The 72,089-nt window shown below is 37.7% G+C and overlaps 1 protein-coding gene across 5 annotated transcripts; it reads left to right on the top strand.

The window, feature by feature from the left end:
• The first annotated feature begins 14,378 nt into the window (after positions 1–14,378).
• Positions 14,379–58,859, top strand: Mmp20 (matrix metallopeptidase 20). 5 transcript variants are annotated; one of them, XR_013437861.1, is made up of 11 exons: positions 14,379–14,590; positions 21,677–21,924; positions 25,739–25,887; positions 27,462–27,587; positions 28,375–28,536; positions 30,839–30,980; positions 40,478–40,614; positions 41,593–41,749; positions 55,133–55,236; positions 56,245–56,395; positions 58,346–58,859. XR_013437861.1 is itself a non-coding variant. In XM_078046931.1 (11 exons), the coding sequence occupies exons 3-11, from the start codon at positions 21,728–21,730 to the stop codon at positions 56,343–56,345; spliced, it is 1,275 nt and encodes a 424-aa protein (XP_077903057.1). In that variant the 5' UTR covers positions 14,460–14,590; positions 17,405–17,504; positions 21,677–21,727; the 3' UTR covers positions 56,346–57,034. The 5 variants fall into 5 exon arrangements, 4 of the variants coding, with proteins under 4 accessions (XP_005329155.2, XP_077903057.1, XP_077903058.1 ...); XM_078046931.1 differs by lacking the exon at positions 58,346–58,859 and adding an exon at positions 17,405–17,504 and having other exon boundaries at positions 14,460–14,590; positions 56,245–57,034; XM_078046932.1 differs by lacking the exons at positions 14,379–14,590; positions 58,346–58,859 and adding exons at positions 14,694–16,372; positions 17,405–17,504 and having other exon boundaries at positions 56,245–57,034.
• Positions 58,860–72,089: the final 13,230 nt, after the last annotated feature.

The following is a 72,089-nucleotide window of genomic DNA, read 5'->3' as shown; positions in this document are numbered from 1 at the left end:
TTGTACATACCAGGCATTGTGCTAAGCATTTACACAGACCATCTCATTGAATTTATACAGCAGGATAGAGTAGGTTTTAATAGCTCTACTTCATAAATGAAAGGAAAGCTAAGTAACTTGCCCAAGATCACACAACTATAATGCCCATTTTTCTTGCATATATAAGTAATCAAAGAGATCAGTAATTTAATTAACTGAAATGTCTTATCACGGCACTCAAACAGACTGGTTCAAACAGTAGGTGTTCTGGAAAGAGATTTCCAGAGCTATTGTCTTGTTACAAAGATATCACCTACCTCTCACATGTACCAATAATTTCTACCCAAAATGTAATGTTACCTTGCTTTAGATTCTGGTTGGTTACAAATGAATTATGACTAATGAGTTGTTTCAGTTGGCCTCAGATTATTAGGAAATGGTCTATAAAACAAAGCTGAGGTTTTATTTAACAAATATTTGGGTCTCAAAATAATTTATTGATGCAAGTACTTTGGGATTCAAGACGAGAGAGATTTATGGCTCTGCCATCATAAAGATTAAAATAAAATTATTTAAGAAGATTGATGAAGGCAATATACATTTATTTACAAGGAACACTGAGCAGGAAACACTATAGTTGTTTCATTGTGTGCTCATGAATGACTATGTAGTTTAGGACAACTAGGCTTAAAAAAATAAAACTAGTCTTTATTTAAATATGCATCTTTTAAATCACTGCTACCCATATTTTGTTTTATTCATTATCATCAAAAATGCAAATTTTTGTTTGACAACTTCTTAATTCTATTAAAATTCAGTTTTTGAAGATTTTGAAATGATTGCTTTTGGAGAATTTAATATTAAAATTTTTTGTAGTTCACCTGTTTATTTATTATTTCTTTCCACATTTTTATTGGTGCATTATAGTTGTACATAATGATGGGATTTGTTGTTAGATATTTTTACATGCACACAATATAATAATACAATTTGACCAATATCATTTCCCAGCACTTCCATCCTCCCTTCCCTCATCCCAGTCTCTGGTCCCTTTTCTCAACTGATCTTCCCTTCATTGAAAATCTTTTTTTCTTCTTTGAGCAGAAACAATCAATGTAATCATAAACTCTATGAGCAACGAAACTAAAAGGCTAGGATCAAATTATTTTAAGCATTAATGTTAAATTTATTTTCATCTCAGTTCACAGTGTTTTCTAGAGTTCTACTCTGTCCTTTCATAGAAATTGTGGATAATGACTGATCATTAGCTAATAATATCAATGGCTAATAGTAATGATTATTTGACCCAACTTTCTTCTGTCCCCCTTACACTACTTTCTTCCAGATGAAAAATATTTTAGTTCACTGAAATCTCCGAGTACTCTGCCTTTATGGCTATCTCAAAGAAAGAAAGGCTTTGCCCACTTGACTCAAGTTGAAGGATTTGTCTATGTGGCAAGCCTCCTGCATATTCCCTTTGATGTCTATTGGAGCCTAGGCAGTTCTTGAGAAATGCATATTCCCCCCAACTCAGTGCTGTTAGAGTCCAAATCAAGTAGGTCATCATATTTTGTAGATTTTGTAGATGTAGCGGACACTATGGTACCACGTCTAGATAATCTCACCCCAGACTAAAGGATTTGATTCTCCCTTACCCCAACTCCTGGAAACACTGCAGCCCTCAGTTGTCTTCCTCTTTAAAACTACCTCCACTTGGAGAGACTTGCCCCTCCCCAGGCCACATTCCCTTCCAAGGGCCAACTGGTCCATGTGGGATGACAAGGGCTCTGAGCCACACTCCAACCCAGGACAATGCCGAACATCAATGTCAAGTCCAGAACCTCCCATGGGTGCTGAGATCTTCCTGAGGCAATATTACATCCCAGATTCTCCCTCTACATAAGTTACTTCCTTCTGTTTCCTCCCATAAGTGGCAGATCCAAGAGCACGCTCCTGTCCCTCTCAGAGTCCAACTCTAGGAGATTCCAAATTCTCACTTCATTAAATGTACCACAAAAATCAAATATTCCAATTCCAAAATTTAAGTGTAACCCTTTTCTAGACTCCCATGAAGCCACCGTGTAGTGTTATCCTTACATACTGAATCTTCATTCTGTTTCCATTTTTTACCTTGTAATTTTGTTAATTTGTTCAGCAAATATGTTAATTCATTCAACAAATATATTTTGTTAACTTACTAAACATTTTCTAATCCATTCATCAAACATTACTGGATGCCAAATTTCTTTTCTTGAGGAGCTCCAAGTATAAGAGCAGAAGAAACAATTTATCCCATGGGGTGAGAAGTACTCAGTTATAGATGAATAGATAAATCTAAAGGGACAGGCAGGCTGAGGGGCATGTGGAGAAAGGGGTCCCTGATAGAGGGATAAAATAGGAAAGACAGGGTGGGGTTAGAGCTCATGGCACATTTCAGGTCAACAAGAAATTCATTATAGCTGTGGCAAACGTGCATTTGGAGAAAGTGGGAGAAGAATTTCAAGACAAGCAGAAAGGAAATGTTATACAATGAATGACAGTCATTTTCTCAAGGCTAAGTGGAGCCATTAAAAGATTTTATGTACAGAGCGATATGATTGTTTTGTTTTACGAACGTTCTTTAGTAACAGAATAGAGTTTGGATTAGAAGGTATAAGACTGATGTAGGAAACCATAGGCAGCCTGTTTTAGTAATCCAAGCAGGAAGTAATGAGGCCTGAAGAGGCAGCGAAGGAGAGTGATGAACCCAGCCTAATTCCATTTTAAGATTGGGAGCCATCTTGTCACAAAGTCATGAAAAGTTAATTTCTGTTTTACTATAAATTACTGAAATTTCTAAACTTGCTTGGAATGCGTGCCTGTGCCTTAAACTCACCCATGCCTGGCTTTCCCTGACCAGATAACAACCCTCTCTGAAACCTTAGTGGTACCTCAGAAATTCTGATGTTAGGATCTAAATTCACTCCCTAACTTGAAATGTTGAACCATTTAGGTCATTAACCTACTATCTGCCTTTGTATTATGCTTGTCAAAATCCTGTTATCTGTAAGTTCTCAAGACACCCCTCCTTTTGCAACTTTTTGTGCTATAAAACCATGCTCCTAGAGAGCTGGGGGACTGTCCTCTAACCCACGGATTTCTGGAGAGACAGTCCCGGCTGGAATTACAAGCTTGCTTTAATTTGATTTAAAATTGGAGTCAGTGGTCTTTTCTTTGCATTGTGGTTTAACAGAGAGAAAAAGAAAACAGACTCCAAACTCACCTCAAAGACAGGCTTGGCAAGACTTACTAAATATTTTAAATAATACTGATTATCTTTAGGTGGTAGGATTATGGGTGGCTTTAAATTTATTAAAATCCATTTTTATAGATTTAAAAAAGGGACTTTGTAAAATTTTTGTAATAACAAAAAAAAATCAGTAAATAATCCAATATCAATTAATAGCCCAGATCTGATTTGTAGATACCATCTTCCAATAAAAGGAACCAGAGCTCTTTGGAGAAATGACTGACTCCAGGGTTGGGCCAAAGAAAATTCAAGTGTAAACTGTATGTGGTGCCAGAAGCCACAGATAGTCCCCAAATGATGGAGATGATTCTAATAGAGCAGGAGCCCCCAATAGCCAGATATAGACTATTTATTAGGAAAAATAAATATTTAGACTAATAGACTGCAATCTAGAGAATAAGAATCCATGAGTCTGTAACTGATATAAAGGAGTGAATACCTATCAGGTAGGGGGAAGGAAAAGTTCTTACTTACAGTTGAACTCTTACAAATGCTAAAGGAATGGTGGAAAGGAAAAGTATTATCACAAAAATTGTTTCCAACAAGAATCAACAGCAGATGCTGAAATCAGTGGGCAGAAGTATCATGAATAATAAATAAGATTATGTATGTAGTCATTGCTCTCATTATCTAAGATGTTTTCATGGTGTACTTTGAGTCACACGCACACAAAAATATTACTATTATGCCAAAGTTAGAATCTGGACTTTGACAGTTGCCTGAGGTTAATATGTTAACATTTGGAGACTCTGGAAAAGGGTATTGGTAAATTCTTTGTACTATTTTTGCAACTATTTTGTAAGTCTAGAATCTTCAAATTTTAAAAAGTTTAAAAGATAGTAAAAATTGGGCTAAGGGTGTAGTATACTGGTGGGACATGTGCTTAGCATACACAAGACCCTGGGGTTGGCCTCCAGCACCAACAAAATGAAAACAAAAACCAGTAAAAATTAAGTGAAGAATTTTCACTGTTAAAAAGCCAAGGAATTCTACCACTGAACCACCAATGAAGTGTTTTTATGAAGACACAAATTGGTGTGAATATACTTTGTATACAACCAGAGATATGAAAAATTGTGTTCTATATGTGCAATAAGAATTGTAATACATTCTGCTGTCATATATAACAATAACATGAACTACTACAGATGATAGAAAAAAATATGAAAGTTTGGGCTTTTATGTAAATCTATATAAATTAATAACTATATTTTTATGTTTTATCATGTTCTATAAAAGAGTTGATGTAAGACTTATATGACTTATTATGAATAATCAATGACATGTTATAGGCACATTGGACCCTGTAGATCAAAGTTCTCTAACTTATAGCCAACATAATAGGCTTCTCACCAAATTCTGGGATTCTAAACATACTCCATAGTTCTCAAAATAATTCCCTCTTTAATATATTTAATAAAATTGGTATGTGTGATGATGTTGAAATGAATGAACTATATCTCCAAGTATTCTAAACATCAAGATTTTATGAAAATAAATAAAAATAAAATACTAAATTAAAATTAATGTCAAGATGGGCTAAATGATGCTCTTGAATGGAATACTATAAATTCTCTTAAGTGTGGACAAAATGCAAAATGTCTTGTATTATCTGGGCCAAGGTAATGATACTATCTAATATTTTTTTAACTTTGATCGAGTTGGTGTGCTCATTGTCAATAAAATAAACTAAAATAATGACAAATTGTTGATAATTAATTTTTTAAAAGCCAGGGAAGAACAAATAGAGGTAGGGAAGAAATAATCAATCATAAATTTGTGGTTTCTGGGTGGTTGGCAGCAATGATATTCAAAATGTTTACCAACTATGACATTGATACTGACAAATCAAAGGGTGGTGAACAAATAGGACCATTCTATCCATGCATACTGGCTACACAGCACCCCTGAAGGCTGGAACCATTGCTGAGCTGGAGGGTGTAAGAAGGGTAATATACTGGACAGGGGGTAAAAAAGTAAACTAAAAAACAGGATGAGTTTGGTTCTGAACTTATCTAGGTAAAGACTATTATCTAATCTAGCAGTTTTCCAATTGTGGTCCTGGATCTTCGGGGGATCCTCGAGAAAATTTCAGGAGATCTATGAGGTCAAAATTCTGCTTATAATAGTGCTGACCTTTATTTTCCTTCTTTATCTTCTTCTTTCATGACATGCAGTGAAGTTCTCCAGTGGCTGCACAACATGATATTGCATGGGTTGAATACACAGATATGAGAAAAAAACTTTCCTTCTATGAAGTCAGATATTGAAGAAATTTTTTAAAATAAAAAAACCAATGTCATCTAACTTTTTGAAAATATAGCTATTTTCACAAAAATGTTAACATGTAATGCATTATCTTAAAATGAATTGTTAAATATTGTTTTCAGAATTGATTTTTTTTTTAAATTTCGTGGTACTGGGAATTGAAGTCAGGGCTGCTCTATCACTGAGCTACACCTGCAACCCTTTTAATATTTTACTTTGAGAAAGGGTGCTTGCTAAGTTGCTGAGGTTGGCCTCAGACTCCTCTTACCTCAGCCTCCCAAGAAGTTGAGATTACAGGTATGTGCCACTGCTCCTGGAATAAATTTGCTCTTTAACTTTTCCAATTTAGGATGACTTGTTCCTCATACATTTGAAATGATATCAAATTTTTAGACCATTGTAATCTTTTCTGGGTGTTTGAGAGATCGTATAACTCTCCTTCATGATCAGGGAAAGACCAAAGCTAAACTAATACTTAATCAGAAATTTTTCACCCTTTCAAATCTATATTCTTTGAATATTTTCAACCCTTTTTGAAAGAAGATCAGGGGGGAAACAATTTTTCTATTAATAAAGATTATAACTTTTATATATAAAAAATTATTACAGGTAACTAATGAATCAAAAATGTTTAACTTATTTGGACTTATCTTTCATTCTAGTCTTTACCTTTCATGATTAGATAAAGCTAGAGTTAGTTTGCATGGATGTGGTTTATAGACTGCTTATAATATTTTCTTGAAAATATTTCCTAAAAAAATATTCCCTAAATACTTCTTACTATTTTTAAGAGTATTTATTTTCCCTTTGGTTGACACCACAATTTAAATTTACAAATAACTTTCACAAACTTTCACTCGCCTGACTGTGAAGTAGGTATCTGATTTCCAGCACAGTAAATTGAGCCTGAATTATTCAGATTATCATTTTTAGTGTTTTTTAATTATTTAATTTTGAAGCCATTTCAAACATACAGAAAAGTTACAAGAACAGTACAGAGAACTCTCACAAAGACCTCATTCAAGGTCAGCCAGTTGTGCCAATATGTCCTTTATAGCAAGGCCGCCGAGAGGCAGCCAGAAGTCTTATCTCTCTGGAGCAGTTTGGAACAGCTCCTTGGTCTTTCCTTGACCTTTCTGACTTTATTTATTTATTTTTTTAATCAGAGGACAGTTACTTTGTAGCCTGTGTCTCAATCTGGATTTACCTGATGCAATCTCATGATGAGGCTCAGGTGATTTTTTTTTTCCAGTGACATAAAACGTGTGCTCTTTTCTTTCCAATGTATTGGGTAGTACCCATGTCTGATTATCCCACCACGGGCGATGGTGCCTTGTCTCGTTAGTTATTAACATCTGTTGTTTGAGATGTGATTTTGTAACTATGTGAACGTCCCCTTCTTCATCTTCTTTTATCTGCTGGCTTCAGCATTCCTTGATGTTTCCTGCCTGAGCCGACTATTGGGAAGACGGTTCCCTAACACTGGTTTCTGAAGCCATCATTCCTTCTGCATTTATTAGTTGGCACTCTACTAGATGAAAGAGAGTTTCTCCCCTCCAACTGTGTTTGTTTGCTTCTTTGTTTATAACAGTAAAGATCCATAAATTCCTGTTCTATTCAGTGCACTGCAACTCTGTACCACCATTACGTCTGCTGATGCTCAGAGGGCCCTAGATTAGGCGAAGGGGGTGCTGACAAGCTGGTGCATGTCCTTCAGACAGGCTTCCGTCCTTCTCTGAGCATTTCCTTACTACCTGGCACCACAAGATCTTCCAGGTTGCTCTTAGTCTGCTCAGGGTTCTGTAACAACATACCATAAACTAGGTGGCTTCTAAACAAGAAATTCATTTCTCACAGTTCTGGAGCCTGTCAGGTCCAAGATCAAGAACCCATTTCACGATCCAGGAACAGCATTTTTTTGATGTATCTGTGCCTGGAGGAAGAGAAATGGCAGCCCTTTGGGTTTCTTCTCTGAAGGGCACTGAAAATATTTCCTAAAAAAAAATAGAGGGCAATGAATTTCTTCTGTTTCTCATCTTGCATGGATATTTATGTATGCAGGCAGGTTTCTCCTCTGAAAATCTTGACCGAATCCCTTCCCCCTCCCGAAGGTCCTACTTCCTAATTGCAGCCCCTTGGGGTTAGGGTTCCAATGTATGAATTTGAGATGGACACACACATCAGCCCATAGCACTGAAGGTATGTTAGATCCTTTGAAACAGTTAAATTGATTTTACATGTAGACAAAACTCTAGAGGAAACTTAAAAAAAAAAAAAAACTCTAGAGGAAACTTAAAAAAAGAGACTAAAGTGCAAACTCTCAACCTCCAGAAATTGCTGAGTCGTATGTTGAAATAGATCTATAATTTAGTGAATTGACTCACTAAAAGGATTGGGCAAGTGGAATGTGCTCTAATAGGGCTTTCAACATCCCACCCTTGACACAAACGGCTATGTACACATTTACCTCCCAACCTCAAAAGCTCACATTGGTGAGCATTGCATTACAGGCCCAAGATTTTACACGAATAAACAAAATGCTAAGTATTTATACTGACATGCTCCTCTCTTACTATTCATGATCTAAGATAAACATCATCGTTAGCCCTCTGTCTAGGCTTCCTACCAGCCCACCCCTTGGCGGCCCTTTGCCTCCATCCCACTCTCCTCCAATCTATGCTGTGTGCTCCTTTCAATTCTGTAAATACAGACTCCATCATGTCATTCCTCAGGAAGAGACTCTCTGGTGGTTTCCCATCACAAACCATTAATGTCTGGATTCCTTACTCTAACACACAAAGCTCCATGACGTTGTCCAGTCCACCCCTCTCCAAGTCCTTTAAATAAACCCAGCAAGCTCTCCAAAGCCTTTGCTGCTACAGTGACTGCTCCAGACTTGCTCCCTGCCATTCTGTCCGTCTGCTGCCTTCCTTGAGTTGCTGACTATATTCTAGCTCTGTTCCTGAAGCTTCATTGGATCTGCAGCTTGGGCTGGAAATTGCTCTCTTGGCTTTCACCTTTGGCCAGGAGGGCTCACGCAGCAAATGACTCCTGGCCTCGGCCTTCCTGCTTCAGTCACCGGAACTGTGGGTGAGAGGTGCCCTCCAACAGACAGGTCTCTGCTTTCCTTTTCCACCCCATCTCCTGTTGCTGCCCCCAAACAACCTCAAGCATAGAGATACCTTAAGAACAGATGGCCTTCATCATCTCCTAACCCCATAATCCCCTCAGCTTGGAATTCCCCCCCTCACTTCCTGTCACCATCCTTCCATCCCATCTCCTTGTCTTTCTGGTAAACCTCAACTCTCTTGAGAGTCAGCCCTCAACCAAAGCCCCACTGCCCTGGAAAGCCCACCCTGACCCTTCCTTTCTCCACCCCTCTCTGGTCCTTAGATACCCATGCAAAAGTGGGCTTTCCTTCTTGTGTCCTCATTAAGACCTTCAATACCACTGTGATTCCACCTTCGATACCACTGTGCTCTGTGTGATATTTGACATCTGAGTTTCTCCCTAGGCCGTCTAAGACCCTGGGAGGAATAGGTTTTATTTACCTTTTCTGCCTGTAGCATTGGGCCTGGTACCGGCATGTGGAATTTCTTCACTTGAAAATGGGGTGTCATAAATTTGTATGAGTATAAAACATATTTAAGGCATTTGATAACTCAATGTCTGACATATAATAAAGGTTTAATAAACACTCCAAATCCTTAGGTTAATGCTGTATACCTTCATTTGATCTATTGTATAGGTTGCTTTAAAATTTATCCCTCTAAGATCAACCTTATTTTTCTTATTCCTAGCCTCAATCAGTTCAATTAGTTACTCATTCATACATTCATTTATTCGACAACAGTTTATTGAATTCCTATTTGTGCCAGCCACTATATATTTGTGCCATTCTGTACCCTAAGGGTACTGCCATGAGTGGCATGTAAAGAGTCCTTATCCATGTGGAGCTAACATTCTCCACATTATGAAAGATAGCAAATATAAAAAGAATATATATTGTGTTAACATATACATTTAATAACCTAATGCTTTATTTTTCCCAAAACTTATTTAATCCATGGCCAATTTGATTATCAATGTTGACTTAGAAGAAAGAAAATGTTGGGCTGGAGATGTACTTGAGTGGTAAAGTACTTCCTTAGCATGGGCTAAACCCTGGATTTGATTCCCAGTACTTAAAAAAAATAGGAAAATGCTATATATTGATTTTTTTATTAATCCACCATTTTATTTCTGAAATTTTTGCAAATTATGGCAACAAAAATTTTGAAATCTCCCATATACGAACTGAGTTTAGCACTAAAAATCCATTAGCCATTTTAATTCTCCCATATATAGATATGATTATCCTCCATTCTTCAGAGCAGGAAATAGACATTTAGGAAGGTCACAGATCATTTTCTGGACTTGGTCTTAATTGGTTTTGATCCGTCCTTCTCTCTATGACACTCCTCATTCTATGTTAATGGTGGTTTCCATGGAAGGTATCCTGCCTCCCAGTAGGAAGGCCAAACTGAAGGGAGGTCCTTCCACTTCTTTTGTCTGGACATCAGGGCAAGTGCACACAACCCAGGCCTACCCAACAGACTCTCACAAAATCTAGCACCATGGATGCTGAGTGGATGAGACAAAGACAACCAGAAACAAGAGCCCAGCGGCAGCATCCTGACTGTCCAGCTGTAATATTGTCCAGTGGTAAGAGTCAAGAGTCTCACCAGCAGACCACACCTTGGCTTTGGTCTCTTCTCATTCCTGCTGGTTCTCCCAGCCTAGATCTCCAGCCTTCCTGGAAATTCTCTAAACTGTCTGGCAACCTGAGAGGGAGAAGGAGAGGGAGAGGGAGAGGGAGAAGGAGAGGGAGAGGGAGTGGGGGGAGAAATTAATCAAAGGTGGTTTCTGTAGCTTGAAATTTAAGAACACTGAATGGTAACACATCTATAAAGTGACCAAATCAGTGTTTTTGTCTAGGTTGCCTAAATACGAAACCTGTGCTCTTTACTTGAGAAAGACAAAAAAGGTAACTAGTCATTTACCCAACAATTATTTATCCACCCATCCCATGAAAGGCAGGGACAATCTCAGAAATCTAAATGTTTTTGATCTATTAAAACATCAGTGGAGGGGCTGGGGTTGTGGCCAGCGGTAGAGTGCTTGCCTAATACACTTGAGGTCCTGGGTTTGATCCTCAGCACCACATAAAAATAAACAAATAAATAAAGGTATTGTATCCACCTACCAAAAAAATTTTTTTAAAAAAATCAATGGAACTGAATTCAGCTGGGGTCTAGCAAGGAACAATTCTCTGTAGTAAGCCTGATTCTGTAGTTTAAAGCCCTTTTTCTAAGAGTCTTCTGGATGCCCAAATGTTGTTCTTGACTAAAGGCTTCCAACCTCCTGCCTCATATATAATATTTTTATTGTCTAATTATTCTATACATACTTCACTTTCCACATTTCTCTAGTAGAGTCTCACATTTTACCCCTTTTAGTCATTGACTTGCTTGATATATCTTTTTAGATTTGAATAATCAGGATTTAAATTTAGATTTGATACAAGGATGATAAAAATCAGACTTTTGTTCCCTTGTGAAGACAGAAAAATTAGGAAGAGAGAAAGCCTGGTAATAAATTATCAATATTAAGGCTGTCATTCTCTCTCTGTCAAGGTATTGCCCACCAGCAACTCTGAGAGAAATTCAATGTGCTAAATGTGAATAACTTTTAAGAACACAAATGTCTATTTCTGTTCAGGTTATTCATGCTTAGCAACTGAAATGTTATACATGAGAATATTGGAAGCTTCCAGATCACACCCTTTTTTCCTTCAATCTACTTCCAAAAATGGAATTTATTGTACTCATTAGAGTCCTAGAGGTAAAAATATTTTCTCTTTGTTGGCCTCAGAATTTCATACCATGATCCCTCCCACACTAACACTGGCCTGTATGCTTTTCCAACAGGGCCAACAGGATAAACTGGAACAATATTTTGGGGGAGAAAACAAGGAGATGAGATGAATAATTGAAGGGAAGTGTTAAGGACTCAGTCCTTGCTCAATTTTGGCAGCTGCTATAAAGGTTTAGTAATAGGGCAGCAGAGGATAAGAAAGCACACAAATTTGGGAAGATCATTAATATAATATTCCCTTCCTATCCTGAGAATCAAAAAATGATAGTAAATATATGTTTGTACATTCATTCATTAAGCAAACTTGAAAAATTCATTAACTGACCTTTTTCTATCATATAATCTTCAAGGAGCTTATCATTTAGTTAGCTGAAGGAATCTAATCTTTGATTTTATTTTTTTTCCTTCTGAGACACGTTTTGTACATCTCACAGTACATGACAGATATGAGGTTTGCATGAGTCTCAGACTCTTTTATTTTACTTGTTCTTTTTAAATACACATGACAGTAGACTTGCTGAGTACCTAGGGTTATTCACTAGTTCCTCTCATACCAAGCTATAACTTCATCACTCTCTTCCATGCAGGAAAGTATAGCAGAAGGTGAATCAAGGGGAGAAAGCTCACAACAGGAGTAACCCTGAATCTCATCTAATGGAAAGCAAATCATTTACATACTCTATGGTTTAACAGGTCTTAATAATAAGTTACCTGCAACAACAACAACAACAAAATGACTTTCAAATACTAGGTGTGTCACCATTGAAAAGCACAGCCCCAGGTGGCAGGGGCAGTATCGAATACTTTCTATGACCTGGGTGTTCTTGGAAATTTTTGGCTTTTTTTTTTTTTTAACCTCAGATTCCTTAATTCTATTCACTCAACTAATTCAGTAGTTGACTAACTTCAGCATGCATCAGAATTACCTGGGCAACACTCAGACCAATGGGCCTTGTTCCCAGAGTTTGTGATTCAATAAACCTGGGAAAGCCTGAGAATTTTCATTTCCCACAAGTTCCCAGGTGGCAGTGATGCTGCCAGCCCAGGAACTGTGCTTTGAGAATCATTGATCTAGGCCAGTGATGATCCATCCAAAGAAATTCATTCAAAGTCAACCAGTTGCCTGAAGCCAACATAAAAAATAGACAAGAACTAAGGTCTACTGAGTACTTTGCTAAGAGCTTTGTTTACTCCTTCAGGACAATCCTACAAAATAAGCATTTTCCCCTATTTTAAAGGCAAAAATAACACAGCTGAAAGAGATTAATCAACCAACTAAAAGTCAAATGCACAGTTGTCAGAAATAGAATTTAAATGGTCAAAGCTAAAAAGAAACCCCAGAGGGAAAAAATGTATCCAAGTACAAGAATTTATTCAGGAATGAGCAAAGGATTGTAATCCAGGATACATGCTGGGCCAATGTGCACCCTGCAGTCAAAGAGGAAAGGGTAAAGGAAGCTTTTATTAGCAAAAGGGAGAAATTCATGAAGCTGCTTGGATACAAGTGCAGTGAGTGATCTTAGAGACCCAAAGCAGAATGTGACATCAACTCATTGGTGGAGTCCCTCCTGGGACAGCAGCTTACTGCTGCAGTCTTAAATTATGTTATAGAAATCTGTGCATATGTGCAAGATATGCAAAGCATAGAGAGTAAAGGACTTTCTGGTGACCTTTTTATTAAAAATCTCTGAGATGGTTCTTTGGGATGGGGGAGGGGGGGCAGTTCTAGGACTCAAACCCAGGGCCTGGAGCATGGTAGACAATCCCTGTACCACTGAGCTATATCCACAGCCCTCAAAGTCAGCTCTTATTTTAGACAAGAAAAACATGAGCTTATACTTTCTCAGCTCTGAATTCATCTGGATTGGACAAGAGTGATTTCCTCATTGTCATCAGCTGTTTTCTCAGAACCCAGGAAGTATGGATGCCAAGTGGTACTAGCAGATACCATGCGATATGCTGTGCTACCCTTGTAACACTAAGGAGTTTACACATGGTAGTATTATTTTCAGATTAAAAAAAAATTGTGAACTGGTGTTCACAGAGATCAAATAGCTTGTCCAACGTCACATGGCCAGGAAATATCTTAAAAATTTAATCTCAGTTTTTCTGACTTTGAAGTGCTTTTCCCACCTTACAACACCATTTATCTGTTATCATTACTTTAAATAGGTACATTATAATTTTACATATTAGTGGGATTCATAGTTACATATTGTACATGCACATAACATAATCTGGTCAGTTTTATTTCCCTAGTACCTCCCCTTCCCATGCTATCTTTAGATCAAAATTCATCTTACTCAAAGCCAGGAAAAAGAATATGATCCCAATTAACCCGAGCGTGCAGAGAATGGGGAGTTCTGACTACTATTCCGGCTAAGTTGCTAACTATTGTGTTAACTCATTCAAAAGCTTTCTGTTACCAGTTCACTTTCCACCCTAAGTCAGCACAGTATAATGTAATGTTGCCTTGATGATTCAGAATCTTATGAGTCTCAGAACCATCATTATCAACAGCATTCATTCCTGAGAAATGTCAAAGTGGATGCAGAAGATACAGGTGATGAGTTGAATGTGAGGGGGGGAGTTTGGGATTATTCAATTATATTCTAATTCAATTATATTTAATCATTTACCTTTTCTGTAATCAGAATGGTAAAATGTCCCCAAACTGAGGCATATCAAATTTTTGGTTGAATTGCAGTCAATCAATCAAGTTTATCCCAATTTGAATAAGTAGCGAACAAACTTCATTAAAAGTGACTGTTTCTTTCCTTTGGGGACAGTAGCTGGCAAAAAACGAAGCTTCCCTTGATTCCTATGAATGGTTGTGTTACCCCGTCATCAGGGAGAGAAGCAAGCTGTATAATTACCATTTGAGACATGAATCATCCTTGCTTGCAGGGCCCAGACCTGTTGGACTCTATAAAAGGAGCTCAGGGTCGAACTGCAAATGTGCACTGGCTGCCATCCTCTGGGCTGATATAATTACCCAGCTTCCAAGAGGAGATGAAGGTGCTCCCTGCATCTGGCCTAGCTGTCCTCCTCATCACAGCTTTGAAGTTTTCCACTGCAGCCCCCTCCCTATTTGCAGCCACCCCCAGGACCTGGAGGAACAACTATCACCTTGCACAGGTTTGTGAATCTTTGCCCAATTTCCTCTTTCTCCTTGTGGCCCAGAAAAACCTAAAAGCATGAAATAAGAAGATAAGCAAAAATCTATGATTCCTTTTAAATCATTTTATAAATCCACTGAAGTCTAATCAATGGTCTCATTTAAGATTGATGTCGGTGCATATTAACTGCATGTGTTGCATGACTGAATAAATAACTGAATAAATATCTAGATATCTTGCTTTAAACAGAATTGTAGATGGTTTGCAAAAAAATACAAAACAAAAAGATTAAATAGTATTTGAGGAATAATGGATGAAAAATAAGGGCAGAAATATAAAAGCTGAAATATAACACTCTCACACTAAGACAGATTGTGAAATTACTACTAGGATTCTAACAGTCACAACAAAAAAATTTCATATTTTGAAAAAAAAATGGCTCTTAATTCAAGGTCCTTGATCAAATTTAAATGAACCAAGAGTTTTCTATATGCAAACCCTCTTCTTATTTGAGGACCTTTCCTCTCTAAAGTGTATTCCCCCACAACCCTCATTTACTCACTCTTTCCATATATCCCTCTTTTAAGATCTCTCCCATCTGACTGTTTGAAAAAGAATCTAATACAAATAATTCATATGGGAAATTTTTAAAGGCAACACGACTCAAAATTATTTTGAATATTTGTGCACTAAAAATGAAATGGTGATCCTTGACCAATAAAGATGAATTTCTAATAATGGAATCCCAGCATTGGTGGAAAGTGTGCAGATATGTTCTCCATGGGCCTCTCCCTCCAGAGCCTGCCCAAACTATATAGCAAGTGTGCAATTACAACTCTTCCTTCAGGTTGCTTCATTGCTTGCCCAGATATAACAGTGGACCACAGGCCTGCACACTGTAAAGCTGATTTTCACCTTGCACGCTGGCTTGTCCCCAACAGTTGTTTTTACAACTCATCCATCCTAATCGGTTTTCATTCCACACCAGTCATTAAAATTTTTCAATATTAGGCTTGCATATGAACAAGGAAGCTCAATTCAATAAGAGATGCCTATACAGGCCTGTTGAATTCAACTTTCTTTAACTAAAGCCCACTTATAAATGAACTAAATTAAAAATAACTCAGAGTAGTGGCATCTATTGGAAATTGTATTTTATTGTTGGCACCTAGCTTTGAGTCCCTTCTTCTCATATGTAATTTCCCCCACCCAGATTCATGCCACTGATTCAGAAACTAGAGGTTTGTGACCTCCAGAAGGAGGGCCATCCTGAGGCCAGAACAGACATAAGGTGGCGTGGGGCCCCCATTCTAGTCCAGGGTTCAGGCAAACCACAGTCCATGAGCCAAACCTGGCCAGGCCATGAGTTTACATCTTGTCTATTACAACTGCTTCCTTACCACAGTGGCAGAGTTCAGCCTACAAAATCAAAAATATTGTCCATCAGCCCCTTTCAAAAACTAATAATAATAATTAGCAGTCCCCATATATGTAGGAATAAGGTCAGAAAGTTCTGGTGAAGACATCCTTGCTAGCCCTGCCAGTAAGGAGTCAGCTAGGGGTCTGCTGGGGTATCGGGAATGAATGAGGTGGACTTCAAATACTGGGGACCTTTACTGATTCTTTACTTCTGCCTTTCCAAATAAACTGAGCCCTCCCCAGTCTCTGTTATGACACACTCTCAGCAAGACGTTAAGCCAAGAAGCATGGAGACTCATCCACAGCTTGTCCCCAGCACTTAGCACCTTCTGCTGCAGGCCCCAGTCATCAGTTCTGAGGCACAGTCATCACTCTTTAGGAGGTGAGAATGATCTGTTCAATATGGATCTTAGAGACTAGGAAGAGTTAATGATCTCACTTTATAGTTTATAAAAACACACAACAATCTCATCACTTTATAAAATCATAAATGAAAATGGGCAACTGAATTTTATTTATTGAATGCCTACCATGTGACATGTGATACAGAAACAGGAGTGAGCAAAAGTCAACTCTCTGCTCTTACAGGGTTTATATGGGGGTGACGGAGGAGGTGGGAAGGAATTGGGAGGAGATAAGCCAATTAATAAGTGCAGAAGATTATTTCAGAAAGTGATCAGTGATTTTGGAAAAAAGTTAACCAGATGATAGAGTTAAAGGGACCGTGGGGGCAGTCCAGGAAGGCCTCTTAGAGGAAGCAACATTGGAGATGAAGCTGAACTATAAGAAAAAAGGCTGCTATGTGAAAACCTAAAGACAGGGCAATCAGGCAGAAGGAACAGGAAAGTGCACCAGCCCTGGCATAAAGGAGCATCGAGTGGCAACAATCAGCAGCCCTGAGTCACTGGGGCTGAGAGACCAGAAGAAGGCACTGGATGAGCCCCAGAGACAGGACAGGACAGAAGAGGCCTGGCAGCCTAGGTCAGGATAAACACTGTCCCCACTTTCTAGATCACAGGATAGAAGAGAGCAAATGGCTCCTTGTGCCTGGAAACACCAGAAGGGGCCACATTTCCAAACACCATAGACCTCCCCCTCCAAAAACCCTTGACACAGACATCTACACTTGAAAATATAAGTAGGTTCTTAGCTGGATTATTAATGTTCACTTGTATCCTTTAGACTCTGACTTACTGATTTATATAAAGGCTTTGAAACTGATGGAATGATAAAATGTTTACCTATTCTTATAATCAGGATTGATTCTAGGTTTTTGGGTTGTTTTAAAAAATTACTATATTAGCTCCTTGACTTACAGTGGAGTTGTATCTTGATAACTTCATTGTAGCTTGAAAATATTACAAGTCCCCAAATTGCATTTGATACACCTAACCTACCAAATGTCATTGTTCAGCAACACAGTACACTGTGGAGTACAGGGGATCACCCTCTCGATCGCATGGCTGACTAGGGCTGCAGCTTGCTGTTCCTGCCCAGCATCAAGAGAGGACAAGGTACCACACATTGCTGCCTTAGGAAGAGATCAAAATTCCAAGTATGATTTCTACTGAATGCACTTCACGCCATCATAAAGCAAAAAAAAAAAAAAATCCAATTATCATAATCAGGGATCATCTGGTAGTGTCAATAGAACATTTAAAAGTTTTTTTCTAATTATCTCTAAAAATAATAAAAGTTTACCTTCACTGCATTATTATGAATGCATAATTAAATTAAAAATAAAAATAAAACCTTCCAAATGCAAACTGTTAAATTCATGTGTCTTTATTACCATTATATTTTCTATGATAAAGATTTAATTATTTAATTATTGTCTTTAAAATTGTCTTTAAAAAGGCAGGCATGGTAGTGCACACCAGTAATCCCAATGGTTCTGGTTCGGGAGGCTGAGGCAGGAAGATCGCAGGTTCAAAGCCAGTCTCAGTAACTTAGCAAGGCTATAAGCAACCTAAGGAGACCCTGTCTCAAAATAAAAAATAAAAAGGGCTGGGAATGTGGCTCAGTGGTTAAGCAACCTTGGGTTCAATCAAAAAAAAAATGGTTCCTACTTTTTTCATTGTTTTTTAAGAAAATTTTTGTGTTTATGCTACTTTCATAAAATATCTCTTTAAAGTTTTCCAGAATATGAGTGAGTTATCATTTGTTTCTCCATTTCCTTTATTAGAAAGATTATTTCTATATGAATAATATTTCTATAGGTACCGGTTGTATACAACAGTCTAATCTAAAGGATTATTTTTTCAGTATAGGTTTCCAGATGTAGCACTGATGAATGAAAAGGCATTTGAAGTCTCTTGATATATTTAAGAATATTTTGACATTGAGGACGAAATTGGACACTCACACTGGTGTGATCAGTGGGTTGAAACCAACCCCACCCAATAGATTAAAAAAACTGAAATAAAAAAATATATATATGGAATTGCCCAAGCCCAAGCTTGTTAGTGATACAGCCTTGGCTAGAACTTGAGATCTTTCAGATACATTAAAAGTTTTCACAATTCCATTTCAGTGACTTAGACATAAAGGACAAAATATTGAAGAAAATGTCTTGAACTTTACCTTGTCTCAAAACATACTTCCGTCTGAGTTGTAAAGTCCTAAATCTCAGGAGGTATATTATCAGTGCATACTAAGAAAGGAGTTTGAAGGCCACCAGTCTGCAGGGATAGATTCTCTGGCCCTCATTATTTTAGCTGTCAAACATTGCAAAAGAAGTGGAAAGAAGACCACTTGATAATCAACTCCCAAACTTTGTGATTTTAACAACAAGGGAGGGGAGAGAGGCAGTTGGCACAACTCTGATGGGTCCTGAGATCTTTGACCCAGTGCAACATTGACTATTGAGCCAATAGCATGCAAGTGTTGGAATATAAACAGAAGCCATTCTAAAAGCACATCTAAGTGCCTGATGGAACATTTTAACTCCAGAAAGTATGCTAAAGCCTTGTCAGCAACTGGCAAGAAAGTTCCTAGAATACTGGGCTCTCAGTAACTCTGATAATTCTTCAAAGCATGCTTTGCCTAAAGAAAAGGAGTTCAAACATTAATCAAGCATCCACTATGGGCCCAGAACTGTGTCAGGCCCAGGGTTTGAGTCAGGCACAGTGTCCCTAGTAGGAAGGAGCATGCAACCGACAGGTGAGATGGACAAGAAGTCAGTGGAAACTAGAGGTTTACGGTGCAATGTGACAGGCATTTACTAAGAGCCGTGTCCTTGGGAGCACCAAGTAGGGAGCAATTCACTCATATTCTTTTTAAATGGGAATAGTTTCTAATTTTATTTTTACTTCATTAATTGCTTATATTAATCCTATCTACTATGACCAGTCTTCAACCTTCTGATCTATAGTTCTAACCTCATGTGTGTATTTCACAGAAAAAAAAAAATATTTGTTATAAAAATTAAATAGATTCATAGCAAAAAAGTTAACAAAAATTCTATAATTAAAAAATAAATGACCTCAATTCTATCAGTAAGATATAACCACTATTACTTAGTCTATACCTTTCAAAATAGTTTTGTATGATTCAGAGCCGGGTTTGGGTGAAACAGAGTTGCAACTTCTTTTCATTCAAAATTTCAAGATTTGGTTTACCATGAACTTTTTTGCATTGATTTTCAAAATTTATTTATTCCTATTACTGAGTTTTTGGTGACTCCCCAGCTTGCTTCCCCCTAGTGCCAATTCAGGCCTACATATATCACATTACTGTAATAGTACTGGTAAATGCATTTTAACTTAAGATACCACAAACATCTTCCCTTACATGACGTTTTATGAAAATATTTTGTGAAGAGTTTGAACATACAGCATATTACATAACCCAGCAAGAGAACAAAGTATTTGCAATCCAAACTATCTCATAAATACAGAGCAATGTCAGAGCTCAACTCTCAGAAGCACATCCTGTCATCACCACAAGCATCACATTATCATGACATCAGCTTGCACAAACAGAATGACTCACTGAATCAAACTTTATTTTGCAAAAAAAAAAAAAAAAATACATAAAATGATGACTTGAGATGGCAACAATGGAAATGGAGTCAGGTGGTCCTCCCTGGTTCAGAGCAGCTCGTGCAGGCCTCAGGACTGGTGCTCTGTGTGGTCTATCACAATTCCTCCTCTTGGGTTCTCATCTCGCCTAAAATTTTCAACTACAGAGAAAATGAGCTCCTCTCACACAGAGGGCAGACTGAGGAAGTAGAGCTCCATCTCCACACCAGTAAGACTTACTCCTTTCTGTTTGTCCTTAACAATGGCCCATGTTCATTGTAGAAAACTTTGAAACAGGACTGGGAATGTAACTCAGTGGCAGAGCACTTGCCTCGCATGTGCAAGGCCCTGAGTTTGATCCCCAGAAGTGGAAAAAATAAAATAAAATCCAGAAAATGAAAAAAAAAATCTTTGAGTGACAAAATTAACACACTCATAATTTCACCACCCAGAGATAACCAATGTCAGACACACTATCTTTCATTATTTATTGGGTGTGTATGTTCGGTTTACTTATGAAATTTTAGTTATACTCTATATAAAGATTTCTCCTCTGCTTTTCTCACTTCTTGTTTCTTCTAACATTTTATTATTTATATGTGTGTATATAGTGTATAAGTAAATAATATTTATAATGTACATGTAATATTATTAGAGATAATCTATATAATATATATCTAGTAAATAAGAAATGCTATACTATATAAACAGGAAATTATATATATGGTAAAAGGTATATAAATCTTTAGCTTCCCTTTGGGTCTTTTCCTGAATAAGTTGAATAGATGAAATTCCTCAGCCAAAGGCAGGCTTCAATCCTGCATTTACATGGCACTGCCTCATTCACTTTATCCTAATCCCAGGCTTGCGTCATAGCAAAGGGTTTTCAGACAGTGCATACTAAGGGGTTTTATGTTCGTATGTGCAAAAGAAGCCTTATAATTTATGGCTCATTTTATTTACTGGGATAAAGAGCCTGTCATAGGAAACCTGCCCCAAGAAAACAAACTCCACTCCACCGGGTGGTGGTTGTGGCTCAGTGGTAGAGCGCTTGCCTGGTATGTATGAGGCACTGGGTTTGATCCTCAGCACCACACAAAATAAATAAATAAAATAAAGGTATCGTGTCCACCTACAACTAAAAAAAAAAAATTAAAAAAAATCTCTCCACCCTACAACCCACCTGAACTGATTTAACGCCTCCACTGAATAGACTGACTCCTGCCCCCGGCATTTAGATCAGAGAAGAGGAGGGAATAGGATACTTAAGGACTCACAGATCTCACGTTATGTATGATGAAAGAAAACAGCCTTTGTCTTGCAAATTGGATAAAGAACTTCAATGACAAATATTCAGTTCCTAAGGGAAATGTTCACATCATTTTCCTTCCATAGTTTTTTAATTAAAGCACATCCATTAGATTAGCTGTGGAAAATTATAAAATGCAGGTGGACAAAAGAAAAAAAAATAGCCTAAAGCCTCATTACTCAAAGATAATCATTAATAATCTAGGCCATATGTATCCTATATCTATTCAAATATGTCTAATTTTTTCAAAATGGGAATGTACTTTACATACTACTTTTATACAAAGAATATTGTCCTATCTTACCTTGAGCAAGAGTCTATGCCACAGACGTGTCTGCCTGCCTCTCCATTTCAGGAGTATCTTGACAAGTATTACACAAAGAAAGGTGGTCACCCAGTTGGTGAGATGGCTGCACGAGGAGGCAATGCCATGGTCAAGAAGATCAAGGAGCTACAAGCATTCTTTGGCCTCCAAGTCAATGGGAAATTGGACCAGAATACAATGGATGTGATCAAGAGGCCTCGCTGTGGAGTTCCTGATGTGGCCAACTATCGCCTCTTCCCAGGTGAACCCAAATGGAAAAAAAATACTTTGACATACAGGTAATAAATGGAGTCTTTCCAAATTCATAGAGAATCTCTCTCTCCCTTTCTCTTTTCTTTGTTTTTTTTTTTTTAATCTTCCTCTGATCTGTATAAAAAGCATGACTCCTCACAGCCATGAGAAAGAATAAGAACTTTGTAGGTCCATCAGACAATGACAGTGGTCAATTTGCTTGAAAATAAAATCTCATGATTATCATAATGAGTGGTCATCTTAGGCATCATAGACAATTTCAGCAGTTAGAAACAATATATCAATCTTTAAGGAAAAGTTATTTAGTATAGGATTAATAACCTAACAGTACCAACTAGTTTTCTTAAAACAATCTGCTCAAAAAGAAACAAAACTTATTCATTAACAATTTTTTCTATTGATTACAAAAATCATTTAGTGATGATCTATTATCTGTCTACTATAGGCATACAATTGAAGGGATGTAAAGATGATTAGATCCCCATGACAGTCTTTAGGAATCTCACAAAACTTTCAGGGAGACAGACATAAGACAGCTACAACTCTGCATGAAAAGAATGAAACTGTAGGTCTAAGCAGAGAACCGTGGGAGAATGTGGAGGGAGCAACCACGTTGCCAGGGACGGGCAGTGACCTCTGGGCCTGATCTGAAGGCAAAGCAGTTCTTTCCAGCTGGCCTCACCCCATCCTCTGGACTCTTCCTGTGCATACCAACAGGATACAGCTAACAGGAACCATTGTCCTTCTTCCTTGTGCTCTGGGTATTGAGACCAGAATCCCCTCTCCAGCAGCCTGGACCCACTTCTGGGCTAATTCCTTCACAGATTAGTTCAACTAAGGGTGGGTCATCCACAGTGCACACCCCACGGCCTGAGAATAGGCTTCAGGAGAGTGCATAGTGCCTGCAAGTGTGAGCCACACACATGCCAGATGATTGTAGCTTTGGAAAAGAATGGTCTCCATTTGTAGTCTGGCTCCAGTTCTTGCAAATGATAGGGGTTTTTTTTCATAGAAAAGCAAGGGAAGCAAATAGCAGAGAGTACAACAGCCTGTGGTGTTAGGCAACATTCCTGCACCAGTGTACAAGTCCTGAAATGGCCTGAGCACTTACGTAGAGGGCAGAGGAAGGGGACTATGGGAAGTGAGGCTGGAGAAGTAGCCTGAACAGCAACAAGAATGTGATGTTTGGACTTTATTTCCCAGTAGTGGAGAGCCAGGCCTGATTCTATTGCATTTTAAGGATGAGCACATCCAAAAGGTATCTGGCGGTAAGGAAAGCAAGCCTGCTGCAGAAGTTCAGGGTTTGGTGTGCTGGAGCTGGCTCCTAACAATTCAGGGGGCAGTCTTTAAAATGACAGGTATTTGTCATTTGTTAAGTTCTCAAGAATTTTATGAATTCGTTGCTAAGATAAACCCATTATTAAACTATTTAAATCCACAATTAGATTATTTTAGGAAACAAAAGTAATCAAAACATATTGCTGTTTTCCTACATTTTATTATCACCTATATTCACAAAGCTGGGTGCATCTATTTTATCAGTATGGTAGAAACACAACACAATGGTGCCTTCCTGCTCATTTCTTCCCCAATCAGGGTTGGCAAGTCGCTAGTCTGAAATTAGCCACAATGATAATATTTACAACACAGAAATCAGTAAACCATACAAAATCAGGAGACTTTTATTTTCCTTTGCAGAACCAGTTGTTAAACTGTTCTGGAGCACTGGTGAGTAACCATGATCGCACACTCAGAGAGCAGAGGATTCGGCCATTACCTGCTAGGAGCCCATAAATCCGTAAGGTGGCGCTGTGAACAAAAAAATCAAAGCCACTAGGGCAGAACTGGCATATAAATCCATGGAATCTTTTCATAGTTTTGTTTTGTTTTTCAAACTGTCCCAGAATTTTAGTCCATGACTATGCACCACAAAAACAAAGGGCATGGATCAAGATAACATAGCACTTGGAGAAACATAATGTTCCATGATAAATTGGGCAACCCCATAATCCCTCAACAGATACTACCCATCCATTCTTGCTCCCTTCAAATTCCTTATTTCCTCACCCTTCAAAGACAAAAGAAGTGATCTTAGCACCCTGTGTGTACAGAATACAGTAGCTACTAGATGTCAAAATAACTTCTTATAACAAATACTAGATGACTTAAAAAGAAAAAATATAATATAATGCTTACATGCATAAACTTTGAAGTCAGACATAACAGGGCTGAAATCCTGACTAATCAGAAAATGTAGATGATGATGATGATGATGATGATAATTATCTATCTTATGGGTTGTTTTGAGAACTAGATAATAGAGCACAGTTAAATAGAGCTGGGCTAAGGGTGTAACTCACACCTAGCGTGTGTGAGGCTCAGGTTTGATCTCTATCACCACAAACACACACACAAAAAAAATATATATGCAAAATAGTGCTCACAGTATCGTTCAAAGAATAGTAACTATGATTATTGTTTCTTTTTTTAATAGATTCTGAGTCAGGATTTTCTCTTTACACACATAATCAACACAAAGATATACCTGACTTGTCTATAATGTGAGAAAATTTCAAGGTACTAACTATACAAGGTGATAAATCACAGACTGACATTGCAACGTAGGCTTGGCATATTTTGACAACATTAAATAGTTATTTTAAGGGTCTTTCTGGTTTTCCCCTTTATAACTACCTCCTTTTGGTCCCAACCCCTGAGTTTTAAGATCTCCTTGTTTCCTTCCCCTCCAAGTTCTGAATTGAGCTACTTACTATCCTCTCTGTCCAACACGGTCCTTTCTTTTAGGACCCCAGTTATTGGTTTCTGGTTTCAGTTGTACCATTTATCAGAATAACTGAGGGTGCTTGCTGCAATGCAGATTTCTGGACCACACCTATATATTTAACAAGCTTCCTAGGTAGTAATCACAGATCCTAAAGTTTGATAGACACTGAGTAGTCCCTAAATGGCTAACTTTTATTCTTTAATTTATCAATCATTTCCCAAGAATCTTCTATGTGCAAAACACTGGAGCAGTAACTAGAGGAAGAGGGAAAGGAGGCTCAGATCCTGCTCCAAGGTGGAGCCCAACCCAAGGTCCCAGGTGGATGTTCCTCTCTCCTGCCCTTCCTTTTCCATACTGCTGCCACAAATCCCAGGCCCCAGGCTACAGAGCAGAGAACCACTGTCTCTGTTTCTACCCACTATTTGTCAAAAAAAAAATATATTTTTCTGCCTTTAGGTATCATTGTCACACCAGGACTTGCTGAAATGCTCCCTGCCCTCCTTTTCCAGTCCCAGTGAGCATCCTTTTTTAAAGCTAGGATTTCCTCTTTGAGAAGGCATTATGTTAAGAAAAAAACATTCCCCAATAGTCCTGGGGAAATCCCACTGCCCTTTGAATGAGAATTTGTAAAGCCCCCAAAATGCACATCTTTATTTTTTTATAATTGAAAAATTCAGTTGCCCTTTTGAGGAAAAAGAGGTCATCTCTCAATTAAAACTAGTTTCAGGAAAATACACTTCTTACTAACTGTAATGTTATACAAGTATTATTCTTTAAACTGAGTAATAGTGTCATGACAATGAAAACAAAACCGTTTCAGTACCAGTTCACCGCGACTTTCATTTCTCCCCTTCATTTGTCTTGTTGGTTAACATGAAGCAACTTAACATATTATAAAAAGCAAAATAAGAATTATTGTTTCAGAGGGAAAAAACCTTAAATTATAGATGTACATTCAACCCTTTTGGGTTTTTTTACAAGCTATAACATAGTGCTTGCCTTCCTCACTTGGGAACCATTACTGACTGAAGAACACGTTCCTTCTCTTTTCACAGAATAGCCAAATACACATCTTCCATGAGTCCTATTGAAGTGGAAAAAGCAGTAGAGATGGCCCTGCAGGCCTGGAGCAGCGCCGTCCCTCTGAGCTTTGTTAGAATAAACTCGGGAGAAGCCGATATTATGATATCTTTTGAAACTGGAGGTACTGTGGTGCTTCTTGAATTTCATCTACTAGAGCAAAGGACAACTGTTCCAACAGTGTTCCTTCTACATACTTAATCCAAGAGATCAGCACGATCCTCCATCACGTGGTGTGGTGAAGGGCAGAGGCCTGGACCATGGTAAAATTATGTTCTTCCTCTGGTCAGAAAACAGAACTCACGAGTTCTGAGCATATCTGGCCATCAAGAGACTCAGCTGTAGAACAGACTCACTGTGACAAGCTTTCACTGAATCCTACAGTGACCCTGATGCAGCTTTTCACCTGCAGCAATGGTTACTTGTAGACTACCTTTTGGGAGGTGCATTCACATGGAATACTAAAGAGTAGAGCATGAGCTGCACAGTGATCCATGGAGAGTTCTGAACCCTTTACAGAGAAACATGTGTCGGAAGTAAAAGGAAGTCAAATAGCCTATGAAGTCCCCTTCCCTTCTCAGCTTCCTAATGGTTGAGATATATGAGAGCTGCTGCTTCTTTCCATCCGCTGACAATGTCTCTATGTACCCTTGACATTTCAAGTTCTGATCTTAATTGTAATCTGATGTCTTTGTGGCAGAACATAGTTAAAGGCTGAGAAAGAGAGATCAAGCAAGTCCTGAGCACAAATCCTTAAGAAATGGCCCTGGCCCTTGGTGATTACTGTTGCTCCCAGAGGACCAATGCCTCTTGGTGAAGTGTCAGGGCACAGTGACTCAAGGCAGCTTTGGGGGCCATGGAGTTAATATGTGGCTCTCATCTTTCAAGCTGGTACCCTGTCCCCTAACACAAAGGTTGACTAGAGGCCCTGAAATCATCATTATGTCCTCAGGACAGGCACCCACGTTAAACTTCATTGCACTGACACCTGAGAAATGCTGCAACTGGACTTTGTTTTGTTGGTTTTTAAAAAAAATAGGGCATACTCACAAATATTCTAAAAAAATTGTAAAATGTAGCTTTTACGACATCCCTCATTTTGTTCTTCCTTCTTTTCTGTTAAGTTCCCAATGAAGGGTTAATTTAAATATAGATGATAAAACAAAAACCTAGAGCTTCAAAGGTTAGAATTTTCCCTAAATGTCATGAGTTTCACACATGAAGGTATTTAAAAATTATACATAAATTTCCTTTTTTCCTTTTCAACACTTCCTTAAATTGACTTATATTGTGGGATAATCAAAAATCTTGTTAAATTTACTACACCCTCTCAGCTGACTCGTATCTCAAAAGTCCTTTCTGCCAGATGTGCACATTCCAATCAGTAACCAGGTTACTATCTTATGTCCCCCTGTTCTTTCTTCTTTTGTAATCTAAGGTACATGCATAGCCCACAGTATGCTATGTCACTATAAAAACAACCACACACAAAAAAAAACGTTTTTCATTTTTAATGCTACCTCTGAAGTATGAAGTTGTACTTTTTATTTTTCAATGGGCAGTTACTGCTGATATGTGAACTTCTTATAACAATGAATATTGGTAAAGTAAATTTAAGTGTCAACGCTATTCAAAGCATTGTTCATTCTCTCTGCCCCTCAGAACTGCTAGGACTTAATCCTATTTCCTGTTGTTTAGATCATGGAGATTCCTATCCATTTGATGGGCCTCGAGGGACTCTAGCCCATGCATTTGCACCTGGAGAAGGCCTGGGAGGAGACACACATTTCGACAATGCTGAGAAGTGGACTATGGGGATGAATGGTATATATGCACAATTCACCATAACCTGGAAAATATTGTACCTTCTCCTGGGCCTCCATCATGAAACCTTGAGGTTCAACGTCCCAAGCCACCCTTTAACTAGGGAGGCTGGCTAGGAAAAACAAGTAAGCCAAAAATCCAAAAGGGAACTCCATAAGGGAAAAGACCCACCCAAGATTGTGCTGTAGACTTGTCTGATCTATTTAATTAGCATAAAAATCTCAGGAAACAGCAATGCCCTCCTCAACACACAGCTCTCCTTTTCTTCAGGAATTCAACATTTTATTGTTTCTCACTTGTACTTGGAAATAAGCTACATTCAAAAGTGACCCAAGGGAATCTGTACTCTCCTAAGAAGTGTGATGGGGATGGGTAAAAAGCTTCCAGAATATCATGCAGGTCATCTGGAGATCCGTGTGGAATGAGGATAAATAGAAGTAGGCTGTGAGAACTGAAAACTGTTCAAGCATTTGTGGTCTAAATCTGTATTATTTTGCCACTACTAGCTCAAAGGCCCTTCTTTATCAATCTATCAAGCATCACTGACAAAAAAAGAAAAAAAGAAATTGGACTGTTTTACATTTCTATCATCCCCCACTCTCCAACAAGGGGAGAGAATTAGAATAAAGTCAGTTAATTGCCACAATGGCCTACCAACCTCTGAACAATCCAACTATGAAAAGGAGATGAGTTAACTGTGATTTGGGCATAAATTCTCCTGGAAAGACAGAAGAAAGAGAAAACAAAAACCTGTGTTGATGCTGCCTTTCTCTCTCACATTGTTTAGGTTTCAATTTATTTACTGTTGCTGCTCATGAATTTGGCCATGCCCTGGGCCTGGCCCATTCCAGCGACCCAACAGCACTGATGTACCCCACGTATAAGTACCAGAATCCCTATGGATTCCGCCTGCCCAAGGATGATGTGAAAGGGATCCAGGCATTGTACGGTATGATCACTACATTTCTTTGCCCTCTAATCCTGAAAATGACAGGCATTTGGTCTCCAACTTAGAGAAAGGGCATTTTGCCAGGAGTTACCTATATAGGTAATAATTAAGCTGGAGACCCCAGACCCAGTGATATCTTCTGTCAAGAGCCTATTTACCAGTTATGAACATTGTTGTTTTTTTTCTAAGATGTGCAATTAAATTTGCATCTTTCCTCCAGAGCATTCTGAACCTGGATGGCTGTAGAAAAATGGCCATTATCTGGTTTGTTTTTTGTTGTTTATTTTTTGTTTTGTTTTGTTTTGCAGCAAAAACCTCAGGATGCTTCATCTTCACAAGAATTCATTCAGTCTTTCCTGGATGCCTAGTAAAGGTTTCAGTGCAAGTCAAATTTATACTTTGAGAGAGGATGCATATATTTTACAATTCATGTATACGGTGCTTCCCCATTTGCAGACAAGTAGCCTCATCTTCCTAAAAATAGAAATGATGATGATTATAACCCCATCACCCAGACGCATAGGCAGTCTGCAGTTTATGAAATATACTCACATGTCATCTCATGTCATCCTCATGACATGACTGTAGGGTGTAGGATATTTTCCTCATTTGATAACTGAGAAAGCTGAAGGTCTAAGATATTCAAAATTATCTCAAGTGTTAACATTCTTTCAAAAGGTAATAAAATATTACTAGAAACTATATCCACGTCTCCTTAAAGGGAAAACAAATCAATCCATTCATAAAAAGGCACCCAGGAAAGACTGAGTGAATTCTTGTGAAGGTTGTTGCTATTGAAAGGTATCTTCTAGTGGATCTGTTTGTAAAACAGGGACCCACTCCTAGGCACCCAGGAAAGACTGAATTCTTTTATAAGATGATAATTTTTCTTCAGTGAATAAAAAGGTAGAAAACTATAGGGGACTGATTTTTCCCTTGGACCTTGGAGTCCTGGTTACTCAGCCTTGCCAGAGCCTCTCCACATCCTCTAAGCCTAGAGAGCCAGGAGAGCCAGAGCCCTGTGACTCCTTGAGCATTTGCCAGTCCACCTGCTAACTAGAAAGGGGCGCTGCATCTGCAAGCACTCATATGCCACCTTGCTCACAAAAGACAAATTTTTATCCAAAGAAACCTTCAGCCAGCCAGCTTTAATTTCCAGAAAGGTTAGATGCCACTTCCGCTTCCCGCTGGAACAGGGGAAATACCGTGAATGCCTCTATTTCACATACTCTACTCCAGAGCATCCAGGGGCAAAGCTGCAATGTGATGCAATTCTTTTTTTGCAATTCTTTTTTTTTTTTAAAGAGAGAGTGAGAGAGAATTTTAATATTTATTTTTTAGTTTTTGGCAGACACAACATCTTTGTTTGTATGTGGTGCTAAGGATCGAACGCATGCCAGGCGAGCACGCTACTGCTTGAGCCACATCCCCAGCCCAATGTGATGCAATTCTTATTGGCTGCTAAGAAGGGCCAAGCCAAAGACCCACCTTTATAGGTGCTTGTGGGCTGCAAGGCACCATCCTTCTCAGCCAGGAGCCAAAGCACGTATTTTCACAGGGTATTTATACAGGAGTGAACAGATAATAATAACATAGGTTTGTTATGGCAGGTAGTGCTCAGAGATGGAGTGTGGGAGATGAAAACTCACTAGTTGCTCTTCCAAGGAGTGGGTCCCTATTTTACAAACAGATCCACCAGAAGATACCTTTCAATAGCAAAAACCTTCAGGGTGCTTTATCTCCACATGAATTCATTCAGTCTTTCCTGGGTGCCTAGTAAAGGTTTAAGCACAGTACAAAATGCCAAAGAATAAATAAACAAATTTAAAAGCACCCAAGGAAGTGACACTCTAAATGAGGGGGGAAAATAGAAATTAATTACCAAGACATAATTAAGGAAAATTTTTAAGTTACATTTTTAAAATATAACTTATGTATCGAAGAAGTTATGTATAACAACAAAATAATAGCAACCATGTTTTAAACACTGACTATAGGCTAAGCATTCATATGTGATTTCAGGCATTATTTGATTCTCATAAAAGTCTTTGGAGGGAGAGTCTGTTATTACAGTTCTCGTTTTATAATCAAGGAAACTGAAGCTTTAAAAAGTTAAATTATTTGCCTCAAATCACACAGCTAAGCAACGAGGGCAGCCAGGATTCAAACCCAGATCTACCTGCCATTTTTTATGATATAACACATACAGAATGAAAGTGCACAAGCCCCTGTGTCTCTAGAGTAGAAGTGTAGAAACTCTAAATTCCTGGTACCATTTTGACCAAGACCCTTTGAATCCTAGGACCTCGGAAACCATTCCTGGGAAAACCCACTATTCCCCATGTCCCTCCTCACAAGCCATCCAACCCCGATCCCTGTGACTCTAGAGCATCCTTTGATGCCGTGACAATGCTGGGAAAGGAGCTTCTGTTCTTCAGGGACCGGTAAGCCTCAGACATACCCCTAACTCTTGTCAGGCCTCAGATCACCTCAAGACAAACATCCCCTCAGAGGTCATTGTTGATGCCCTGTCTGAAGTTCATGTGGAAATGCAGTCTTGAATAGCAGTAGGGTGAACAGCAAGGGTCTTTGCAGAGATAAAGAACTGCCCGAACTATCGTAGTCTTGGTATCGTGTGAAGTGCTCTCCATACATGTGCAGTGTTTCTTCTAAACATTATCACGGTAGAGATCAGAACTCCCAATTTAGGGAGGAAGAAAGTAGCTCAAAGAGAACAAGTAAATTCTTAAGACAGCAGTTAAGTGGCTGAAGTAAGACACTAGCCTAAATTTATCTGATATCTGTTCTGTTTACTACTATGTGTCTAGAGAAAGCATGTTGTAAGTGTTCAATAAATATTTGGTTGACTATTTGGACAAAGAGGCAAATAGGAAGATGATTGGATGATGGGGGGTGTTAATCTCTTCTTCAAGGCTTCCAAATTTCCCCCTTTCCATTAGCTGTCAGATAGCATACAGAAGACAGATCCCTTTCCTCTCCACTCTCTGGCTTCTAGGGGAACATGGTTGCTGCCTCCATAACACTGGTTACTGTCATTTATTCTTTTCATGGAAGAAAATAGAAATAGCCACATTCATCTACACTAGAGATGGAATCCAATCACAGCAGGATAGTCAGAGGAGCTCAGGAATGTGTGTATGGCATTATCGTTTTTCTCCGTTGGGCCCATATTGGGTGCCAAGCAAGCACTACCATAATGTCTAGGGATGTAACAATGGATCCACATCCTCTCTGCCTTTGCTCACCTCATAGTTGCTTGAGACAGAAGGACACTCAAAAATCATGGCAAGACACAAGCTCTAAAATATAGAAGAACTATGAGACCATACACGGAATAAACACCTGAGAGGTCCAGAGAGACTTCACTGAGGAGATGATGTCTGAGAAATCTGATGTTTCTTTGGGAAATAGATCTTTAAGCTATTATTACAAGAATATTTTTGTTTATTCTGAAAAAAGAGAGAGAGTAACAAAATATACAAAAGAATCCCACCACCCAGAATGCATTATTCCACTCAAGCTGCCATAACAGAATATCATAGGGTGGCTGAAACAACGGAATTGTATTTCTCACAGTTCTAGAGACCGGAAAGTCCAAAGTTAAGGTTCCTGTAAAGTAGGTCTCATCCTGAGGCCTCTTCTCTTGCCTTATAGGCAGCCGCCCCCTCACTGCGCTCTCATGGCCCCTTCATGCACATGTAGGGAGAGGGAGAGAACTTTCCGATGTCTCCTTTTATAAGGGCACTAAATGCTAGTATAAGGGTGTTGCCCTCATGACTTTACCCAAACCTGTTGCCTCCCAAAGCCCCACCTCCAAATATCATCAAGTTGGAGATTAGGGCTTCAGCCTATGAGCTAGGGGAAGGAGCGGCCCAAACACTCAGTTTGTAACAGAGTGATCACATTGTTATCCATGGTTTTGTAAATCCTTTCAGACTCTTTCTCTGGATCAAAAGTTATCTATTGTAAATATGAGAAGGCAAAGATTTCCCAAAAATGAGATTTTACTACTTGTGTTGATTTTGAAATGTATTTCCCTCAACATCATTTCACTTTTTCATGTCAGTTAATTTTAATTTTAATCTTTCATATATTATCTATTATTCCAGTGAATAGATATACCACTATTTAATTAGCCAATCCTGTACTTCAGAATATCTATATTGCTTCCAATTTTTTAAAATTAAGTGCAGCTTGCAATAAATCTTTAACAATGCAAAGGTATTTGCTTTTCAAAGGCAAATCAGAGCAGAAGCTGGGAACCTCCCTCTTACTTATAAGGCCACAGGGCTCAGTAAATGGCAGTTGCTGTGCATAGGAGTGGGAATCAAAAAATATGTAATTCATGTAAACAAAAAGGCTTAGAAACAGCTAAGGTATTTAGAAGACCTAAATGATTTTTGTCATTTTCATGTATTTTTTTTTTATTTTTTAAGATTTATTGATCATTGATACTGTCAACTAAAATAACAACAGAGAGAAAGGATCTCCAGGGAAACCACAAGTTTATCTAAGAGAGAGCAGAGGACCATAGTCCATGTACACATGCTACTTGAATTATGATGCATCTGAGAAGGTTAGGGCAAGGGGAAGCTTTTGAAGGCAAAAAGATGTTCTCTGCAAGCTGTCCAAAACCAAAGTTTTTCAGCCACAGAGGCTCACTGCAGGTGCTGGAGATCACTCACTGATAGCATTGATTGCTTCACAGAAGCAACCTACCTGGATTTTTTTTTTTTTCCTGAACTGTGAGAGTGTTCTGGTAGTAGTTGTTATCTCACACAGAGAAGCATAAGATCCTCTCGTGACTTCCAGCTCTGCTTTGGTTCATGTCTAATATAAGCAACTCCATCTTGGCATTGGCAGCTTTTGCTTTACCAAAAAGTAAATCTAATGGAACTCTAGGCAATGGCCCAGGAATGGTAGGCAAGGTGGAGGGCAGGAAGAGCTGGGACACAGGGCTGAGGATTCACCTGAAGCTTAACATTATTAGAGTCCACAGTGACAGAGTGTCTGGACACTGAACAGCACGCAGCCCTCATTCAGGGATAAAGAAGTGAGGCCACTGTGTAGAGCGTAGATGCTGCTTCTGATAAATATCAGTGGCTGTGGTAGTGGCAAAGGAGACGGTGAAGTCAGGATACTATACCTTTGCATTCAATTATAATTATTTTCTTTAAAAAGCAAAACCAAACCAAAACTCTCTATCAAACGATGAACACTTAGCAATGACTAATTATTATTTGAAGAGGACACATCTTTTGGTGTTTTGACTATGAATGCTGAGAGCGATAACAGAATGGACAGGAGGCAGATACAAGAGACCTGTAGGAATGAGTAAGTGGAGGTGGGACATTAGCGAAGAGGAAATGGCTTACTAAGGATATACTGAGCTATTGGGGCTGGACAGGTCATTCCAAAGAATGAGGAAGAGCTGTGAGGAGGACAGAAGCCAGAAGTGGCTTTGCCTTTAACTTGCAAGGGACCTTGAGCCTATCTTCTCTATAAAAATAGGGTGTTGTCTGATTATTAATAGTGAATTCAATTGTTGAGAACTTACTATGCAAAACACCTTGTTATCAAATCCTTACAAAGGTGTTATTCTCTTTCTACAAGACACAGAAAAGACAAACAACTTGCTCAGAAGCATATAGCTCAAGAGGGTGAAGCTGGGGTGCAAACTTGCTATCACACTCCTGAGTCAGTGTTCCTAACTACACTGCTCTACTGCTCTAAGGTGCCATCCAGAGCTAGGATTCCAGGACTCCCTAGCTCTGATCCCCTACCAGCTGCCACCACAAGTCCCAAAGTATTTGTTCAGCCTGGACAAAGAACAAAGAATTCTTTCAAGCCACAGTTAGAATGGCAATCAGGGAGTCACTGTTATGAAAAGGCTCTGATCTGCTCTCTCCCACTCACCAGCCCGGAATTCCCCATCACCAACAATAATCTGTTAATGGGACATTGCAAGCTGTGGCATAATAACCATGCAGTTTGTTTCCAAAGCAAGATGGAATGCAGGACCTTGTAAAGGCCTCTTGAGATTGTTAGATATTCTCCCTAGTGTGTACATGTACATTCCAATGATCTGGTGAAAAGAACAAAGCTCACCTACAATCAGTTAAAAGGTGTAAGTAGATATTTAGGTAGATATGCACTTTCATTTGCTCTTTATAATGCATGACAAAACATTAAGGCTATTTCATTCTTCCTTCATCAGTTACAAAAGAAAAGAGAAAATGACTGGATTTGCAGCCATATTAAAATTATATTACATCTTCCAGGCTATTTGGGGGTTTCCCCATCATAATTTTAATGATAAAATCAAGACCATCACAATCAGCTACAGATCTTAGAAGAATAATAGATTTATGAATAATGATGAAGAAACTAGACCCCCATCTCAGCTTGCAGACCATCCACAGCAGGCCAGAGTCTGTCCAGTTCCTAATATGGGACTCTGCAAGTTATGAAATGGAACCACCAAGGAAAGCACTGGACTTTAACATGCATGAACATGGGTTTTTTGAACTGTTGTGCATTGAGTTAGGAAGAACACTTCCAGGCTGTTCCCAGACCATATGCCTACAGGTTGGGAGCCAGCAGGCAGCAAGGAAAGGATTTTTTTTTCTCTCTCTCTCCTCAAAAATAGGATTCTTTATTTCTAACAATCTGTTGATCGCTAACTCACACTCACATTTTAAAAGATTTTGCGTATCTCATAGAATAATAATAATAATAATAATAAACATTTGTAAGGGAAGGTTGGGTGTAAGAGGCTGCTGATGGATTCACCAGTGAGGGAGGAGGGCCCCAGCAAGGAGCAGCTTCATGCCTGTGCTATGATGGTGTTGTCCACACAGGACAATCACGAGATTTGCGACACATAAAAAAAAAAAATGCCTATCCTAGATGTGTCAGATATAAAGTACCCTCAATTGTAGAGGGATTTCATAGAAATAAGCAAGTGCTCAGGGAAGGGGTCACAGCTGGCAGTTTCTTGGGCTTTGAATCTCCCACACAGAGGAGGAAGTTAAAAATAGGAAGTGCCCTACAGATCTGAAGAGAGAATAAAGAGGAAGCAAGGAAGTGACTGCAGTGGAGAAAAGCACATAATAAAGGTGAGAGTGAAGCAGCACTCCAAGAGAAATGACAACCACGAGAGGGATAATAGCTGACATTTCATGGTCATTTTATGACGTGCTGTGTAAGATGCTGAGCATTTTACACACATTTGCTCATTAAATTTACACAGTTACTGTCCTCAGCTAGAATTTTAATTTTGGTTTGCTTGATAGCAGCCACAAAATCCCTGTGGTTGAATCCTAGATAAATCCGGGGAAAGGAGGTTCATCTTTTTGTTGTTGTTGTTTTGATTTTTAATGATCAACAATGGAAAACACTGCTGAAGTCGCCAGATGGAGGGCTGAAGAGAAGGGACTAACTGCCGGTGATCACAGCACAGGAGTGAGGAAGGGCCCAGGCCCCAGGGAGTCGCAGTGCAAATGGCAGACAGAGATGGATGTTCATTTGGGAGTTTTGTTAATGACAAACAGCTGGCAAAGGCAGCAGGGTCAAAAGAGAATTTCAAAGATGGGAAATGTTCACGTTGGAAGACATGAAAAGGAGCCAATGCAGAAAAAGAAAAGTGAAATGCTGTAGGAAGGAAGGACGCTACCACCAGTGCCCACTGTGATTAGCATGTTTGAAATCACATTTCCCTGGATTCCCTAGGCTTGAAGAGAGCCCCACATGGGGGAGCAAGTCTTCCTCCTCCACACTCTGCCTGGGGCTGGGTCTTTTCTGACTATAGAGTTGCTTCATTGAAGACCAATAAGTAGCCTTGTAGTTACTTAGACCAATTCTCTGTGATGAATTAAAAATTCAGTGGAAAAAAAGCCAGAAGGTAAACAAAGTTCTCTGGCTCTGTGTTCTTTCTCCTGAACTCTCTCCTGAGTGAGGGGTGGGGAGCTTCGCCTTCACAGGGCATGGCTTCTGAACATGGATCCTGTGGGTTCCTCAGATGGCTGGAAACATTCTTAAATTAAGGACACTGTGCACAGCTTTGACTATTTTTAACCCACATCACTGTCTACATCTGGGCCTTTCATTTTATAAGCTGTATTTTTCTTGGTTCAGTGGAGTAGAGGATGCATGGTTGATTTCTTGGCCTCTGAAGTATTCTGAGATCATCAGCCCTGATCAGTGAACCCACAAAATGAATGGCTTCTCGGGCAATGATGTAATGGTGTGTACTTCAAAGTTTCCAACGAGACAAATTAAGTAGGAAATTTACCTATGTTGAAAAAAAACTGCTTGAATTTTATACATCATAGATTAATAAATTTGTAAACATATTATTCTCACTCTTATTTGACAGAAAGAAATTCAGTCTCAGAAAAATTAAGCAATTCACAGGACCAGGATAAAAAACAAAAAAAGGGTCCCAAGCATCCCTTGATTCTTTTTCATTGCAACCATATTGCCTGATCTCAGGAGAGCAAGCAGTAACTAAATTGAGAGCATCAGAAAGCCAGAAAGAAATAAGACATCTCTTCCCCTGAATGACAGAGAATAACTGAGTCAGGGAGAGAGTGAGGTTGAAGATTTATCAATAGAAAATGAGAGCGTTCATTCAGCTCAGGCTGAATTGCCTGAAAACTCCCCAAATAAGTGAAGGCATCTCCTGAAAATGAAAGATTGACAGGGTTCTGCTTGGGTAGGTGGAGAGTGGCAATGATTGGGTATAACACAACAAGAGCAAAGGTTTAGCCTGAGGGTGTAGCTCAGTGAATGCCCTGTGCCAAAAAAAAAAAAAAAGAAGAAGAAGAAGAAGAACAACAACAACAACAACAAAGGTTTGACAACATGGATCAAAGATGCACCAGACACTGTGCTAAATCCCAGGATAAGAAGATGAATATTACATGATCCTGCAAGAGGCAGGGGGAAGTTTATCACTAACCTCAAATTTGATGAATTAGTTACTGTTCTACAGTAAAAGGAAATGAAAATTTCAGAGAATATGAAATTTGCTGATCAAATATGTTCCGCTGAATTCTCTGGTACTTATTTATTTAGCCAATAAATATTTACTGGACCCTGATCATGTGCCAGGCACAGCGTCAGCTATTGGTACACAAAGATAAATAGTGCAGCTAAATATCTAATCAGCTGTTTGAAAATATCAATAAGCTCCATTGTTTTGCTCTCCTTATCAAAGATCAAATATGGACTACTGATATGATCTCTTTTATCTGTTTTCATTACATAGTTCTGATATATTCCACAGCTATTCTTTTCTGACAGACTTATAGATTTTTTGGTTTATATTTTAAACCCACTTACAGGTAAAACGGGATGTTACTTGCTATACTTTTTTGGTCAATTTTAATACTTTTTTTTTTTTTTACTGAGATAAATAGCTCTAAAATTGTAAATCCTCTTAAGTATGTGTTCTGTTGTGGCAGACATAATTTTCCCCATTGGTCTATGGGGATTTTTTATGATTACATGTTCCATTTGAAATTTGTGATAATTTATATAAGTGATGGATAGCTTCTATTTTTCTTATGCAAACAATGCATCATAATAATACATCATAACAGTGTTTCATTAGGTTTCTTAATTTTGCTACTACTGATATTTTCACTCAAGCAAGTCTATTACATTGGGCTATCCTGTGATATAGGGTATTGAGTGGCATCTTTGGCTCTGTTGTCCTGGTGGCCTTAATTTGACAACCAAAATTGTCACCAGGCACAAGATCATTTTGTCCCTGGAGCACAAAAATCATTCTTGATTTAGAATGATTTAAATTTAGTCCTCACAATATCCTTAATCAAGGTTGATATAGTAAGAAATTGAAGATTCTCTCACCTGTAAACATTTTCAAAAGTATATTTTAGTTTGCCTTCTTCTTTAATCATTGTGTCACTCATATTGAGTTATTCAGGACACCAAAATTTAATAACTCCATATAAAAGGTCAGATTTATGATTAGTACAAATATTTAACAATCAATTTCACTGTTATGTATAATTATAATACATTAACAAAAATAAATAAATAAAAAGGTAGGGTTAATTTTGCCTAGAATCCTTCTTGATTTTTAAATGAGAAATGAAAGGAAATTCTTCCCAGCTTTACTATGCCCAGAGAGAAAGCAGTTGGAAGTTGGGTACACCTCATCAGAGACATAATTTAGACAGAGCCTGGTTGTGGAAGGGCATGTCTGTTTCTATGCCTCCTCTTAATACCTTCATGTCCTCAGCCTGACTATTGCAAACCCCTGAAATGCCCACTCTACCTCAGGGGCCTGAACAGGGTCAGCATATCACAACTGTTTTACTGAGCTACATTAACTGGAAAACACTTGCTTTTCAGATTCCACACCAGGTTCTTAATTAGGCCAAGAAGTAGTTTCTGAACACTTCTGAAAACTCTAAACTATGCTAAGTGAGTAATACAAAGAATCGAGAAGGGGATACAATTTCTCTTTCTCTCAGAAAAAGCCAGTTCTCATTGGAAAAAAAGTAGAGTTATAAACAAAGAAAAAAAAAAAAACAGAGATCACCAGACATGGTGAAGCATGCCTGGTGCTCATTTTGCAGTTTATAATGTTTTTTCACATGCATTATCCCATTTGATACTCTTAAATATTTCATGACATTAGCCAGTAAATGATTATTCCCATTTAAGATATTATGAAACCGAGTTTTGAGCTAGAACATCTTCTGTAATGATGGTTTTTCTTCTATGTCATAATACCTCTTAGGAAATAAGGAATACCATTTCCTTCTTAATATTTTGGGGGTTTTTTTTATTTGTTTGTTTGTCTGTTTTGAGATTTCCTCATCTGTTTAAATTGCCTCTTCTGGAACACCTTCACTAAACCCCTGGATGTAATCAGGTATCCCTCCTTCATTTTCCCAGAGCATCCTGAACTTAACTGTGTAGTATAGATCACTCTGAATTAGAATTGCCTAATTATTTTTCAGTCTCTACTACCAGACTATAAGCATTTTGGTCTTGTTTAGTGTTTCATCCTTGGTATTTATCACAGCATCTGACAGGTGCTCCAAAAATATCTGTTAGTTGAGTAGGAAGATTCAACATAAGATTTGGGGAGTTTCTAAACTAACTACATGGAAAGTTAAATGTCAGAACTTTATTACAGTTTCTCTCTGTTCAAAATAATCTTATGCATTGATTATGGGCTTCTAAGAATCCAAGTAAACATGTTTTAGGGGGTAAAAACAATTTCCACTTCTAAAATGCAAAATGGACCACATTTACATTGAGAGTTTGGCTCAGTACCTTCATGTGTACCCTGCCAAGATTTTATGAAAATGATATTGGATAAGCAGATGACTAAGTTGCTAAATCTTAAAGTAATATGTAGATATTAGATTTTCTGTTAATTATCCAGCCAGCTCAAAGATGTAAACACTTCCAATATACAATTACATAGTAATACCAGAAATTATGATTATTAATGTTTTCATAAGGAAAAATGAGGATCTCCCAGACACAAAATCTGATTCATTATGCATACTATCACATAGTATTTATTATGTTTACTTTCTTCTATTTCTATTTTTAAAATTTTAATTTTTAAGAAATCAGAACAGGAAAGAGAAATTCATCTCACGCAGTATCTGGAAGTTGAACGCACAGCATTGATGTGTAAATCATTGGTGGATTTTCCTTGCTATATCTTGGGTGTCTTGAATATCCCTAAGTAAATGAAAGAGGATCATAAAGATGCTAAGACAACAAAGATGAGAAGAAACTGTTTTTAAGGTCACAAAAGGGATTTAGCAATGACCCCTGAAGTGTGGCTAGCAGTAACATCTTAGTTCACAAGCAGCTGAAGATCTAAATCAACACTTGTTCTGATTTCTTCTGGAATGCCCAATAGGATTTTCTGGCGAAGGCAGGTTCACGTGCCAGCAGGGATTCGGCCCAGCACTATCACCAGCTCCTTCCCCCAGCTCATGTCCAACGTGGATGCAGCTTACGAAGTGGCTGAGAGGGGCACTGCTTACTTCTTCAAAGGTATCCTACAGATCCCTCAGAGAAAGAAACAACAGGAGCACAGTACCCACCTATTTGGAATATCTAGTTCTGACAGTGGTAGTTCAGGATCATGGAGCATGTTTTCAGTTGTTCCTTCTCAGGTTGGGAATGAAATTTTACCCTAGGTGATACATATCTGTATTCCCAGCTGCTTGGGAGTCTGAGGCAAGAGGATTTTGAATTCAAAGCCAGCCTCAGTGACTGATCAAGACTCTGTTTCAAAATAAAATATGAAAAGGATTAGGGACATGGCTCAGTAGTTAAGCACCCCTGGGTTCAAACCCTGGTACCAAAAAAAGAAAAAGCCATCCTACTTTGTAACAGTGACATAAATGACGGTGACCATCAACTGTTTTCAGAACTCAGCTATTGATTTTGTGAGGAACACATGAGGTACTGTGGTCAGGGATCTAAAACCTGGCCCCTGCCCCATGCTGCTCAGAGTAACATGGCATATTCTACTGAGGTCCTTGAACACATCAACCCTGAAGATGTGTTGTGACAATAGCTAGCCAATGAAATTATCCAAGAAGTGATAACTATCAGTTTTTGCTTATATTTTCTTGATGCCGACGGATAACGGTGGAAGACTGGTGCCAATGTAAGTGAGAATTATAGCTTTTGCACATCACTTGGCCCTCCTCTCTCATAAGTCTGAAGATGAAATTAGATTAAAAATGAAAGGGATCTTGAAATACTAAAGATGTTAAACATAAGACACAACTGTATCGATATTATTGTTTCCTTAAAGCATAACTAGAAATTTTTGTCTCCATGGAAACTTCAAGTCTATTACTGAATTGAATAATTAGAGGCTTATATCTCCTCTTGAGTTATAGTCATGGCAAATACCTTCAGGCACAAGTTCCACTTAGGGTCCTACATATACATCTTCAGGAGTGACAGGCATCACTAAATGGTACACAATTTTGTGTAAAATTTAATTTCTGTTTTCAGGCCCCCACTACTGGATAACACGAGGATTCCAAATGCAAGGTCCTCCTCGGACTATTTATGACTTTGGGTTTCCAAGGCATGTGCAGAGAATAGATGCTGCTGTCTATCTCAAGAAGCCACAGAAGACCCTTTTCTTTGTGGGAGATGAATATTACAGGTATGGTCTTTCTCCTTTTATTGTCTAGGTATATTCAATAGGAAGGGAGAAAAGTCTTTTGTAACAAAGACTGCAAGGCAAGTTTTCAACAGGCCTACTGACTGTCCTTGACCACTGGTCTTTAAGATGGCCAGTAGATGCTCTTGAATATACAGAATCACCCAAATGATAAATGAAGTATTCATTCAATAATCCCACTGTTTGGTCTCTAGGACATCAAACATTCTGATCTTTCAATGAACTCAGTAACTGGACCCACTGGCCCAAAATTGTGGATTTGGTATCCCCAAGTACCTAACTACCCTCTGGGAATGCCTGAGTGGGAACTGACTCTACTGTTACATGTACATAAAATGCATTTCAGAATTCTCTGCAGTTTGAGACCAAAAAAAATGTACGTAGACATCAATGTGGGGCTCTTTGAAGGAAAACTCTGAAAGGAAAATAATTTATGGCTAAGTCCTTTTATCTAGCCTAAAATAAGAAGATTCATCTTATCCAAAGGGGAATACCATATTATTTTCATGCCTGTCTTGCATGGCATTACTATAAGCAGATCTGAGTAAGTGCTGCAAACATTCCTCTGCTCTCAGTTATCTCTTTGGCACTTCCTGTTTCCTTGAACTTCAAAAGAAACACGAAAACAGATTCCAAGCAGGTGACTATGCTAAACACCATATACCTGTGAAGAGGATCTGGAGGATCTCTTTGGTCTAATATTTTCACTTTTATCATTTCTAATAACCATCTGTGTGGCACAAGATCATATTTATAAAAAATATTTGTCATCTTCTCCCACCTGACTGATATTATCTTCCCCAATTGGGAGCTGAGAAAGTGCTATAACTAGAACACAGATATATTTCATGAGAGGAGAAAAAAAAATTTTATTTCATAGAAAAGAATTTGAAACAAATATGGACCTTTATGACTCTTCTTAGTCACTGAGAACCTGGAGGCATTGCTCAAAGTGTCAGGGGCTGTCCTGAGTTGTCACTTCCAGCCCAGCATTTCAACCACTGAATCAGCTACTTTCCTCTCAGACCTCCCTGAAACATAGCATTGAAACTCATCTATTGAGACACTAATATCTACTGGGCAGAATATGATCTTCCAAAGGTTGTCTTTAAGATAAGGAGGATATGATCATGGTGTGAATGTGTGGGGAGATAGATATTGAGAAACCCCATTCCTGTTGTGGATCTTCAAGGTACTGAGATCAACAGATGCCTGTGAAAGGGAGGGGAGAGGAGGGCATTTATGTGAGTTATTCAGCTAATTTCCCAAAGAGTGTTCACAGCCTTATTCTCACTGGAAGGATTGCCCTCTCTCTCGTGATTTCTCTTCTCCACTAATCACTTGGTCTTTGGACTAATCTACCACCCACCAGGACTCTCAGTAAAGCATGTACTTCCAGTTAGGCTGGATGGAGGCTAAACAGCCAGGCAAGAGTCTTCCTGAAGACAAAAGTTTAAAACTCTGTAAATTGAGGTTGGGAAGGGAGAGGGTCACTGATTTTAATGATGGCTGGTGCTCCCAGAGAAAATAACATTGTACATTTCCAACTAGGTCTCTGTGAGTGTGTTAAGAAAGAGTCTTTAGTACAATCTAGATAAAGAGGATTCATTTAAAAAGTTGGTTTAGGGCTGAGGTTGTGCCTCAGAGGTAGAGCGCTCACCTAGCATGTGCAAGGCCCTGGGTTTAATTCTCAGCACCACAGAAAAATAAATAAATAAAATTAAGGTATTGTGTCCAACTACAGCTAAAAAAATAAAACATAAAAAAATATTAAAAAGCTGATTTAGGACATTAATTCAAGGAGCTCAACCTGCTGATTAGGAAAAGAACCCAGAATCGTCACTTTCAACCCTCCCAGGGCCTTAAGTGATACATGCAGACACCCAGCACAGAATCTCGTTGCATAGTAGGTGCTCAGAAAGAGTAACTCTTGAGTAACAGTAGGAACTAATATGGCTAATTAACAAATAATTATTTTAAAAGCTGGGATAATGAACCAGTAATTGCCTCAACCTCAATATTTCTGAGTGGCAATCCAGTCACAAAGCTGATCAAAGGGAATTTCCTTTTTAAATGCTGAAAACCCTTGATGTTGATTGAAATTACTGTCTTTGACAAAGCTTAAAAAAATCCCTTCAGCAATGGGAATCTTCTACTTTACATGCTACAACCCATGCACAAGCACATCCACTCAGGAATAAGACAGACAAGCTGACCTACAGCTAAGAAGTTTAGAACAAGCCATTACACCAGCCCAATTTGTTCTCCCTCTAAATTCTGCACATTGTGCTTTGCAGGTCCTTACATTGATGACATCTATTGTCACATGAAACTCAATGTTAGACATTGTGGTCAGCTGCTAGTAACAAAGACACATAAGAGTTTATTTTTAATATCTGTAAAAAGTCAGGAGTTCAACAGATTCAGAGTCAGTATGGTGAGTCTGTGGTCATTGGGGACCCAAGCTACTTCTTATGTTTTGCTCCCCAGTTCTTAGCACGTGGCTTCCATTCCCACATTGCCTCATGAATTGAGGTGTCCAGCGGAGCTTCAGTCAGCACATGCCTGTTCTGGGTAGAAAGAAGGAGAAGGCTGGGAAGGAAGGGCAAAACATCATATGGCCATACTAAAAAATACAGAAGCCCACAGCTTCAAGAATCCTACATCGACATCCACTGACAGTGTGTTAGGTCTTAACTTTCCTTAGTCACTTCTCAGAGCTGGTCCTCATGCGAGTTCAGTCTGTGACATAAACAAAACAAAAACTAAAATATGCTTATAATGAGGGAGCTACTCCATGAATTCCTAGGATTTGGACCCAGTTTCAGTGAATGAAACTCATGAGAAAATGATTGAAGTTCTTCCTCTAGAGGATCTAGGGCTGGCTTGGAGCCAGGTTGGTTGAGGCTCTAAAGTGACACCTAAGGGTCATGTAGAAGTGTTTACAGGGGAAAAGCACACAGAAAACCACAGAGTGAAATCTTAAAAGGAAGCTCGACCCTGTTGATGCCTCCCCTTACCACATCACCAACCGACATGTTGGCTGAACTTTGCCAGTGAGCCTACTGCCCCCTGAAATGTTTTTATTAATCCCTCTCCTCCTTCTAGCGGGCACCAGCGACAGTCAGTTTTTCTTTCTCTACATTACTTTTGTCATTTCTAGCTAATTTCTTCCTATAGATGTTCTCCCTTTCCTACCAAGAGCAAAGCAGTAGCTCTATCAAGGGGTTCCTAGGCGCGTAGGAATCTGCCATTACCTCCATCATTCTTTCATAGAGAGGTAATGACTTCTAAATTTTATGTAAAGTGACTTTTAAATCTACAGGTCCAGCCTTTTTCAATCTCATTGCCACCCCAAGTCACTCTTTTTATACAGATAGACTAGAGGCATCATTGCTACAAAGTAATATACATCTTCCACATACTCTCCTTTTGGATGCCCCAGGAATACTGGAAAGAGATAATTTTATTTAAAGATTTTTATATTTAGTCACCAATGGAAATAAATAATAAGTAACAAAAAATAAGAATATGGAGTACAATTTGAAATCTTGCCTTTTAATGTCTTGAATTTTTAAAAAATTATTACCAAGTTATTACATTCAACTATACTGATCAGGCATGATTATGTGTCTGGCTCTGTATTGGGCCCATGACACCCAAGAGAAGGCATAGCATTTGCCTGATTAGTGGGTGAATGGGAATAAGAGAGCCCTGGTGTTAATCTTAACCCTACCTGCAATCATCTGACCATCTGAATCACCTCTCTCTTTTAGCTTCATCAACTCAAAGTGAAAGTTAAAATATTACCCACTTACTTTCATGGAGCTATAGGATTAAATGAAACACTGTGAAGTGGCTATCACATACTAAGCATTCAATTCATGTTGGTGCGATTAATGCCCTCAACAGATCATACGGTTGAGAGTAAATACATAGATTAATAATTAACAAATCTAGGAGCCGAAATTGCCCTAACCAAAGACCGCATGAGCATCAGAGGACCGAAACAAAGAGGAAACAGCCAACTCTAGCACAGGTGCCGGGAAAGAATTCTTAGGGGAATCGATGATTGAACTCCACTGAGAGCTGTGTAGGAGTTTCCCAGAGTGGGTGGGGATGCAGGCTTCCAGGCAGAGAGAACGGTTGAAGCAAAAGCACTGAGGCACAAAAGGGCCTGAGAGTGTGGGGAAAACCTCAAGTTCAGTATGACTAGAACTTGGGCTAAACAAGAGAGTACCCCAAGGAAAGCAGGGTATAGATTGCAGGGCCAGGGACTTTCAGGATGATCCATATTTATTCTGTAGAAAAGAGGGACATGTTTAAATATATTAAATAAGGGACCAATGCAGTGATTTGTGTCGTAAAAGTCACTCAGGCAGGAACGTGACTGGTTTGGAGGGGGATTTAACTAGTTAGGGGAAACCAGCTAAATTAATGCAGCCAAATGGTGGCAAAAAGCATATTTGAAGTGCTTAAAGAAAAAAATTCTTAACCTAGAATGCTACAACTAGCAAAGCTCCTTTAAAATGAAAGCATTCTCTGGTGAACATAAACTCAGAGAATTTGTTACTTGCAGACTTACCTTACAAGAAATACTAAAGGTGGTAATTCAGGCTAAAAGTAAGTAAGTGACTTCAGACAATGATTCAAACACACACACACACACACACACACACACACACACACACACACTACCAGCAATTGTAGTTACGTAGTCACCACACAGTACAAAGGCACAGTTCCTCTTTCTTCTCTTAACTAATTTAAATGTATAAATGTAATATAAATGTATAAAACATTGTGTGTATAAGGTGTCGTTGGCACTATTACGTAGAAATAGGTATGCCAAAAGTACAAAGGGAATGGGTGGGAGCAAAGCTGTATTAGGGGAAGGAAATGACACCACATGGTAACTCAGATTCACAGAACAAAAGAAGAGAACCAGAAATAGTGAGCAAGAAGGATGATATTTTAAAAGTCACAAATATATACTTGTTCTTTTTTCTTCTCCTAGAAGACACTAAATTTTATAAAATTATAATTATAAAATTATTTGGGGACTTGTAATATAGAGATGTCATATATAAAACAACAAAACTCCAAAGGAAAGGGAATGAAATAGAACTATTTAAGGCTGATATTTGTGTATGTCATTGGAATCAAGTTAGTACATATCTGAAGCAGATTTTTATAAGCTAATCTGTATATGGTAAGCCCTATAGCAACCACTAAGGAAATAACTGAGGAAAATATAATTTTAAAAATTATTTTAAAAAAACCAAAATGTTACATTAGAAAATCTTCATCAATACAAAAGAAAGCAGTAAGGAGAAACAGAGGAAATGAAAGATGTGATAGGCAAAAAACAAAAAGTAAAATAACAGGTGTAAATCCAACCTTATCAATAATATAAATTAAATACAAATGGATTAACAATCTAATCAAACAGCAGAGATTATCAAAATGAATTTTTAAAAAAGAAGAAGGGCTAGGGGTATAGCTCAGTGCTTAGCATGTGTGAAGCCCTGGGTTTGATCACCAACACCAAAAAAAATAAAATAAAAAAGAAGATGAAGCAAAGAAGATCCAACTATATCTATAGAAGACACATTTTATGTTCAAAGATACAAACAAATTAAAAGTATAAGGAAGCTTTAAGTGGCTCTACTGATATGGAGCAAAACAGACTTTAAAAAAAATGTTACTAGGGATAGAGAGGGACATTTTGTAATGATAAAAGGGTCAATCCACCATGAAAACATCAACTCTAAACATGTGAATCTAACAACAGAGCCAGTTTTTTTTTCAATGTATGAAGCAAAAACTGACAGGAAAAAAAAAGGAATTAGCAATAGATCCGTGACACTTGGAGATTCCAATACCCCACTTTCAGTAAAGGATGAAACAAATAAATCAACAAGGAAAAGAACCTGAATAGCACTTCAAACCACCAGACCTATAACATCTATAGAAAGCTCCAACCAAGAACAGAATACAGATTCATCTCAAGCACACATGAAACTTTCTCCAGGATAGAGAAGTTCTAGTCCACAATAAAAGTCTCAATAAACTTAAAACAACTGAGGTCATGCAAGTTATCTTCTCTAATCATGATGGAATAAAACTAGAAATCAATACAGAAGGAAAACTGGAAAATTTGCAAATATGTATGTTTTAAACAACACACTAGTTAGTAAGTAACCAATAAGTCAAAGAAGAAATCACAAAAGATTAAAAACTACTTATAAATACATGAAAATTAATACTCAGCATACTCTACTGGAATTTATTGGATATAGCAAAGGCAGTTCTCAGCTATACATGCATATATTAAGAAAGAGGAAAGATCTCAAGTCAAAAATTTAAATTTCTACCTCAAGACATTGCAAAACCAAGAACAAATTAACCTAAGACAAGCAGAAAGAGGGAAATAATAAAGATTACAGTTAAACAAATAAAATAGAAAACAAATCAACAATTTGATAATATCAACAAAATCAAAGGTTGTGGCTTAGAAAATATCGACAAAATTGACAAATGTTTTAGTAAATTGAATGAAAACAAGAAGACTCAAATTACTAAAATCAGAAATGAAAGAGAAGACATTACTGATGACCTTATAGAAAAAAAAATATAAAGGAATACAATGAACAACTACATACCAATAAATTAAATAAGGCAGAAAAATTTTTAAAAAGACACAAACTAGTCAAACCAGTTCAAGAATAAATAATGGTCTGATTAGATCAGTAATGGGAAAGAAACTGAATTAGTAATCAAATATTATCCACAAAGAAAAGCTCAGGTCTAGATTGCTTCATTGGTGATTTCTACCAACATATTTCAAGAAGAATTAATGCCATTTTTTTCACAAATTTCTCCAAAATATAGAAAAAAAAAACTTACCTAACCCATTGTATGAGGTTTACATTACCTTAATACCAAAATCAGACTGACATCAAAGGAAACGAAAACTTCAAACCAATTTGTATTGGGAATGTGGGTGCAAAAATGCTCCAAAAATACTAGCAAGGAAAATCCTGTAACTTATTAAAAGAATTATGCACAAAGACCAAATGGGATTTGGGCCAAAATTGTAATATTGTTTTAATATTCAAAAATCAAATAATGTAATCTATCATATCAATAGAGTAAAAAAATAAAACCACATGATCATCTCAATAGGTGAAAAGAAAATGGTGACATGTTTGACAAATATATCACTATTTTGTAATTAAAAAAAAAACACCCACTAAACTTAGAATAGAATGAAACTTTCTCAACCTGATAAAGAGCATCTATGAAAAACCTATGACTGGGGTACTCATTGGTAAATGGCTGGTTGCCTTCCCCATTAAAATTAGGAGCAAAACAAAAATTTCCATTCTTAGCACTCCATTCAATGTTTACTGGAGGTTCTGATTGTGACAAACAAAATTCTGCAACAAAAAAATCCTGTTAACAATAAGTGAAATAAAAGTCATCCAGAGGGAAATGAAAGTAAAATTATTTCTGTTTTCATTTGACATAATCTTTTGTATAAAAATCATAAGAAATATTCTTTAAAAAATCTTTTGAAGTGATAAATAAACTCGGCAAGAAAAGATCAAATTATATTTCTACACACCTCAATGAACAATATGGAAACAAATTAAGAAAACAAGTTAATTTAAAATAGCATCAAAAAGACTAAAATACTTAAATTTAACAAAAGAAATGGAAAACTTATAGACTGAAAACTACAAAATATTGTTTAAAAAAATTAAACAAAATCTAAATTAAAAGATATTTCATGTTCATTCATGAGAAGCTTTAATGTTTTTAACACAGCTTTTCTCCTTAAATTGGTTTAAAGATTCAATACAATCCCTATCAGAATTAAAATGCATGTTAAAATATAGGACCTAGAATCACCAAAATATCTTGAAAAAGAAAAGCACATTTGAAGAAATTAAACTTCCTGATTTTAAAACTTAGTACAAAAAAAAATAGTAATCAAAAAAGTATGCTATCAGAATAAGGATAGGTGTATATATCAATGGATCAAAAATTTATAGTCCAAATAAACCAAAACATCTATGGCAAATTGATTTTTGACAAGGTCCTAAGACCACTCAATGTAGAAAGAATAGTCTCTTCAACACGTTGTACCTGGATAAGTGGATAGCCACATACAAAACCAGGAATTGAATCCCTACCTCACACCATATGCAAAAATTAACTCAAAATTTATGAAACACCTTAAATGTAAGTGCTAAAATTATAAAAGTCTTAGAGGAAAATATAGAGGTAAATCTCAATGAACTTGGGTTGAGCAATTTGATGCTTAGATATGAAAAATAGATGAATGGGCTTCATCAAAGTTAAAAATGTTTCTGCTTCAAAGAACACTATCAAGAAAGTAAGACAGTCTAGAAAGTAGGAGAAAATATTTGTAAGTCATATATCCGACAAAGAACTTGTGTCTAAATTATATTAAAAAACTTGTAACCCAATTAATAAAAAAATGACAAATAATCCAGTTAAAATATGGGCAAAGAACCTAAATTTTTCCAAAGGACATATAAAAATGACCAATAAACACATGAATAGATGCTCAATACCAATAATCATCAGGTAAATGCAAGTCAAACCCACCATCAGATACTATTTCATACCTACTAAGATGCTATAATCAAAATTTCAAATAAATATGATTGAGAATATGGACAAACCAGAAATCAGAACCCTCATACAACTGCTGATGGGACTGTAAATTAGTGCAGCCACTTGAAAAATTATTTTCTGTTTCTGAAAAAATTACAATTACCGTTTGATCCAGAATTTCACTCATAGGCATACATATATACCCCAAAAGAAATAAGCTATTTTATTTTAAAAATAAAATATTCACATAAGAACTGAACATAAATGTTCATAGCAACATTATTCATAATAGCCAAATGATGGAAATCACCCAAACATCCATCAAGGGTTGAATTTATATCTAAAATATAATAAATTCATATAATAGAATATTATGTGGCCATAAAAATGAGTGAAGTACTGGCACATGCTATAATAGTCATGAATCTTGAAAGATTATGCTAAATGAAAGAAGTTAGTCACCAAAAAACCCACATATGATTCCAGTTATATAAAATGTCCAGAATAGGCAAGTCTAAAGAGACAGAAAGTAGATTAGTGATTGTCTAGGGCTGGGTAGGCTGAGTGGGCGTGGAGAGTGGTGAGGAAAGTAAGGATTGATGACTGAAAGCATGATTTTTCTTTTGGGGGCAGTGATAATATTCTAAAGTGGATTGTGTTGATGAAACACAGTTCTGTGAATATATTTTTAAAAATCTATTGAATTATTGCAGTGGCACATGCCCACGATCCTAGTGACTTGGGAATCTCAATCAGGAGGATTACAAATTCAAGCCAGCCTGGGCAGTTTAGCAAGACCCTGTCTCAAAATTTAAAAATATGAAAGGGCTGGGATTGTAGCTCAGTGAAGAGGCCCCTGGTTCAATCCCAGCACACACACCCCCCCAAAAAAAAACCCTATTGGATTGTTAGTAAAAAAAAAAGCATAAACTATTGCAAGAACTATCCCAGGAGGATGAGTTTGGGGATAAGGAATAGACCTGACTTCTTTTCAAGCAACAAGAAACTTAGGTGTTTGTAACCGACTAGTTGGGAATGATGTCCATGATAAATGGTTTTTGATTTTGACATTCACCTAAGTAGCAAATTTGAGAAGTGCAGCAGAATCAGGAAAATAAAGAGGAGCTCCATTTCGTACATGCTGGTGAGATCCCAGAATGGAAATATCCAGGCGAGAGTTGGGCTTATAGGTCTTCAGCTCAAGGGGACTCAGGCTGGAGAGATCATTTTAGAATTCACTGTATAATCAGGTGGTTAACTGAGACCATATGAGAGTATAAGGCTGCCCAGAAAGAAGGGGTCAAAAGGACAGCATGTGATGTATACTGTTGAAAACAAGGAAAACATAAAAGAGAAGGAATTATCAAATTGTCAACATTTGCTACGTATTTTGACAGCCATTTGTATTGTTTTCTTCCATTTTTTCCCCCAGGGGTTTTTCCTCATTTTTATTTATTTATTTTTTTTTGTGTGTGTGCATGTGTGTGTGTGTGTGTGCACGCACTGGAGACTGAACCCAGGACCTTGTGCATGCAAGGCAAGCATTCTACCAACGAAGCTATATCCTCAGCCCCTTTTCCTCATTTTAAAATATTGAAGTATATAGCTTTATATCCTGACTTTTTTACCTTAATATTATGCATGGATATTTTTCCGTATTGTTACAAATGCTTCAGTCCAGAAACTTCTCACTGTCATTTTCCTTATGGGGTCCTGTTTTCTGGCTTTCATCTGGGATGGCACAGGTAGCTTCTCACTTTCCTGCCTTCTTTTCAGTCATGATCACTCTCACCATGACTCTTCCCTAGTATACACCACAAAGGCCCCTTCCTCCATGAAAGCCGTGTGTTTCTTGGCTAGAAGTTAATGAATAACTTCGAAGGGAAATTTGAGATTTCTGTATCATTGACTCACACAGGAAAGTTCATCTTAATGAAACTTCCTGAAAATATCTAAGATACCTTGTCACTAAATCTCCTTTTACCATTTGTTCTGATATTCTCCTTAAGCATCCTATACCTGACTGAATTCTCCACTTAGTCCTTCAAAGGAGGCAGGTGGAAGCAGGTAGGTCATTGACATATGATAGAAATCTTCACAATCAAAACATCAGAAATGCCTAACAAATCTAAGTTCTACACGTACAAAACAGCAAGCACTAGACCAAAATTGTCCCTAAGACTTTAGACTTGTACAAATGTGCAGAGTAGGATAAAAAACTACATTAGATACATGTGGCACTATTATATCACTGGAAAAAGGTTAACTAGTTTAAGTCAGCAATGATTTGTTTAACACTGATACCCTTTAATCAAAATTAAACAAATGTTTATAAAGGAAATAAACATAGCTGCAAATTGTGAGTTTTAGTTTGATATTTAGATCTCACATGAAGAGCTCAATGAAAAAATGTATGCAATTATTTTAGCAGATCCCTAGCACATAATAGATTCTGAATAAAAATATTTCTTCAATATTTCAATTCAGCTAATATGAATTGATGATTTCCTGTGTGTGTCAGGAATCATGCTAGGTGTTTTCTCATATTCTCTTATAATCTCCCACTCTCCCATCTGCCTTTCAACAATCTTGAAAAGTACAGACTATTAGCTCTGTTTATAGTAAAAAAAAAAAAAAAAAAAAACTTTGTTTCTAAGAGAAGTTGCATAATTAGCTCAAGATCATACAGCTTAAAAGGCTATCTGAAGCTGTATTTCATGTCTTTTGAATCCATAATGTAAAGAGACTTCTTCACATACATTCATTCTTTAGTTCTCTTCCCCACTTAATGCCAAAATGTCCATGATTCTTACCTATTATTTAATTTTTTTCTTTATGCATTACAAATTATTTATGCATTATAATTATATATAATTGTTGGATTCATTAGGCCATATTCATAATATAATTTGATTAACCTTATTCCCCAGTCTCATAATTTTTCTTCTATCTCCTGGAGAAAAAAATCTCAACACAACAGTGCATGTGCTTTCAGGAAAGGTTATGTTTTCTGGACTACCTCCAACCTCTTCTACCCACCTTTTTTCCACCTCTTCTCAACCTTGCCTACAACTGTATATAATGCTATCTGATAAAGTGTGTTTAGAGATTAAGAGAAAGAAAGAAAGAAAAAATAGGAAAAACAAAAGAAAGGAAGATTAAAGATTAAATGGATTAATGACTTCAGGTCCCAGGTCAAATCACAAAGTCCACTAGGTCTTTTACTAACAAGTCAGAATTAATGGTTGTCAGGGTCAAAATAAACCACAAAGTCTCTGGCTGAGGTCTGTCCTGGATGCCACATGAGCCAGGCACGTGGTGTATGTGCACACACATGTTCACATTGTCTCTTATCCTCATGGCTAACTGTTTTCCAGATGAGGAAACCAGGACTCAGAGCACAGGGTACATTCTCCTAATCACAGAACCAGCAGACGAGAGTCAAACTCAAACCCAAAGCCATCTAACAGAATTCTCTACAAACAAAGGGTTAGAGCGTCACAAAATTCACACTAGTTCACAGAAAAAGAAAGCACAATATTATACACAATATTAATAAATATATGGAGGTGTACTCAGTGAACATAAAGACAGATTATTAGCAAGAATTGTCACATACTGTCCCTTCGACCTTTTTGGTGACTTAGTTTCTTTTCTTTGTAAAATGATAATGAAGACAGGTAGTAATGGCTTTTTTTTTTTTTTTTGATGACTTGATAGTATTTTTCTTAGTTAGTAAATGAAAAGATAGCAACCTTGTATTAGTTTCATAGGCCCCTGAGTTTGAAATGTTTATACGAAAAGTTTAAATGAAATATTAACATGCTACAGTCAATATGTTGGAAGAATTAGCTTCCGTACCTCATCCCAACATTCTAAAAAGCTGCTTAAACTCTAGTCAAATTCAGCTAAATATTTCTTTCCTAAAGTTTGACTCCTGCTCGGTATCATGAAAGATCTGTCCGTTGGCCTATGCATCCAGAGCCACATGAAAGGCACACTTCAGGAGATGGTGGGCATAATCTGCTGCCACAAAAAACTACCCAGTAGCCCAGGAAAAATTGTTTGACCTTTTGGTGGGAAAAGATTGAGATGTACACCTGGGAATGTCCCCATTTGGAGTTCTGGGCTAAATAGGAAGGGACTTTTTCACATGTTAAATAAAGTCTCACTAAAGAGGTGAGAGTCATCTCTTCCTAATGCTGAACTCATATAGTCACACTGACTCATAGGGGTCACAGTTGTTTTTTTTTTTTTTAATACGGTATAATTTAGATCACAAAGAGATATAGTAACCAGTTTTCACAGTTATCATTCAATGGTGGTTACTTATCCAGAGAAGGAAACCTAATCTACTGTTTGGTAAAGTGCATGATTTTTCCAGCAAACAAAAGCAATGGAATTCAATTAAATTGATTTAAAAGGCAGAAGCTCAGTTATTACAAATTTTCTTGCTTCTTATTTGATGAATGTTCACACAATCATTTATTCATTATTTGTTGAATCCTTTCTCCAGGAGTATATAGTGCTAACTCCATGAATTAAAGCCCCAATAAAAGGCTTTCAATTGTTTAGTAAACCAATAAATTCACAGAGAGAACAAACAGGTATGTGTATCATCTAAAACAAGTCATAACTCAACCCTGGCTAAACATGCCATCATCCACAACCAGGAAAAATCTCTAATTACTAATATTTTTTAAATACTCCTTTCAGCTATGATGAACGAAAAAGGAAAATGGATAAAGACTACCCAAAAAATACTGAAGAAGAATTTTCAGGAGTTAGTGGCCAAATAGATGCTGCTGTGGAATTAAATGGTAAATATTTTCACTGAAAATTTTTCTTTGTAGAAATCATAACAAGAAATCTGGGCTTTCCTTGAATGCAACAGAAAATGGGTTTCCAAATAGGAGTCATTTGTTATTTTTTGGTCTTGGGTACTTCTCTATATTTAGATCACCAGATTATCCACTAGAAAGAGGAATTGGAAAAGACCATTGGAGTTCTGTCCTTACTAATGAAAAGTTTAGAAGTACAGATAGCTTCAGTTGATGTGTCAGCTAGATCATAAAGTCTACCCAGGTCCAGATTACCTTTTTCATCTTTAAAATACATAGTCTCAGTCTTCCCAGTGCCTTCTCCCCTTCCATTAGCCAACTCCTGAAATTTAATACATAGGTAGGAAAGTTTAATGAACTGAGTTGATCAAATTTAGTCGACACATTCCTCTTGAATGTGAGAACAGAACTGGACATTATTCAGAAATGCAAAAATAGTTCCAGACATGGCCTCTGCTCTCACAGAATTATTAGCATCATCAGGAAACATCTATTCATCCAACACAGATGAAATTACTGGAAAATAACATAGTCTATTATTCAGTATTAACTTACCTAGTAGACCTCATAAAATTGAAAGAGGTGATCTGAGGAAAAAAAATATTAGAATCGGCAGCAGTAATTGGAGATTTCATGGTAGTTTTGAAGATTGGGTAGAGATTTGACTAGGGAGAGGAAAGGAGAGAGGGCTTCTTTGAAGAGAATAGCCTGAACCAAAGCACAAAGCATAACTGAGGATGGTTTGTTGGAGGATCCCAAAGATGATATTTTACTGTTCCAGGAAGCAAGAGTAAGATACGAGATGGCTAAGAAGTTAGAAGTGTCAGGTCCTAGGGCATGGGAGCCATGCACAACACAAGCCACCTGATAGATTCCCACCCAATTCTCCATTGGCGGCACCTCAGGAAAGTTGTAATTACAAATCCTCCCATTTTTATATCTTTAAGTCATTGTCAGTAACCACAATTTCAACTTTATCTCTTTTAGGCCACATTTACTTCTTTTCAGGACCCAAAACATACAAGTATGATACAGAGAAGGAAGACGTGGTTAGTGTGGTGAAATCCAGCTCCTGGATTGGTTGCTAAACAGAAAGATCTAGTCTTTCCCAAGGAGTGAAAATGACTGCAAGCAGCCGGTAACTGATTCCTAAGGACTAAAGCAGAATGTAGGATAAAATCTTCCCATGGCCTTCAATTCTAAGGGCAATTTAGAGTTCATTGAAAATAATGCTTCTGATTTTTTTTCATAGTTGTGTATTCAGAATTTATTCCAAATGAGAAATTGGGCCAACTTTACACAAAATCAGAATCAATGCAATATACTCTTCAATCAGACACTCATTATTTGTCTTTTTTTTTTTTTTACCAAATGTACTGAAGAAAAATAATCAGTTTGGTTTTTATTTCTAGGAAGAAGTCTACTTGTGCATTCTCTGATATATAACTCTTTGAATAGGAAACGTCATACCATATGAATTATAGTCATTCTTTATAAACAGTGGGTTTTGCAGCCATCACTTGGCCCTCATTTATTATGATATATATAAATTACCCATTTTTACTGTATTTTTTCCCACTTTTACTTTAAACATATCACAGGCAAAATACCACATAATGTTTGTTTCTTGTTTTTGTTTGTTTAACTTTGCCTACTCACTGGTGTCTTAAGTGGGTTGGTAAACAAACATTCAAATGGATTTTCATACCCAGCAACAGATGGGCACTTTGCAACAGGAAAACTTTTTACAACAGCCAATAAATATGTTGTATTAGAACAGTTCCTCTTTTCTTTTCTGTTAATATTTATTAACCTCTATAATACTTTGTTGGCAACAAATTTTATGTACCTATAGAAAAAGTAAACTCTAACAGTGTCGTGAGCACCCATACCCAGAAGAAATGAGGACAGTAACATACTCTATTTCCTGTTCCTGATAAACCCTCAATGAAACTATCTTTGATCCATCTAAGTCTCTTCTTAATAGTTTTTCTTTTAGAGGAGTTCATCTTTTTGTTTTAGGTTTTTTTTTTTTTTTTACTTCAAGCTAAATCTTTCCTCCCACTACCTAGTTATCAATACAGATGGAATTATGGCTGTCTGTCATTCTTATGGTTATTTTTTAATCCTAGAATGGAAGGATTCTAAAACATTTTAGTAGTTGTAAAGTTGAATGATAAAATGCATGTAATATACTTCATAGAGTGCCTGGAACACCTATGGTTTTTAACAGATGTTAACTATTACTGTTACCATCATGTATTAAATTTGTTTCATATTCTCCTAAAAAGACTTAAGAAGGAATGAGGTAATTACTCAAGGTTACTCTAAGCTTTCCATTTGGTTTCTGTTACTGAAAGTCACTATTTATAGCAAACCAGATGTCGGATATTGAAGACAACATCTGGGATTCTTGCTTTCCAAGCTGCCTTTAAGAGAAACAAAGTCACTTTTGCAAAAACAGTGAGCTAAAGAGCACTTCAAGAAGCAAAGAGGGAACCAGTCGGGCAATTCCTCAAAAGATTAAACATAAACACAGCATCTCCACTATATATATATATCTATGAGAAATTAAAACATCCCCACAAAAAGTTGCACACAAATGTTCACAGTATCATTATTCATAATAGCCAAAAAAGTGGAAACATTTCCATCAAGTGATGAATGGATATGTAAAATGTGGTAAATTCCCACAATTAAATATTGTTCAATAATAAAAATAATGAATCCATGCTATAATATGGATGAAACTTGAAAACATCATGATAAGTAAAAGAGGTCAGATACAAAAAGTCACATATTATATGATTCTATTTATATGAAATGTTCATAACAGGAAAATCCATAGAATCAGAAAGCAGACTAGTTCTTGTTGGGAGGTGTGGGGAGGGAAGAGTGGGGAATGGTTGCTCATGGGTATGGGGTTTCTTTTATGAGCAATGAAAATATTCTAAAACAGATTATGCTGATGGTTATACAACTCTGTGAATATATTAAAAGTCATTGAATTGTACACTTTAAATGGGTGAATCGTATGTTATGTGAATTATATTTCAATAAAGACATTACATTTTTAAAAATAAATCAGCAGGGAGACCAAAGTGGTACGATAATCCATGAAGTTCCTGCATCCTGAAAGGGCCACACAGCACCCAAGCACCAGCCTCGAGACATGTGGTACTGAGCAGCCATCATCTTGTGTCCGGCGCCTGCCCAGAAGCATACAATGAAGACATTTCACTGCATAGATGGATGTTACTGAAGCAATTACACATGTGTTCTGAGGACAGATGGAAGGATTCAAACCCCAGACCTTCTAATTCTAGCTGTGTGATATTGTTCAAATTCTGGAATCTCTGTCTGTCTGAGTTTCCTCCTTTGTAAAATCGGAATAAGAATAGTTCTTACCTCCTTGGGATATATAGAGGCTTAAATATATAATTCACAATAGGCACAGCTCTTAGAGTAGTTCCTGATACTCTATAGGGGCTCTATGATTGTTGTCCTAAAACAATTTTATTTTGAGACATTATGTAAAATTTGTATATATCATTTGAAATAACTAAAAATCCCATAACCTAGAATATTATATGAATGGATAATGACCTGAAATTTTTTCATCCAAATTTCAAATTAAGTCAATTATCAAAAAAATATGGTGGTTATCCCCCATCTACAGAACATAAATCTTAAAAATCATCATTCCTTTGTTGAATTAAGTGTATATTTTGGGAAGATTCAGTCTCTTTAAAGCACAAGAAACAGTGGTTGTATGTATTAGTGATATAACTTAGAGCACTTACTCTTTTTGATATAAGAATTTTGTTACACGTACAGTCAGCCTTTTGTGTTCATGGGTTATTCATCCACAAATTTAAACAAGCAGAGACAGAAAATATTCACACACACACACACACACAAAAGCATCTGTACTGAATATGTACAGATTTTTTTCTTGTTATTTATTCCCTAAACAATACAGTACAATTATTTACATAGAACTAACATTAACATTTTATTAGGCATGATAACAAATCTAGAGATGATTTAAAATACATGAGAAGATGTGCATGGGTTACATACATGGGGTCACATTTTACATAAGGGAATTGTGCATCTGTGGATACTGGTACTCACAGGGGTTTCTAGAACCAATCCCTGAAGATACAGAGACAACTGTAATCTTCACTCATCTTTAGAGTAACTAAGTGCAAAAGTGTCTTTTAAATAACAGTTTTGAACAACATGTGGTTCACATAAGTACTCCTTTGAGGATCACGAGGAAGCAGGACAGAACTCACTTTCTGGTAGCCTCTGTGCACTGTCCTACTGACCTCATGATAAATGTAAGTGGAGCACACCAGAAGACTACTAAAAGCTGTATAGATTAGTCCCAGTGCAGAGATTCCTTCACAGCTCCCATTAAATTTCAGTGGTTGCATCCAGGCTATATTCCATCTAGTCTGATCTGAAATCCCAGAACAAACTTTGTCGGTCTTCTGTTTCTTTCCAAATGCTTATTTGGAAACACCTTAGACTCCTATGCCTCAAAGCATATGGCAAACAAACTACGCAGCTTTTTATTCAGAATTCTGAATATAATAATGATAGCCAGGTCTTCAGGGTACTTTCATTTATATACCACCCAGGTGTTTTCTCTTCATTCCTGTTTCAGTCATTTCATTCTATAGACACTGATATCGAAGATTCTTTGTGATTCATAGCTAAAATTACCCAGTAAAGTTCCATTTGAGAGAAAAATGCATAAAGTTGATCAATAGGTTCGAATTTTAGACTCCCATAATGGAACAGAGAAGAGTCCAGGCCAAAATACTTTTTGCATTTTTCCCCAATGGGCCTGAATTTAGAAAAGAAAGAAACAGCATCCTCTGGTCATCTTCCAATTGCCTACCCTGTCTGTGGTCTCATCTGTGGTCTCATGTCCATCCCCAAGTAGCTTTTCAACATGATCAGACTGAAAGGCATCATTTTTTATACAAAATAGCATAATTCCAGCTTTTCCCCCAACATCTAGCTCTTAGAATTGAAATAGGAGCAGAACTGCAAAGCTTGCTGGTGAATAAGTTACAATGGGATATTAGTGGATTTCTTTGGAATCCAAAAGAAGGTTCTTTTCAGATACACATATCCTCATTTTACTCTCTTCTCCATTAATCTTTTGGTTTTCTTGGTACTGGGGATTGTACCTGGGGTGCTTTAACACTGAGCTACATCACCAGCCCTTTTATTTATTTATATATTTTAATTTTTGAGACAGGTTCTCACTAAATTGCTTAGGGTTTCTCTAAGTTGCTGAGTCTGGCCTCAAATTTGCAAACCTCTTGCCTCAGGCTTCCAAGTCACTGGGATTACAGGCACGCCACACTGCGCCTAGCTTCTCCATTACTGTTAATCCAATATCCTTTCCTCTAATTCATGTGTCCTTTAATATGCTTGGGGATGAAATGAAACTTTGTTGCACAATGCAGTTATTATTATGACAAGAGATGGGGAAGTGATCAAAAGAGAATAGACAGGAGGAAGTTACCATCAAAATTGCAAAAAGTTGAGAAATGTTGCATTTAAATCATTCTCAGATTATCTGCTGTGGGGAAAAACAACATGTTGGTTTACATAGTTACAATTTGTTTAGTCTTGAAAAAAATCTCATATCTGTAATACAATGATGACCATCAGTTCTTAAGGTTAAAATGTGTTTATAGTTGTCTCGACAGAGCATGAAATTCAAAAGACCTAAAAGAGCACAATTCATTTGACTTGCATATGGCCCATTGACTGTGGTGTGCCACTTTTCTAAATTTGAGACATATTTTCATATATGAATTTGTTATGCAGTGAAAGATCATTAATATGTGTGCTTTGGGGGAAACATATACCTAGGAGTGAAGTTGTTGGGTCATAATTTACATATGTTTAAATTTGATGTATACCTCTAAATCATTTTCAAAATGACTGTAATTGTCCTAATGTATACTCCTACTAGTAGTGTATGAATGTCTTTATTGATTTTTATTTCTATTGAGCATTTATTACGTGCCAAACACTGTTTAAATGCTTTATGCATGCTGTTTCATTTGATTTTCACAATTTAGTGAGATGAGTTTTACTGTTTTCTCCATTTTCAGGTTAAGTGAACTCATCCTTGTACAAAGGATGTCACCACTCTTCCCTCCTCCCAAATCTCTGTGCATAGTTCTGTACACCCCAGGGTACAATCCCCAGTACCAAGAAAACCAAAAGATTAATGGAGAAGAGAGTAAAATGACCAATATGTGCATCTGAACATATCCTAGAGTCATCGCTTAGCCTTTGAGCCTTTCCTGAGGAAGACTTCAATGCTATACCTCAGAGCAAGTGATTATGGAAAATACTCATAATACACTAAAGGAAGAACAATAGTTCTGTGCACAATTCAGCCATCAGTTCCACCAGGGAAATGTGGAGGTCTGAGAACAGACAGGGGACTTCCAGACAGAGTTAACATGGGAAGAGTGATTGGGAGATTTGGGAGGAGGGAAGGGTGGCCCAGGCAAGGCTGAGAGGTAAGGAACACCAGTGAATCCGAGAGCTTGTGCATCTGGCTCACTCTGCCCTCAGCACTTGCCACCTTGTACAAATGCCACATCCTTCTCTGAGATAATACCACCCAGGGTCCCAAAGGAATGAGTGGTTTTCACTCACTTTCACCTTTCCCAGGGGAAAAATAACTCAGTTATCTCTTGTGGAACTCCTCCTTTTGTTTTTTGGGTCTGTTTGTTGTTCCTGAGTGAAATTTTCTTCCTCTCTTCCTCATTCTACCAGCGTTTGTCTCTCACTGATCATGACTCTGATGGGAATTCCTTTTTTTAAAAGCCCACAGTCTCTTTGAAGAGCCTCGCCTGCATCTGAAGGTAAACTCTGGGCAGGCTGCCCCGAGCCTTTGTCTGTCTGAACACTGTCCCACAACCCACAACCCACAAGTGGAAAGTTTCTGTGCACAGGTCATCGGTTTCCTTCTCTTGAAACCCTTGGCTCCTTTGATAAAGCACCCTGGGAGACTCACTCTGCTTTTTTTGAGATCTGGACAGGATCTGGCCTTATTCTCTGGGTAGAACTGGCTTAGAGTATTACATTTGAGCTAAAGTGTCTCCAAATTTCCACCTTTGAGGTCATACTTTTCTCTAATCTCTGGATATGACAATGAGAGCCCTTAGCCTGCGCTGGGTCACCAGTCATCCTTTCCCTTCTACAATGCCACAAGCATCCAACCCCTTCTGAGAATGTCCCTGTTAGGGGGGTGTTTATCTTCTCAACATTGTCCTCATCATCTCCTCTCTGAGTTCCTTCCTGGAGCACTTCTATATTTACCTGTACTTTGTCATCTTTCCTGGACCTGGATGTTCCTCAACATGGACACAGCTCACCTCCTTTGACCTCCAACTCACCACTTCACAATGTTCGTGACAACAGTAACCTGAAGGTTTCAGAAGGGAGAAACTTGCGGGTTTCAGAGGGAGATTAGAGCACAGAAGGGGAAACAACAGAGAGTTGGCTACCAAACCTCATTCCTATAACTTTACTGATCTTTTCTTATCACAGGGTCCTTTCCTGGCTGCTTCTGTTCCTAGGTCATCTCCCACAGTTACTGTGTCTCCTCTCTTCTCTTGCCTTTATTTCCTTTCCCACTTCTCCAAATTCAGAAACCCTTAAATACTTCCTTGGGACCACCAAGAAAAATATACAATTCCCATTACTTTATGCCATAGATTAACTTAGCTTCCTTTGCCTCTCTTTCTTGTTTCTTGGAACTTTGTCTTTTTTAACAGATTCAAATTTTCTTTTCTTTTTTCTTTTTTTTTTTTTTTTTTTTTTTGTTTCAGCTTCAGATTTTCCATTTCAAATTTTCTGGCTTTCGTGATCAAAATGCCTGTACTTTCCTTTCGGGAGCTGCTCTAGACAAAAGCTATGGCACACCTTTAAGTCCTGAGTAAAGGGGTACTGAACAGTTATTGCACCCCACAATACGTTGGGCTTTACCTCCGCTCAGATAAGGAAGGTGTGGCTCCAGGAGTGGGCATCACCCAGGTGGGTTGAATTACACCCACCTATTCCTTTGTAATCCTACTCCTTTGCTTTTTTGGGCATATAATGTTCTATAGAACCTCCCTTTGTGTGTCCCCTATATAAGAATACAGAATTCCAGTGGCTCTTTCTCTTTCCACAGACCCCCAAGGTCACAGAGCTGTCCCCAGATTTTGAAAAAGTACTTCTCTGTGTCTGCGAACTTTCTTTCACCTTTTTCTTAAGTTACTGGAATAGTCAGATTTTGTGAACCCAGCACAGGTTGCCAGCTAGGATAGATGGCGATACTTTCCTATTCCAGGAATCTGTAGGTAGAAGGAGAGCAGTTAATAATCTACTCTTCCCATTTCCTGAGCAAACACTTAACCAAAGAACTTTTTTTTCTCCCCGGATACAAATACTTCTTAAGAACATGGTCTCCTTGAAAAAGTCAAGTCTATGGCATTAGATCAAAGTTCAACTTAAAGACTGGTCATACCAGAGGATTCAAAAATTATTTTCTCCACTCTTCCCTCTGGAAGAATAAGGCATCCCTGGATTTTGGATCAAATACATGGAATCAAACTGATGAACAAAATCATGTCACCTGCAACAGACCTAAACATACCTCTAAGTTCAAGATGCATGATATTGATATTGGAAGATTAAGTTCTATTTCCTATGGTCCTTGCAAAAGAAATACTATTGCTCCCCTACTCTATGCCTACAGTTTAACTCTCAGAATGGCTCTGGGAGATGGGGTCATTGCCTCCCAACAAGCAATATATGTGAGGCCCATAGGGGTTAAGATTTTTGCCTATTTTAACACAAATAATTGCCAGAAGAATGGTTAAAACTTGTTCTTCAGATTTCAAGTCCCTAGCAAGTTGTGGGTCCCCCAAAATACAGATGTTAACTCACACATTCAGGCTACCTCTTAGCATTTGCCTCTTAGTGCAAGTCCTCCAAAACAATATATCAGGTGAGGGGTGTTGGAGTTTAGAAAATGATACTTCATACAATGGGGCTTTAGCACTAAAGAAGAGCCATGGTCCCTCGGAACTCCTTCCCCTCTCACACCCTTCTTATTTCCCCAAAGCTTCAGGGGACTTTCTGAAGCTAGACCTTCCAAAACACGGCTCCTGTCTGCCTGATGATAGATCTTCCAAAAAGAACTCAATGTCCTTGTGTTCCCCACTCAGAATCTCATCAGCCAAGGAGGAAAACTCACAGAGAGGAGACCCCACTCCCAGAGTCACCTATGCCTCTGAGGGCCATTTCCAAACAACTTTTATTACCTGAGATAATTTATCTGCATAACAAGACCACCTTTATTCACCCAGCATCTCCTCCCCTCCCTCATAATGTAATGACCACCCACCAGCTCCAAGCCTCTAGATTACTTTCTGTAACTCAGATGTTATAAAAATTTCAATCATCTCATCCTTCTTCAAGTCTCATATTCTGTAGGGCTCCCATGCCCATGCATGTCATTAAAATGGTTTTTCTATGTTAAACTATTTCTTGTGTGTTTTTTTATAGACTCAATTATCAAACTTTCAGAGATTAGAGGAAAAGTTTTCTTTCCTTCATAGGGGAACTAAGAGGCAAAGGGATAATGAGTTCTAGAGAGAGGTTTCCCAGGAAGGAGAGAAGAAAATGAAAAATATAGCTTTGAATATGTCAGCCTATGTTTATTATATATAGCTGTATCCTGTTAATTCATAAAAGTACTCAAATTAATAATTATCCTTTGCAGAAACCCATAGTGCTCCACCCATCCAAGGTAGAGAAATTAGATACAAAGAATAATCACAAAATACTGGAAATGAGTAACTTCAAGAATATTGTAAAGGAAGGACAGAATTTCTAATCCAGCTGTCATGGCATAAGTGAGAAGAATACCAACTGATAAAGGAAAAGAAAATTTAGCATATAGAGAGATGATTGCTGATGCATGCAGCATGACCAAGAACCAGATGCCTGAAACAAGGTAGTTTCAAAATCTTCCAGACAACCTGTGAAAGAGCCGGACATAAGCAGGATTTTTCAGCTTATGAGAGCCATCCACTCCTTCTCTGGACCTCATGGGAGCTGCTGTAATCAACATGTTATTATTAGAAGGGGCTCATGCTTTCCTCTTGGAAGGGCCCTTGATGACGTTACTCACAAACAATGAAGGCTAAGTAGCATGCCTATGTTCCCACAGGTTGTCAAAGTAGAGACCATAACTCAGACTCAGCCTAGTTCCTGAAATCCTAAAGTGCAAAGGTGAATTGCTAGGAAAGTGGAGGCAGGCAGGAGGGCAATGGCAGCTTCAGAAGGAGCTCACAGGTTTTGGCAATTATGTTCTTCAACGTGCTCTGACCCACCTTTACCTTTCCAGTGATACAAACCTTAATAACTAGCCAGTCTGTGGGGCCTGTCATTGAACCTGTAAGAGCTGTGGTTTGGACAAATGATTTACTTCTCTACACCTTTGTTTTTTTATTTGTAAAATGAAAACAAAGATTACAGAATTATTGACATAATTGAGATAATCTAGTTAATAAGTTTACCACAAGTAAGCAATTTTTTAGCAATTGCTATAATATTAATCTTTTTTTTTTTCCTTTCTAAATCCCTTAGAGCATGTTCCCTGTTCTGATGCTGCCCATCTAGTTACTCAGTGTCAGGAAATAAAAAACTGGGTTCTGCTCCAGGTCTGCTGATGAGCTGTGTTCTTGGATGACTTGTGTTGGAGCTCAGCAAATGATATCCCTAATACTGGTGCCTCGATGTCCTGAGAGGCCTCAGAACCCAACTCAGAACCAGCTTCTTCCCACTTACCCTCATTGTTCCTGCTCCTGGCACAGGGACAGGCTTTCTGCAAAGTTCTCTCCTCTACTTAAAGTCTGGACCCCAAGGAAGAAACAGTTCAATCTGATTCCTTCTGGGAGTTTCCATTACTTAAACTCATCCTGGGATGAGAGACTGAAGTCCATCAACACACCTGGACAGACTTTCATCACACACCATTGTCTTCTATTTCAGTCCCAAAGAAAATAATTATCTCTTCTGCAGGTCAAACAGACTTTGTCCCAGGTCATGAATGATAGGTTCTCCAAGCCCATTGAGTTCCCCCGCAAAATCATTAACAACTCTTCAAAATTGTCCATTTTCCCTCTTCTTCCCTCCACTTATGAAAAGGAGAATATACATGTTTCTGAAGAAATTTGAGCTGGGGGTAATGACACTTCGGTGATTTTTCCCTTGTGCTGTGACTTTTCATCTGTTTTATGTTAATAAATTTGTATGCCATTTCTCCTGTTTGTCTTTGCCAGTTTATTCCACCCAAACTTCAGGGGCAATTGCCCTTTGTTCCTATCATGCCATTGTCTCTATAGACTAAAGCTCCATTTGCTATATATTATCAACATGTGCCAGTATGCCAGCAATTCTAAACAATATTGTTAAAAAAAATCTTCCTGGCCTAAAAATCTCATATGGATCTGTATTTAACATATTAAACAAGCAAATATACATACACTGCAAATTAGAACACTTTTATTTTTTGCTTTTAATAGATCTTGTGTCCCACTTGGAAGCTAATTTGAAAAACATCTGGCTATGCATCTGGTACAAATGACTACTTGACTGCACAAATACCTTTAGGAAGTAAGTTTGCAATGGTTCCAGCTCACTCTGGTACAACTTATTTCTCCAATCTTTGTGGTACTACTCATTCTTTTTTAATAGGTTTAGAATAGAAAAAATATAGAAGCATAGGATTTAAAAAGATGAGAAAACAGAACTTTAATTGCATCGATTCTGTCATTGTGACACTCAGTTTTTATTTGTATTTTAAATTTTTCAACAGTGGAGACATATGAAAGTTATTAAAATTGATCTCAAAGAAGCAGTCATTGCAATTTCTGGAATTGATATGCAACAGGATTCGTTATGATTTTGATAATCTATTCTTATGTTTAATATTTTTCCTACATATATATATACATATATATATTTGCTCGATATAAAAGAAACTTTTCAAAATTCATATTAATAAAAAGTATTCTTCAATTAACCATGAGTAGAAATAGATTGCTGTATTTTTGAACATGAATATGCAAAGATCGATTATGATGAAGTTTAGGCTCAAAAACAATCTGTAACATTATTCATTACAATGAGAGATGATTATGAGACAAACTTTTTTCCTTTTTTCAACATCAATATGATTTTCCATTTTGTACATTCATTTTATTTTTTATTTGTTTTCCTGGTATATTTATCTACAAGATGCTTAGTAACTGAAATTTTCCATTTCTGAATTTCTTTTCCAGTTGATATTCTTCTTCATTTTGCAGGAAAGCTCAAACTTGCCCTCTGACATTTCAGTAATTAAGTATGCTAAAAACAAATTGACGATATACAGATGAACAGGAGAAAACACAAACAAACTCACTAATATGCACATGTACCCCGAGTCACACAAAATATGAAACTCAAAGAAGGGTCAGAGAGTTGAAACTTAAATACCCACTGGGGAGAGGGAGAGTGTTATAACCAATCTTAACAGGGTAAATGATTATTAGGGGAAACAAATGAGCCTAGAGAACAGACAATAGCCTAGGACAAAGTTCCTCTGGGCTCTATGGGAGGTGGTAACAAGTTTCAGGAAGCAGAAGGGCAAACACTGCAAACAAAGGCTGACTTGCTATACAATTAAAAGTCTCTCAGGTAATCCCTTGGAATTGCCCTCAGAAGGACAGATAAAAATTCTGTCTTGGCAATGACAATGACTTTTAGTGTCTTTTCTCAGCATTTAATCTTTTCTGGTTACTTGTTGAGATTCCTAAGAGCTGAGTGCTATAGTCTGGATCTTCAACCTGTCCCACAAAGGTGTGTGTGATAAAAGGTGTGGTTCCAGCATGACACTCCTGGGAGGCAGTGGAACCTTTGAGAGGTGGGGCCTACTGGGATGTCCTTAGGTTATTAAAAATGTGCCCTGGGAGGGATTTGTGGAACCCTGCTCTCAATCTCTCTGTACTTCCTGGTTCATGACACAGGCGGGTTTGCTCTGCCTTGTGTTCTTGCCATGATGTACTTACTGTCTCAACCACAAGCTCAAAGAAACAGAACCAACTCATTGGATTGGAATCTCTAAGACAGTGAACCAAAATAAACCTTTTATCTTTTTAAGTTGATTATCTCGTTTTTTTATAGTAATGGAATGGTAACACAAGAGAGTTTAAGACAATTGCTTTCTTTTGGAAGAAGTTCCTTTAGTTAGATAAAAGGACTTCAGAGAGAGTTCGTTCCTCGGCTTAAGAAAGAGTCCAGGGAAGATTAAACAAAGAAAGTTTATAGAGACCTTGGTTCTAAGAGAAATTTTGAGACCTTCCAGTTTTCTTTCATTCTAAGTGTTCAGTATGTCAAAACATCATATTTTGGGGTATCATTTTCTGAGCCCCAGCAGCTTTATTTCCCAATTATTATTGAAAATAATTTTGTTATACAGAGAAAGAGAATATTTTAAAAATGATTCATTCTATGGACCATATAACTAAGTTTGCTCCTGACTCTGTCAACCAGGAAGTAAAGGGATTGGTCTGGTTCCTGAATTGGAAAACTAGCCTAAACGTATGTTATGTTTGAACTTCATGGTGTTGGACCAAAAAGCATTGTTTTTTTTTTTAATTATTTGATATTTTAAAAATCAGAATTCTTATGAGGTATTTTTACAAGGTATTCTGGCATCTTTTGAAAAGTTGGAAAATTTAGTAAAAATGAGCTGGAGTTGAGTCATAACTGCCCTGTTTGGCCTGGCTGAGGCTCTCTAGCTCACTGCAGTCATTACCTCTTCCTCATTTCCACCCTGACTCTTTTTTGTCAGTTAACAGTTGGTTTGCAATGAGCCAAAAGCTAAAAGTGTCCTTAACTTGCTCCGTCTTCACTTGAGGCTCAAAGGAGCTGCATACTTTCCTCAGGCAACCACAGCAAAACTGAACTCCCCACCCCAGATCTTTCAAGTAGAATTTCCAGGTTCTTCCCAGTGCACTGCTCACTGTGGGACAGGGATGGCACCATGACACAGTTGTCAGTGCAAGAGCAAGAGGTGTACAAGAGGACTTGGTCTCAGCCTATTGAGGGGATTTTATTTTTGAGGGGAACAATTACTGGATCAATTTCTGGGCCATATTCTTCTTCATGCACCTTCTTCTCCTCTCTTCCTTTTTCCTTCCTTCAATAAATGTGTGTCCATAGCTGCATTTACTGAGCACCTGTGAATTATCAAACACCACCTATTCACCTATTCACCTATTCACCTATTCATCCCTGTAACATCCTGGCATTTAAATTCACTCAACTCTATGGTGCCCAAACTGCATGCTGAGGCAATTTGAACTGCAAAAAATGAACTCACAGGATATTTTAAATTTCCAAGGGAAATACAGTGACTTTTGTACACTGTACAAACTAATAGCTCAAGGTAGTTCACAATTTCAATACTATGTCATGCTACATTCCTTTAAATAATATCAACCTTTGCAAAAACTGGTTGCTGTGATAAAACAAGCACTATACGAAAATCAATGTGAATTGATCTTATTCCCAAAATAGAAATCCTATACAGTGTTCAAAAGGTACATACATGCCATTAGAAAGGAATTGTGGTTGTTTAAGAATAAAATAAGAATATTTTCCCTTTTAATTTATTTGTATTCTTTTGTAAAATAGCTATTAAGTTGCTGGAAACTAAATGCTTAATAAGTTGATTTGAACTTACCTACTTAGTAAATAGAACTGTTGGAAATTTATTTTGGCCTAGGAGCACTAAAATAAATAAATAGTAACTAAGATCCAAGGGACCAGAGACAAGGAAGTTCTAGAATCTCTATATTAACCCATTTTCCAGGTGACAAATTAGGCCCTGGGTAGTTAACTAACCTACTCATGTGATAAATCTGAGATTTAAATGCAGATGTACCCCATTCCAAAGCCCAAGCTCTTCCTGTTGCCTTATATCGCCTCCTGCATATGAGTCAACAAACCAGTTGTATGAACACAAAGCAGAATCAGACCTGGCCTTGAATCTGTCATCGGGGCTGCACCAATTCTTCCAGCACTGTGCTACCTACCTACATTATTTACAACCTACCAGAAATGAAATTGTTTCCCAATTCATAAGCATATATCAAACATAGGTCCCTAAGGAAAGAGATTTTTCCCCATGCAAAATAGCTCTGCTAGTCATCTATGGAGACATGATGTCATTTCAGATCAGTGTCTGACAAGAGCTAGATATGGGGACACGGGATGTTCAGTAAATAAAGTGGTTCCCAGGAAAGGAGAACTAGTGGGGTTTCATGTTTATCAGTGGGAACTCTTTTGACTGTACAAATAAATACCTTGGAAAACCCTCAGACAAGAATGACTAGTATAGGGCTGAGGCTGTTGCTCAGTGGTAGAGCGCCTGCCTCACCCATGTGAGGCACTAGGTTCAATCCTCAGCACCACATAAAAATAAATAAATAAAGATATTGTGTCCATTAAAAAAAATGAAAGAAAGAAAAAGAAAAAAGAATGACCGGTATAAAATATAATATTATAATTACTTCCTGGGAGTACAGTAAACATTAGAGAAGTCTTTTATTCACCTTATGTGAATGTAGTTTCTTCAAAACAAAGTAGACAAAAGGAAATCCTTAGCTGTCACAAGCCTTCTGTGGGTTGCATGTCACATGGAAGCCTAGTGGATAGAAACATCTGGTTTCTGGGAATGACCAGTGGACATTTCTCTGGTCAATTGCCCAGGAACAGTATGAATTTCTATCCTACTCTACCTGACCCACACAGTACCTGAGATGGGTGTGACCTGCCAAGATGTCAATCAACCTGCTGACTGCAAGACATAAGGAAGCAGGACTCTACCCTTGAAAACTTATCCATGCCTTTGATGTACCCTCTTAAATAAACCTCAGGAGTCATCTTTTCTTTCTCTAGTTTCAGCACCTATATGAACTAGATCTATCAGGGGCTTTGCTTCTGTAAATATATTTCTGACTATTTGTGTTTTGTTCTTCACTAATTATTTAAGACTTTAAGTTTTCCGGTGGCTTACATTCTCCTGGGTGAGAAGAAGAACCCTTCAATGAGACGCTGGCTGTCGCCCTGGTTATGATGGCACCCTAAACGTGGAACTGGCCCAGGAGTGAATTCAAAGTAAGTAGAGACTTGGTTAAATGGGGTCAGATCACGCCAAGATTCAGAAGATAGAAATTAAGGTAAGCCACACCCACCTCCAAGAAATAGATGGTGCACCTCAATCTAGAGAGAGAATGAATAGGGATGTGGGAAAGTTCATTTTGATACCCTGATATAAAACCAGAGCAAAACTCTTCCAGAAAAAAAGTCTATACATTTAAAATCCTTATTAAAAGAGAATTTAGAGGGAAAGGACGTATTTTCTACTGCTTTCCAAGTGCTTGAACAATTTAAACTAAACAAGCATATCACCCTCAGCACCTCCCACTGCATCCTTACAGAACACTATGATAGAACAATCTAACGTAAAGGTGTAATCTAGCTGAACTCTAAGCACACAAATTTAGAGCACTGGACAGACAAAAGGCTGTAACTGTGGATTCAAGCAAGGACTGTAACCAATATGAGGTCCTGAGGTCTGCTAATAATGTGTTGTCTCCTAGGAACTACAAAAAAAGATGGCGATTCTAACTAACTTGGGTACCAAAAACAACCTTCTTTGATTTAGTTTGTCCAGGGAT

This window comes from Ictidomys tridecemlineatus, chromosome 4, assembly GCF_052094955.1.
Source record: "Ictidomys tridecemlineatus isolate mIctTri1 chromosome 4, mIctTri1.hap1, whole genome shotgun sequence".
In the NCBI taxonomy this organism is placed as follows: domain Eukaryota; kingdom Metazoa; phylum Chordata; class Mammalia; order Rodentia; family Sciuridae; genus Ictidomys; species Ictidomys tridecemlineatus.
This window is presented reverse-complemented; position numbering and strand designations above follow the sequence as displayed.

What these genes read in the sequence shown, in the direction of transcription:
- Mmp20 (XM_005329098.3), top strand. Translation starts at nt 14,465, where the DNA reads ATGAAGGTGCTCCCTGCATCTGGCCTAGCTGTCCTCCTCATCACAGCT. An exon ending in ACAACTATCACCTTGCACAG is followed by an intron (nt 14,591 to 21,676) that starts GTTTGTGAATCT and finishes TCTCCATTTCAG; the next exon opens with GAGTATCTTGACAAGTATTA. An exon ending in AAAAATACTTTGACATACAG is followed by an intron (nt 21,925 to 25,738) that starts GTAATAAATGGA and finishes CTCTTTTCACAG; the next exon opens with AATAGCCAAATACACATCTT.